Here is a 72,089-nt window from a genome sequence, read left to right as displayed (position 1 = left end):
GTGCGGGAGAAGGCTGACCTGCAGGCCCTGCAAGACACCGACCCAGTGATCAAACCATTTCTTACCTACTGGAGGAGACGGCGCCCCCCAAACAAAGTAGAACGGTCAAGGGAATCGGACCAGGTTCTGGAGCTCGCTCGTCAATGGAAGAGAATCAGGGAGAAGGACAAGGTACTGTATCGGGAAGTACAGATGCCCCCAGGCCGACAGACGGTGCACCAGCTGCTATTACCAAAAGCACTACAAACTGAGGTACTGACCAGTCTAGATGACAACCATGGTCATCAGGGAGCAGAGAGGACAACAGCCCTTGTCCGGGAGAGATGTTACTGGCCCAACATGCGCTTGGACATTGACCGGTGGTGCAAAGAGTGCGAACGTTGTGTAATTGCCAAAGCAGTACGGCCATCAGTGAGAACCTTTATGGGACACCTAATGGCCTCCAAACCATTAGAAGTGCTAGCTATTGACTTTACCACGTTGGAGAGAGCCAGTGATGGGAGAGAACACATCCTGGTCGTGACTGACGTCTTCTCTAAATTCACTCAAGCATATCCAACGTCTGATCAAAAGGCCCACACAGTAGTCAAAATTCTGACGGAGAAATGGTTCTACACTTACGGCGTCCCTAAACGGGTCCATTCGGACCAGGGCCGGAGCTTTGAAGGGGAATTACTCAAACGCCTCTGCCAGCTGTATGGCATCGCAAAAACTAGGACGACCCCATACCATCCAGAGGGGAACGGACAATGTGAGAGGTTTAACCGCACACTGCATGACCTGTTACGCTCCCTCCCGGAGGACAAGAAGCGAAAGTGGCCTCAAATGCTCCCCCAGCTGTTGTTCGCCTACAACACTACAGTCCATCAGTCTACTGGCCATTCACCATACGAACTGATGTTCGGTCAGAAACCCCAGCTGCCCGTCGACTTACTGCTGGGACGAGCTGATGAAGAGCCAGCTTCCATTACGCCAGGTGACTTATACCCAGTAGCCAGGTCTGGATCCGGTCTGACATTGTTCTACCATGAAATACAGAAACAATATTAATTCCCCCATCACAATACATATGTGAATTAAAAAGCATGACATAGGGTGGTTGCATGCCAAAGGGCTACCTTTGCCATGCCACCATAATCCACATTTGAGTGTGAGACTCATACCTGTGTTCTGTTAATGTGTGTGGACACTGGGTCCAAGTGGAGTCTGCTCTGCACAGCCTAGCCGCACAACAGCACCAACAGTTTCTAGAAGCACAACAACAATAAGTATCTACACCTCTAAATAACACTAAATGCAACAGACCACAATATGTAAGCCTTTGTTGTAACATACCTTGGTAAATTGATTGACACGGACACGACGGGTGCTGCTGGGCACTGACGCTACATGCACACGACAGAACGAGAACAAACGTGAGCTTCATTGATCTCACGGGAGTTTTAACAGAGGCTCTGTCAAGCTACCGCTCTGCTCTGCTCTGGGCAGGCGGCTCCCAGGTCCTAATGTCCCACCTGTCACATATATATAAAATGTTATCACTTTGGATCAATTGAGCATTGGAGGACAGTATGTTAGACTGTGGTTAGTGGAGAGGTAGTTATATTGTTCTCTTTGGCCAATCATATCAAAGCAGTTAGTGGCTCCACCATCCAGACTCTGGTATAAGAAGGGTTGGTCTGTGTCATTTCTAATTCTCTGCAACTTCTCCAGGATATCAATCATTTCTGATCGCATCGGACTGGACCCCGCCCAGACTTCAGCTGAAGATGAACTCTCTCGACCCCACCAAGGACATTTCTGCTGAACAGGAGGAACCCAAAGAGCTTGGTATGTTACTCTACCTCCCCTTTCAACCCCTACGTTCTGTTTTCTTTTCCCTCAATATTGGCAATAGTCATTTTATTAATTCTGAATATTACATTGTGTTTCAATGTAATGTGTGTTTTTAAGACCAATTATTAGTTGGCTACATGACAGGGATTTGTTTTGCAACATCTACTTTTAAGTCCACAAAGTGCTGTCTTTCTACCTATCAACAATCTTTATTTGTTTCCAATCCAGTATCTCATCATCAGTCTGGCTGCCCTGACCTACCAGAGGTGAATGAACAAAGCTTGGCAGAGAAAAAACACTGCTGCTGTGATCAGTGTGGACAACACTTCTCTAGAATGTCTACCCTTAAAATCCACCAGAGAATTCACACTGGAGAGAAACCCTATGGATGTGATCAGTGTGGACAACACTTCTCTCATATGCCTTGCCTTAAAATCCACCAGAGAACTCACACTGGAGAGAAACCCTATGGGTGTGATCAGTGTGGACAACACTTCTCTGACATGGCCAACCTGAAAAGACACCAGAGAATTCACACTGGAGAGAAACCCTATGGATGTGATCAGTGTGGACAACACTTCTCTCAAATGTCTACCCTTAAAATCCACCAGAGAATTCATACTGGCGAGAAGCCCTATGGGTGTGATCAGTGTGGACAACACTTCTCTGAAATGTCTAGCCTTAAAAGCCACCAGAGAATTCACACTGGAGAGAAACCCTATGGATGTGATCAGTGTGGACAACACTTCTCTCAAATGTCTACCCTTAAAATCCACCAGAGAATTCATACGGGCGAGAAGCCCTATGGGTGTGATCAGTGTGGACAACACTTCTCTGAAATGTCTAGCCTTAAAAGCCACCAGAGAATTCACACTGGAGAGAAACCCTTTGGATGTGATCAGTGTGGACAACACTTCTCTCAAATGTCTACCCTTAAAATCCACCAGAGAATTCATACTGGCGAGAAGCCCTATGGGTGTGATCAGTGTGGACAACACTTCTCTAGAATGTCTACCCTTAAAACCCACCAGAGAATTCACACTGGAGAGAAACCCTATGGATGTGATCAGTGTGGACAACACTTCGCTAAATTGGCCAACCTTAAAATCCACCAGAGAATTCATACTGGAGAGAAACCTTATGGGTGTGATCAGTGTGGACAACACTTCTCTGAAATGTCTAGCCTTAAAAGCCACCAGAGAATTCACACTGGAGAGAAACCCTATGGATGTGATCAGTGTGGACAACACTTCTCTCAAATGTCTACCCTTAAAATCCACCAGAGAATTCATACTGGCGAGAAGCCCTATGGGTGTGATCAGTGTGGACAACACTTCTCTGAAATGTCTAGCCTTAAAAGCCACCAGAGAATTCACACTGGAGAGAAACCCTATGGATGTGATCAGTGTGGACAACACTTCTCTCAAATGTCTACCCTTAAAATCCACCAGAGAATTCATACTGGCGAGAAGCCCTATGGGTGTGATCAGTGTGGACAACACTTCTCTAGAATGTCTACCCTTAAAACCCACCAGGGAATTCACACTGGAGAGAAACCCTATGGATGTGATCAGTGTGGACAACACTTCGCTAAATTGGCCAACCTTAAAATCCACCAGAGAATTCATACTGGAGAGAAACCGTATGGGTGTGATCAGTGTGGACAACACTTCGCTAGATTGGCCAACCTTAAAATCCACCAGAGAATTCATACTGGAGAGAAGCCCTATGGGTGTGATCAGTGTGGACAACACTTCTCTATACTGTCTACCCTTAAAACCCACCAGAGAATTCACACTGGGGAGAAACCCTATGGATGTGATCAGTGTGGACAACACTTCTCTCATTTGGTCACCCTTAAAACCCACCAGAGAATTCACACTGGGGAGAAACCCTATGGATGTGATCAGTGTGGACAACACTTCTCTCAATTGGTCACCCTTAAAACCCACCAGAGAATTCACACTTGAGAGAAACCATGTCATTGTGATGTGTGTGGAAAAGCTTTCAGTCGCTCAAATGATGTAGAATTTCACAAGGTTGTACACACTGGATTTAAATACCTTAAGCCACAGAAAATGTCACGAGTGCACATGATCTGTTTAGTGTGAACAGTAAGACATAAACTTAGAGACAGGACATCCACGACATCAGGACATCCACGTAAATTGATTATCCATTTTTGATTAATGTGTTGATTCATTGCAAGTAAACTTAACATTCTGTTTAAATGGTCTGCTTTTTGTTGTATTAACTGGGTCAAGAGTTTTCAGAGCAGAAAAAAAAGTGTCTGTTAGACACTTTTTTATTTTATTTACATTATTTCTTTCTGCTTCATTACATCTTTATTATTATGATTCTGTTACTGTATTGTCTTTGTGGAACATGCCACATCAACATTATGCTGTAGAAATAAACAAGTCTCAATATCAAATCTTATTCTCAATCGTATTCTTGTTCCACTGTAAGAGATAAACCATATGGATGTGATCATTGTGGACAAAACTTCTCTCAAATGTCTAGCCTTACAATCCACCAGAGAATTCATTCTACACTACAGAACCAGACCACTGTTTTCTAGGTACAAAAAGTGAAATAAATGTAACGATTGGACCTACATTGCAACTTTATTGTTGTATATTTTAATTGCACGGTTAAATAATACATATAGTAGGGAGTAGGCTATGTACAAAGTCCTAGTCTAGTTTTTATTTTATTAAGTATCCACATTAGCTGGTGCCATGGCAGTAGTCTTCCTGGGGTCCACATAAAACATACAATTTCAGGGGGTGGGTGGCAGTTTGTGTCTTGGGTTCACAACAGAGAATTTTCAATAAATCATTAAAAAATCTGCCATAGCAGAAACTAGCAACCAAAGTGAATGGACCCAAATCTTCTAAAGAGTTAATAAAGGTACTTATTTTAACATACTTAGTTTAGACTAGTCATTGGTTAGATATGGGTTAATGTTAGGTTTAGGTGTGCTGCCCCGTGGGAGGTTAGGTTTAGGGTGAGGGTTTGAGATAAGTTGTAGTTGTAGGACTAATGACTGGTCTAACCAATGACTAGTCTAAACCAAAAACTGTCTAAACTAAGAAACTAAAGCTATGATGTTCACTCCACAAGCTATTTCAGCTCCAGTGACCATCTCCACTCTCGATGGAACTACCATCGAGTGGGTGGAGCGCTACAAATACCTTGGCTACAAACACCTTCATTTCAAATTTCATATTTCATATTTCCTTGTGCAAAAAAATTCACTCTGGGTTTCTTCTACAGATTGAAAGGTGCTTGTTTTGCTTGTTCAGCTCGTAAGAAAACTGGTCATTGGTCTCTTTCTGTCCCAATTGGATTATGGTGATACCATTTATAGGTTTGCCTGCTCCTCCACCTTGGCCAAATTGGATCCCCTGTACCATGCTGCATTGAGATTCACAACTAAATGACCTTTCAGAACACATCACTGCACGTTGTATGCTGCAGTCGGTTGGTTCTCTCGCAGGCTGCAACATTGGCATATTTTCATTTACAAAGCCATTCTTGGTGACCTGCCGTCTTCGTCCAAATTCAAATTGGTCCAAAATGGTCTCAAGCTCAGGTCAAATGCTTGGCTACGGTGTGTAGTACCAGCATTCAAATCCGAGGGGGTAAAACATGTCTGGCCTTCTTTGGCCCTTGGTCGTGGAACGACCAGTCATTTTGAAACTTAGACCATCTAAAGCAAACGTGACTTTGATAGATTATCCGTGCCATCCGTGGTTATGGGCTTCGCGTCCTCACTGTTTGGGATAGCCCTCTGCTTTTGCAAAACTTGGTAATGGTAGACTGCACGGTTAAGCCAGAACTGCTATTTTTGGTGGAAGGAGGAGAAGAAGAAAAAAACAGACTAATACAATACCAAGAAGTCACTTAGGACTTGGTCCCTTAATAAAAGCACAGTAGGTGTCCGGTGTAATTTCTCACATGTCTCCCTTGATCTCTGCCCCAGTTTTCTGTCTTCAACATGGGGGGGGGGGGGGGGGGGGGGGGCACAGTGAGATACTGTACTGCGATTTGAACAGTAGCCTATTGCGCATGCGTTAAACATTGTTACATGGACTTCTCTTTAAGCTTCATTCTACATGTAAATAACTGCAGGACCTGCAGAACAGCAATGATATATGGTGGTTCATGTTTTACTTGTCAAAGTCAGAGTGGTCTACTTTAGTCTATACATTTTAGTAACGACATGCTTACAGAACTAAAGGTTTAAGCAGATTGGACATCCTTTCTTTCACCTATTAGAGGTGGAGATGATTGTCCTACTCTTAGAGGACATTTACACCTGTATTATGATATGCCACTTTTGATCACCCAGGATGCAAATAGTGAACCGGCCCATCGACACCTAGGATGTATTGAAATGCAAAGTCTGGCCAGATCTATGAAGACTGTTCTGTACAAAACAACACCAGTCCTCTACACTACAGAACCAGACCAGTGTTTTCTCCTGGCTACATGTCGAAGTGTCCTTGGGCAAGACACTGAACCCCAAATTGCCTTGGCTTCTGCCGCAATCAGTGTATGAATGTGTGTGTGAATGGGTGAATGTAATGCACAATCTATGTAAAGCGCCTTGGTTAAATGCACCATTTACCATTTTATACAAGCTTGTAGATCTGCTATTTCTTAACTCAAATATTTGCTTCTAAGGTAGGTTATGTACAAAGTATAGATGTGAAGGCTGGTGTTAGTCACTGGAACAAAATATTTTCACATGTGGCCAAATACAGATCATTCTGGGTGTCCTTGACATGAAAGGGTTTGAGCTCCACTGATATAGAAACTTTTTAAAATAATTACAGCAATATAAAAGAAAACATCACTGTTGCAATTAATTACACCAGTTGAAGTAATTGGATAATGTGACAAAAAAAACAATTAGTAGTGAGGATGAATGGTTATGAAATGTTTGTCGTTAAAAATAGAACTTGCTGAACGTCACATGGCAGCCTATTGCACGACTGTATTTTTAGTTCAATGTTTCTGGATAAAAGACCTGAATCTGCTTGGTTTGGATGGAGGCCAACATTGTGCCAGCCAAGCATCCAGGGAAGCGGAACTCATACCCCAAACCAGAGTGATAACAAAGGGAATTCCAGCATAATTTGTGTGATTTTGTGTATAGAAAATGCTGTCATTACAGTGTTATCGTATAAAAATGCCCATCCTTTATACCGCTTAACAATGGCATGTATTGTGGACGTTTTTACAGTGAATTGAGCCTCACACTATCTCTTCCATTCTCTCCCTCTATATTCATCTATTTTCGGATTCTCCTGACCCATTTCTCATCTACGGACCGCCCCTTTATTCCTCATGGTGGACTCTCCACCTCCATATTATTGACGGATCGACTTTTACTTCTCTGACTGCTCCCCTTTGGACCACATTCTCGTTGTATCTCTCCTCCAAGTGGCCTCCATTGCAGCATGCTGGGGGATTGATGGTTGATGCATCGTTGAATTTTATAGTAGAGCATGCTTGATACACCTCCCTGTCTCCACTGTTCAGCAGGGGAAGGATATCTTCCATCTTCCTCACCCCACCGTCCATCACCACCTCCAGATTGTTCAGTTTAAGTCCAACTACAGAGCTATCCTTCCTTACTTACTAGTTTGTTCAGTATGTTAATATAAATGTCCCTCTCCTTGTGTTGACGTTGACCCCCAGCAGACCACCGCAATTGAGACACTAAGATCTAGAACACATCTGTGTCGCTTTAGCTTTTAACCACTTTAACCATTATTTTAAACTTTAGCTGTTGCAAAATAGCAGATCTACAAGCTCATAGCACGGTACCGAGTGCTACGATATAATCTTGTAGATCTGCTATTTTTGACGGCCAATTGAAATAGGTCCTTCACATGAAATCGTTTTAAACGGTCATGATTTAGAACAGGGGTGGGCAACTTTGAAGATGGAGAGGGCCACTATATTTCCACGCTCACTCCAGAGGGCCACATGCATATTTCTGTCGTAGCAAAAAAATATCAAAACGCATCACACTGCGGCACGTTTTGAGCTATTTTGCTTTTATTTCAAATGCATTTAGTTATACTTATGTTAACTTTATGAACTTAAATGCAAATACATTGGACATTAAAAAGGACAATACAATTATAATACCAGTCATTCAGCTACCTGAAGTAATGAAAGTGGTCATGTTTCGAAATGTAACTGATTTGCCGACCACAATAAGTGAAGGTGAGCGCCGCATGTGGCCCCCTGGCCGCCAGTTGCCCATGCATGATTTAGAAGACATTTGTAGAATCTGGTCTCAGGTCTCAATGGGTTAAGACACTGGCTACTACAGGCAGATTGATTGCACTGTCATGTAGAGTTTGTAGTCTGTGGTTGATGTTGTCATATTATGTCATATATTATTATGTGACTGATTTCATCATTATATTTATCATCGTCTGTTATGTCAGATAGACTGTTCTGATGAATAGTTACCGATTTAGCAGCTGCTCTCTGTTTCTCTCCCCTCTCTCTCTCCCTCATTTGTGATAGAGAGATGGGAGAGTTGAGGTCATTTTGAAACGTAGACCATCTAAAGCAAACATGACTTTGATAGATTATCTGTGCCATCCGTGGTTATGGGCTTCGCGTCCTCACTGTTTGGGATAGCCCTCTACTATTACCAAGTTTTGCAAAAGCAGACTGCACGGTTAAGCCAAAACTGCTATTGTTGGTGGAAGGAGAAGAAGAAGAAAAAAACAGACTAATACAATACCAAGAAGTCACTTAGGACTTGGTCCCATAATAAAAGCACAGTAGGTGTCCGGTGTAATTTCTCACATGTCTCCCTGGATCTCTGCCCCAGTTTTCTGTCTTCAACATGGGGGGGCACAGTGAGATACTGTACTGCGATTTGAACAGTAGCCTATTGCATTTGTTAAACATTGTTACACACTTCTCTTTAAGTTTCATTCTACATGTAAATAACTGCAGGACCTGCAGAACAGCAATGCTATATGGTGGTTCATGTTTTACTTGTCAAAGTCAGAGTGGTCTCCCATTCCTTTATGAGACTTCAAAGTCCATAAAGTGAAATCCCTGTTTGCTAAATAAATTTCTCACTTTGTTGATGGAGTCTAGTCTGTTTCAGAAGCTACGTTAGTCTATACATTTTAGTAATGACATGCTTACAGAACAAAAGGTTTAAGCAGATTGGACATCCTTTCTTTCACCTATTAGAGGTGGAGATGATTGTCCTACTCTTGGAGGACATTTACACCTGTATTATGATATGCCACTTTTGATCACCCAGGATGCAAATAGTGAACCGGCCCATCAACACCTAGGATGTATTGAAATGCAAAGTCTGGCCAGATCTATGAAGACGGATGGCTGTTCTGTACAAAACAACACCAGTCCTATATAGTACAGAACCAGACCAGTGTTTTCTAGGTACAAAAAGTGATTAGAAGTACATTGCAACTTTATTGTTGTATATTTTAATTGCACAGTTAAATAATACATATAGTAGGGAGTAGGCTATGTACAAAGTCTAGATTTTATTTTTTATTAAGGATCCACATTAGCTGGTGCCATGGCAGTAGTCTTCCTGGGGTCCACATAAAACATACAAATGCAATTTCAGGGCGTGGGTGGCAGTTTGTGTCTTGGAACAGAATTTTCAATAAATCATTCAAAAAGTGCAATCTGCCATAGATGGAATTCCCATCGAGTGGGTGGAGCGCTACAAATACCTAGGCTACAAACACCTTCATTTCAAATTTCATATTGATTCCTTGTGCAAAAATCTTAAATTCACTCTGGGTTTCTTCTACAGATTGAAGGCTTGTTTTGCTTGTTCAGCTCGTAAGAAAACTGGTCATTGGTTCTCTCACAGGCTGCAACATTGGCATATTTTCATATACAAAGCCATTCTTGGTGGCCTGCCGTCTTCGTCCAAATTCGAATTGGTCCAAAATGGTCTCAACCTCAGGTCAAATGCTTGGCTACGGTGTGTAGTACCAGCATTCAAATCCGAGGGTGGTAAAACATGCCTGGCCTTCTTTGGCCCTTGGTCGTGGAACGACCAGTCCAGACTAAAATTGGCTTTGAAAGTTCCCTTGAGAAGTTTCAAACGGATCATCTTAGATGTACAGTCCAACATCTGCATCTGTTTGGATTTGTACTAGCCTATGTTCATGCCTATATATTATGTCGGTTTAGATTTTGTATATTGTGTATTTTGCCCTACTACTACTGTATTTATTCATACTTTGAGGTGTATTATGGATGTTTTATTTGCTGTTCCAAAATGTAACATTTATGATGTAGTATTGAAGTGTAATTTTATTTCTGCCACTTGGCCAGCTCCCACTTGTAAAAGAGACGCAGTCTCAATGTGTATTTTACTGGTTACATTTTTTTAAGTATTCCGGGGGTCCACATACAAATACAATAATTATTAAATGTCATAATGTGAAAGTTGGTGTTATAATGTACTATTTATGAAGTGTGTCTTCACAATTTGCAGGGGTGGGTGGCAGTTTGTGTCTTGAAAAAAAATGGTATGACTTTATACATTTCATTGTGTTTTTCTCTATATGTTTTGTTCATGACAATTTCAGTCAGTAACATGACATGCCCTTTAGTAGATAATAACCCTCGTAATGTTAGAGGTGCAGTAGGCATTGTTACTATTGCTGCTTAAGTGGTTTCTACAGTGCCTAAATGTCTATAACTTATTGCACATTCATATGTCTTACTGTCCATTTATATGTACCTTTATGTCCTTATCTCTCTCTCTTTGGATCAATTGAGCATATCTGGGGGAGGAGGGAGTCAGGGGTCAGTATTGTGGAGAGGTAGTTCTATTGTTCTCTTTGGCCAATCATATCAAAGCAGTTAGTGGCTCCACCTCAAACTATCTGGTATAAGAAGACTTTGTCTGTGTCATTTCTCCACAACTGCTCCGTTTATGATCAAGTGTGACTGTGGACTGTGACTTCAGCTGAAAATGATGAACTCTCTCGACCCCACCAAGGACATTTCTGCTGAACAGGAGGAACCCAAAGAGCTTGGTATGTTACTCTACCTCCCTTTTCAAACCCCATGTTCTGTTTTCTTTTCCCTCAATATTGTCAATAGTAATTTTATTATTATTAATTCTGAATCTTATATTGTGTTTCAATGTAATTTGACCTTTGGAATGTTTCTTTTAAATAATTCTAGTATTACTTAAGTATTAAGTAACCACTTAATTCCTATATTTTTAGTCATGCGATGTATTAACGTTTTAGGGCCATTGTTTGTTGGCTACGTGATAGGGTTTTGTTGCAACATCTACTTTTAAGTACACAAAGTGCTGTCTTTCTACCTCAACAATCAACAATCTTTGTATTTGTTTCCAATCCAGTGTCTCATCAGTCTGATTGCCCTGACCTACCAGAGGTGAATGAACAAAGAAGCTTGGCAAAGAAAAAACACCAATGCTGTGATCAGTGTGGAAAACACTTCCCTAGCATATCCAAACTTAAAATACACCAGCGAATTCACACTGGAGAGAAACCCTATGGATGTGATCAATGTGGAAAACACTTCTCTCTATTGGCCAACCTTAAAAGCCACCAGAGAATTCATACTGGAGAGAAACCTTATGGGTGTGATCAGTGTGGACAACACTTCTCTGCAAAGTATGGCCTTAAAAGCCACCAAATAATGCACACTGGAGAGAAACCTCATGGGTGTGATCAGTGTGGACAACACTTCTCTCAAATGTCTAGCCTTAAACGCCATCAGAGAATTCATACTGGAGAGAAACCCTTTGGGTGTGATCAGTGTGAACAACACTTCTCTCATTTGGCCAACCTTAAAAGCCACCAGAGAATTCATACTGGAGAGAAGCCCTATGGTTGTGATCAGTGTGGACAACACTTCTCTCATTTGGCCAACCTTAAAACCCACCAGAGAATTCATACTGGAGAGAAACCCTTTGGGTGTGATCAGTGTGGACAACACTTCTCTCAAATGTCTAACCTTAAAATCCACCAGAGAATTCATACTGGAGAGAAACCTTATGGGTGTGATCAGTGTGGACAACACTTCTCTATAATGTCTACCCTTAAAATCCACCAGAGAATTCACACTGGAGAGAAACCCTATGGATGTGATCAGTGTGAACAACAATTCTCTCATTTGGCCAACCTTAAAAGCCACCAGATAATTCACACTGGAGAGAAACCCTATGGATGTGATCAATGTGGAAAACACTTCTCTCTATTGGCCAACCTTAAAATCCACCAGAGAATTCACACTGGAGAGAAACCCTATGGATGTGATCAGTGTGGACAACACTTCTCTCATTTGGTCAACCTTAAAAGCCACCAGAGAATTCACACTGGAGAGAAACCCTATGGATGTGATCAGTGTGGACAACACTTCTCTCAATTGACCAACCTTAAAAGACACACACAGATAATTCACACTTGAGAGAAACCATGTCATTGTGATGTGTGTGGAAAAGCTTTCAGTCGCTAGTAATTTTCAAAACTAGCAACCAAAGTGACTGGACCCAAATCTTCTAAAGAGTTAATAAAGGGGGTGCATACTTAGTTTAGACTAGTCATTGGTTAGATATGGGTTAATGTTAGGTTTAGGTGTGCTGCCCCGTGGGAGGTTAGGTTTAGGGTGAGGGTTTGAGATAAGTTGTAGTTGTAGGACTAATGACTGGTCTAACCAATGACTAGTCTAAACCAAAAACTGTCTAAACTAAGTAAAACTAAAGCTATGATGTTCACTCCACAAGCTATTTCAGCTCCAGTGACCATCTCCACTCTCGTGGGTGGAGCGCTACAAATACCTTGGCTACAAACACCTCCATATTTCATATTTCCTTGTGCAAATCACTCTGGGTTCCTTCTACAGATTGAAGGCTTGTTTTGCTTGTTCAGCTCGTAAGAAAACTGGTCATTGGTCTCTTTCTGTCCAAATTGGATTATGGTGATACCATTTCTAGGTTTACCTGCTCCTCCACATTGGCCAAATTGGATCCCCTGTACCGTGCTGCATTGAGATTCACAACTAAATCACCTTTCAGAACCAGACCACTGTTTTCTAGGTACAAAAAGCGAAATAAATGAATGAATAAACGATTGGAATTATTTTTATTTTTTAATTGCACTGTTAAGTAATACATACAGTAGGGAGTAGGCTATGTACAAAGTCTAGATTTTAGGATCCACATGCTGGTGCCATGGCACTAGTCTTCCTGGGGTACACATAAAACATACAAATACAATTACAAATACAAAATTATTAAATGTCAAAAGCTGGCCGTTGGTGTACTATTTATGAAGTGTTTATGGAGATTTTTCAGGGGATGGAGGGCAGTTTGTGTCTTGAAAAAAATGACATCACTTTATAAATTCATTGTGTTTTTGTCTTATTTTAAATAAATATCCAAAGGCAAGAGTTTTTTTTTTTTTTTTACATCTATGAGTCCAGTTTGTTCACGACAATTCCAGTCAGTAATATAACATGCCCTTTAGTTAGATACCTTTATGTCCTTGCCCTAATGTTGCTGTGCTGAAGTTGACACTAATTAAATGCTTTTTTGTTATTAACATCTTAACTTTGTTTTTATTTTTATATTTTGTTGTTGTAGCACAGTATGGACAAGACAACATTGTAGTTTGCCATATATATATATAGATATATATGTTATCACTTTGGAACAATTGAGCATATCTGGGGGAGGAGGGAGGGTGGAGGACAGTATGTTAGACTGTGATTAGTGGAGAGGTAGTTCTATTGTTATCTTTGGCCAATCATATCAAAGCAGTTAGTGGCTCCACCATCCAGACTCTGGTATAAGAAGGGTTGGTCTGTGTCATTTCTAATTCTCTGCAACTGCTCCAGGATATCAATCATTTCTGATCGCATCAGACTGGACCCCAGACTTCAGCTGAAGATGAACTCTCTCGACCCCACCAAGGACATTTCTGCTGAACAGGAGGAACCCAAAGAGCTTGGTATGTTACTCTACCTCCCTTTTCCCTTGTGTTTTTAAGACCATTAATAGTTGGCTACATGACCGGGATTTTTGCAACATCTACTTTTAAGTCCACAAAGTGCTGTCTTTCTGCCTATCAACAATCTTTGTATTTGTTTCCAATCCAGTATCTCATCATCAGTCTGGCTGCCCTGACCTACCAGAGGTGAATGAAAATATCCACACTTAAAATTCACCAGGGACTCCATACTGGAGAGAAACCCTATGGATGTGATCAGTTTGGACAACACTTCTCTATAATGGGCAACCTGAAAAGACACCAGAGAATTCACAAGGGAGAGAAACCCTATGGTTGTGATCAGTGTGGACAACACTTCTCGTCTATGTCTAGCCTTAAAATCCACCAGAGAATTCATACTGGAGAGAAACCTTTTGGGTGTGATCAGTGTGGACAACACTTCTCTCAAATGTCTAGCCTTAAAATCCACCAGAGAATTCATACTGGAGAGAAACCCTTTGGGTGTGATCACTGTGAACAACACTTCTCTCATTTGCCCAACCTTAAAATCCACCAGAGAATTCATACTGGAGAGAAGCCCTATGGTTGTGATCAGTGTGGACAACACTTCTCTCATTTGGCCAACCTTAAAAGACACCGGCGAATTCACACTGGAGAGAAACCTTATGGGTGTGATCAGTGTGGACAACACTTCTCTAAATTGGCCAACCTTAAAATCCACCAGAGAATTCACACTGGAGAGAAACCCTATGGATGTGATCATTGTGGACAACACTTCTCTCAATTGGCCAACCTTAAAATCCACCAGAGAATTCACACTGGAGAGAAACCCTATGGGTGTGATCATTGTGGACAACACTTCTCTCAATTGGTCACCACAAGGGGTGCACGCACCACAAGGGCTGCACGCACCACAAGGGGTGCACGCACCACAAGGGGTGACGCACCACAAGGGGCGCACGCACCACAAGGGGTGCACGCACCACAAGGGCTGCACGCACCACAAGGGGTGCACGCACCACAAGGGCTGCACGCACCACAGTTTGGGAACCACTGCACTAGAGGGAGCATAAATAATGATCTGGTGCCACCCACTTTTAGAACAAATATGGGTAAATTCACTTTTCACAGCACTGCCACTCAGGTGTGGAATGCCCCGCCCCCTTCCCTCAAAACAAACAAATCACTGGCTTCCTTTAAAACCGGTCCGAAAATTCACCTATCAATGTCGGCGGGTCAAAGGAGAGAAGGTGATTGCCCAACCTCCTTATACCCCCCTCCGATTGATTCATTTGTATTTCGATTTATTTGTATTTCGATTTATTTGTATTTTGACCTGTACATAGTTATCATGTTTTTGAGATATATCGATTATTGTGTCTGTGAATGAATGCATGGGACCTCGTTGCTATCCTTTTGGACCAATGTGCTTTGACTATACCATGTACTGTTTGCATTTTTTTATTGTCTAATAAAATAATCAATCAATCAATACAAAATAAATTAAAAAAAAATACAGGTCAAGTGCACAGGTACTGTGTTAACGTGAAAAGGGCTCTGAAGAAACAAATAGCTGAGCACAGCAATGTACTGGTTCCAACTGACGCTGGGCATTAAATGCTGTGTATTTGTATGTCTACGTGAGGGCAATCGGGGAACCCATCTGCAATGCAAAGGGGAAACGACGCCCTCGATCTTTTCCTATGAATTGAGTCAACAGTCTGTCTTGACTCTAGACTAACGTGAGGGTGGAGGAGGAGTTATGTCTGCCTCGACTGACCAATCTGTGTTTGAATCACTTACACCAAATAGACATAACTAAAATAGTTTCTGTACCCATTCTGGGCGGGAACCCCTTTTGGTGTTTTAACTAAGCATCATGTTAGACTTTAGCTATTGAAAAATAGCAGATCTACAAGCTCATAGGTCTGCTATTTTTGAAAAATCTGACGTCAGGCCTAAATGGGTTAAGGCCAGGCAAGTTTTTTTCAACAACAAAGTGCTTTACACAAAACAAGCAAAATAAACAAAATATAAAAGGACATTGGAATACTATTACTCACAGGTATTGAAGATGGAAAATAAGAATAAGCTAAAAGTTGCTTCAGTGCTTGAACTTGTAGCAGGGCAATCTCTTTTATTAGGCTACATATAGTCTACTGTAGGTAAAAAAAACTCCTGCCATGAGCAGCTGTCGTTCACCTAAACTTATATATTGCTTTTGTTGAGATTGTGTTCGTTCTCGCTCTCCTTTCTCCCTCTCTCCCCCTCTCTCACACTCTGTGTCTTTTTTCTTTGATCATTGAATGATCATGGTTTAAAATCTTGTGTATCTGCTATTTTTCAACAGCGAAAGTTTAAAATAGTGGTTAAAAGCTAATGTGACACAGATGCGTTATATGTGTAGTCGATGGAAGCACTTCCGTGTGAATGGGGACATCACATGGAAACACGCTTTGGCTTTTTCCTAATTAATCTTTGCCGCTTTTGAATTGGTGTGCTTTTAACTGTTGCCAATAAGGTGTTCTAATTTCTAACACACACACACACACACACACACACACACACACACAGCATGCAAACATCTTGTTGGACATCGCGAGGAGAAGTACAAGGCTCACCGTCAGTTCGGGGACAGGCATGGCGGCGTCACCGCCGCTCGCACCTACTTCTACGCAGATGAGGCTAAGTGTGACCACCACTTGGAGACCTTCGTAAAGTGCATCAGAGCTTCTGGTGGAAGCTCCGCGGACGGATTCTCTGCCATCAAGATGACCGCCCTCGGCCGGCCGCAGTTCCTTCTTCAGTTCTCGGAAGTGTTGGTGAAATGGCGGCGGTTCTTCGACCTGCTTGCGGCGCAACAAGGACCATCCGGAATGACTGCTCTGGAACGAAAACTTGAGCGGGAGCAACTGAAGGAGAGTCTGGCTAACCTGGGTGTCGGAGAGAAGGACGTCATTGACAAATGGTTTACGGGAGAAAAACTGGGACCTTCGGGGGCGATCGATCTGCTCGACTGGAACGGCCTGATTGACGACACGACAAAAATGTCCAGCCTGCTCGTGGTCCCGAACCCAGAGAGCGGCCGGCTGGAGCCTCTGCTGGAAAGGTTCACGGCCGAGGAGGAGAGGCAGATGAAGAGAATGCTGCAGAGAGCCGACCTTCTCGCCAAGCACGCCGCGGAGAACGGAGTCCGGCTGATGGTGGACGCCGAGCAGACATACTTCCAGCCCGCCATCGGCCGACTGACCCTGGAGATGCAGCGGAGGTTCAACCGGAAGAAGGCCGCGGTCTTCAACACCTACCAGTGCTACCTGAAGGACGCGCTCGACACCGTGAGCCTGGACGTCGAGCTGTCCCGGCGGGAGGGCTGGCACTTTGGCGCCAAGCTGGTCCGCGGCGCCTACATGCACCAGGAGAGGGCGCGCGCCCGGCAGGTGGGCTACGACGACCCCATCAACCCGGACTACGAGGCGACGGACAGGACGTACCGCCGGTGTTTGGAATTTCTTCTGGATGAGGTGGCGCGCGACAGGAAGGCCAGCGTCATGGTGGCCTCGCACAACGAAGACACGGTGAGGTTCGCCCTGGAGAGGATGAGCCACATGGGCCTGTCCCCGCCGCCGCCCGCCCAGTGCCAGGTCTCCTTCGGACAGCTGCTGGGCATGTGCGACCAGGTCAGCTTCCCTCTGGGCCAGGCGGGCTTCCCCGTGTACAAGTACGTTCCATACGGCCCGGTCGGCGAGGTCCTCCCGTACCTTTCTCGCCGCGCTCAGGAAAACCGCTGCCTCATGAAGGGCTCGCAGCGAGAGCGCAGCCTGCTGTGGAAGGAGCTGAAGCGTAGGCTGCTCTCTGGTCAGCTGGTCCATAACCCTGTCTACTGACTGGCCACCATATCTACGGTTCATTGAGACACTTCAGCTCAGATTGACCATAAACCATTTATTGCAAAGCTATTGCATGTTAGTATGGCGGTGTGGCTCTGCTCATGTAATATCAGATAATCTGCGTACCGAGACACAGGTCTGATATCACATTTGATATCTCCGATTATCTGTGCACCGAGACACAGCTCTGATTATCAACGACCCCCCAGAGCAGAGCCAAAGATACAATAATCCATCAACAACAATACACAGTAATAACACATCAACACAATCGCAAACAATGCAATAATATCCCATAGCCCCTGGACTAAGAACTACAGGGAGGAGGTGGGGGAGATTTTCACGCAGACGCCGCACAAGCTGCTTGACAGCTCAGCATGGAGAATGAGTAGTGAGCTGAGGCTGCTTAAGTAGGCCGCCTGAATGCACTGTGGGAATGAGGGCGTGGCCTGGAGAGGCAGCTGATTTAAAGAAGAAGAATGAATTACTAGGAGGAATGAATGAGGGGAACTATATAACCTTCTCCCTTCCGTACCTCAATGAACTATTGATACGCTTGATTAGTATGGCCATATCTAGATTGTCTACGGTAGTATGGACAAGATCTATCAAATACAGCCACGGCTGTGGCTCAGGAGGTAGAGCAGGTCGTCCAATGATCTCTGGGTCGGCGGTTCGAATCCCGGCTCCTCCTGTCCACATGTCGAAGTGTCCTTGGGCAAGACACTGAACCCTACATTGCCTCCAATGAGTCGGTCGGTGTGAGCTCACCACCGTCGGTGTGTGAATGTGGGAAGTGAGGACGCTGGCGTCGACTGTTCGCCGCTTCACCTCCCAATGTATGAATGAATGAAACGTTGTAAAGCGCTTTGAGCACTTGGAAAAGCGCTATAAAAATGCAATTCATTATAAACTCTTTAGAAAACAGCCAATATAGAACATCACACAATCTATGGACCTTTAACTTCCCCGTCCCTGTTGAGGAGAACTTTGTATACGTGAGAAAATGAAGCCCTCATGAGCCAATAGGCCTATCTCACAGCATTTCCCCGCCCTCTTTTTACGCCCCCTTTTGGAGATAGTGTTGTTATTTTTTTTGCGGTCCATAGGCTTCCATGTTAAAAGAGGTATTTTCACAAGCCACAAACTGCCGTTTTGTAAAGGTAAGGTTTATTCTACTTTTGAGTGGTGTAAATCACTCTTACGACTGGTTTTGTTAGTTTACGTGTCTGTCTGTCTGTCTGTCTGTCTGTCTGTTCGTACCCAAAAATGAGCATGGTTGCTACGGTCACCCAGTTCACCCGGGTGTGATTTCAGCTTTGTTAGTTTACGTGTCTGTTCGTACCAAAAAATGAGCATGGTTGCTATGGTCACCCAGTTCACACGGGTGTGATTTCATTACGTCAGACATTACGTCAGACCACAAATTATAAGACAAAATATAAGACAAAATATAAGACCACTCAGTTCACACGGGTGTGATTTTTTGAGTTGTTATTTTGAGATATTATTATCGGTCTTTGACATTTTAACATTAGGAAATGTACTTAGATTCTCCAGAGAAAAAAAGTGTAAATGCCTAATGTTAAATGACACCACTATCTACCGGAAGTGGGCGTGGAAAGGGGGCTGTGAGATAGGCCTATTCATATATTGTATACTAAAGAGACTACACTACCCATAATCCCCCAGTGTGATGCTAAACTGTTTCATTTGGTAGCTGCATATGTTCCTTCCCTCTCTTTCCTGTAGTTCAGGTGGTGTCCCTGTCTGTAGGTCACAAGGTCACAGTAGGTCACAAGGTCTGGCTGATTTATTTATTACAATAGATCCCCATTCGCTTTATACTGTACAATTACAAGATCCCCAGGTCTCGTTCTTGTGTACCTTATGCATGTTAGAGATTACAAGATCCCCAGGTCTTGTGTACCTTATGCATGTTAGAGATTACATGAAAAGCTACTTTGAGGGTATCCTACTATAAATGTGCCACGTCTCTGTCTGTCTGCGTGCGTGTGTGCGTGTGTGTGCGTGTGTGTGCGCGTGTGTGTACGGTTGTAATGCACATAACTCGAGGACCGTTTGCCCCACCGACTTCACATTCCACTTCACAACTTTAATACATTCTAATAACTTCTAATAACTTCTAATAACTTTTAATAACTTCTAATAACTTTAATAACGTGAAATTACGTTACAGTTGAAATGTAAGATTTCCATTTCAACGAATGGACCTGTAAATGACAACAAAACAAAAGCTAAGGCAATGGTTGTGATACTTCTGGTTTACCGGGACGGGGTTCAACTCCCTGCAGTGCCCTGCTCAATGTGTTGTATTTACATGGTTTATTTTTATTTTCTGCTCATTGTGTTGCCTTTTCATTAGTCTCTCAAGACAGACTGTTGCCTTGCGTCAATCCCACAAACAAAACGTGGCTTATTTTTCTGTTTTTTTAAATATTCAGTCTGATTCCACACACTGCTCCATTTGTAGTTTCTCAATAAAAAAATGAAGTCACGTGACTATTCTGTTCCCTGGTCACATGGTTAAATCACATGGTCTTGGTCCTTCTACAACTTAAAAATAAAATACTAGAAGTTAGGCAGGCTTGAAGACAGTTAGATTGATAGATTGACAGACACAGACCGTCACGCTTTTCCGTCACGCTGGCTCTTCTATCATTATATTTTTTGCTTGTTGTACACAGCAAGCACAGTGGCTCACATAGCCTGCCTGGGAATCAGGAGGCCACAGGTTCAAGTCCTGGCTCTGACATAGTGCCCCAAAATCATGAAAAAATGACATACTATAGTATAGTATATATATAGTATATAGTATACTCAGGGCAGTATTATGCGTGTCTTAAGTACCAGGTCTTATTACTTAACTTAATACCTGGAGGCGTGATCAATGCCATTTGGCTATTCTGAGTGGCCAAACAGCATTGGCCACGCCTCCAGGTCTTAAGTTAAGTAATAAGACCTGGTACTTAAGACACGCATAATACTGCCCTCAGTGTGCTAAGTCACTGAGCTACTTTTACAAATATAGTGCTTTCAAATTTGAGAAATCTACAATGGGGCTCAATGGCAGATATTGGCACGTCAAAAAAGCACTTTCACCTAGAAACTCCATTCACACTTTTTATAATTCAGCTTACTGTGGAGACACATGCTGGAACTTTTTACTTTGAAATGTTTTGTAGTTTCTGAGTTATTTAACTTAAACGCCCAATGCATTCTCAATGGCAATAGCACACACTTTGGCATGCTACTAGTCCTACATACTTACACCTAGAAACCCCATTCAAACCTATTTAGGTTCATCTTATGGTGGACATGTTTGCCTGAAAAGGAACCTTTGAAATGTTTCATAGTTTTAGAAATATAGTGCTTTCAAATTTGAGAAATGTACAATGGGGCTCAATGGCAGATATTGGCACGTCAAAAAAGCACTTTCACCTAGAAACTCCATTCACACTTTTTATAATTCAGCTTACTGTGGAGACACATGCTGGAACTTTTTACTTTGAAATGTTTTGTAGTTTCTGAGTTATTTAACTTAAACGCCCAATGCATTCTCAATGGCAATAGCACAAACTTTGGCATGCTACTAGTCCTACATACTTACACCTAGAAACCCCATTCAAACCTATTTAGGTTCATCTTATGGTGGACATGTTTGCCTGAAAAGGAATCTTTGAAATGTTTCATAGTTTTAGAAATATAGTGCTTTCAAATTTGAGAAATGTACAATGGGGCTCAATGGCAGATATTGGCACGTCAAAAAAGCACTTTCACCTAGAAACTCCATTCACACTTTTTATAATTCAGCTTACTGCGGAGACACATGCTGGAACTTTTTACTTTGAAATGTTTTGTAGTTTCTGAGTTATTTAACCTAAACGACCAATGCATTCTCAATGGCAATAGCACAAACTTTGGCATGCTACTAGTCCTACATACTTACACCTAGAAACCCCATTCAAACCTATTTAGGTTCATCTTATAGTAGACATGTTTGCCTGAAAAGGAATCTTTGAAATGTTTCATAGTTTTAGAAATATAATGCTTTCAAATTTGAGAAATCTACAATGGGGGTCAAAGGCAGATATTGGCACGTCAAAAAAGCACTTTCACCTAGAAACTCCATTCACACTTTTTATAATTCAGCTTACTGTGGAGACACATGCTGGAACTTTTTACTTTGAAATGTTTTGTAGTTTCTGAGTTATTTAACTTAAACGCCCAATGCATTCTCAATGGCAATAGCACAAACTTTGGCATGCTACTAGTCCTACATACTTACACCTATAAACCCCATTCAAACCTATTTAGGTTAATCTTATGGTGGACATGTTTGCCTGAAAAGGAATCTTTGAAATGTTTCATAGTTTTAGAAATATAGTGCTTTCAAATTTGAGAAATGTACAATGGGGCTCAATGGCAGATATTGGCACGTCAAAAAAGCACTTTCACCTAGAAACTCCATTCACACTTTTTATAATTCAGCTTACTGTGGAGACACATGCTGGAACTTTTTACTTTGAAATGTTTTGTAGTTTCTGAGTTATTTAACCTAAACGCCCAATGCATTCTCAATGGCAATAGCACAAACTTTGGCATGCTACTAGTCCTACATACTTACACCTAGAAACCCCATTCAAACCTATTTAGGTTCATCTTATAGTAGACATGTTTGCCTGAAAAGGAATCTTTGAAATGTTTCATAGTTTTAGAAATATAGTGCTTTCAAATTTGAGAAATCTACAATGGGGGTCAAAGGCAGATATTGGCACGTCAAAAAAGCACTTTCACCTAGAAACTCCATTCACACTTTTTATAATTCAGCTTACTGTGGAGACACATGCTGGAACTTTTTACTTTGAAATGTTTTGTAGTTTCTGAGTTATTTAACTTAAACGCCCAATGCATTCTCAATGGCAATAGCACAAACTTTGGCATGCTACTAGTCCTACATACTTACACCTATAAACCCCATTCAAACCTATTTAGGTTAATCTTATGGTGGACATGTTTGCCTGAAAAGGAATCTTTGAAATGTTTCATAGTTTTAGAAATATAGTGCTTTCAAATTTGAGAAATGTACAATGGGGCTCAATGGCAGATATTGGCACGTCAAAAAAGCACTTTCACCTAGAAACTCCATTCACACTTTTTATAATTCAGCTTACTGTGGAGACACATGCTGGAACTTTTTACTTTGAAATGTTTTGTAGTTTCTGAGTTATTTAACTTAAACGCCCAATACATTCTCAATGGCAATAGCACAAACTTTGGCATGCTACTAGTCCTACATACTTACACCTAGAAACCCCATTCAAACCTATTTAGGTTCATCTTATGGTGGACATGTTTGCCTGAAAAGGAATCTTTGAAATGTTTCATAGTTTTAGAAATATAGTGCTTTCAAATTTGAGAAATGTACAATGGGGCTCAATGGCAGATATTGGCACGTCAAAAAAGCACTTTCACCTAGAAACTCCATTCACACTTTTTATAATTCAGCTTACTGTGGAGACACATGCTGGGACTTTTTACTTTGAAATGTTTTGTAGTTTCTGAGTTATTTAACTTAAACGCCCAATGCATTCTCAATGGCAAATAGCACAAACTTTGGCATGCTACTAGTCCTACATACTTACACCTAGAAACCCCATTCAAACCTATTTAGGTTCATCTTATGGTGGACATGTTTGCCTGAAAAGGAATCTTTGAAATGTTTCATAGTTTTAGAAATATAGTGCTTTCAAATTTGAGAAATCTACAATGGGGGTCAAAGGCAGATATTGGCACGTCAAAAAAGCACTTTCACCTAGAAACTCCATTCACACTTTTTATAATTCAGCTTACTGTGGAGACACATGCTGGAACTTTTTACTTTGAAATGTTTTGTAGTTTCTGAGTTATTTAACTTAAACGCCCAATGCATTCTCAATGGCAATAGCACAAACTTTGGCATGCTACTAGTCCTACATACTTACACCTATAAACCCCATTCAAACCTATTTAGGTTAATCTTATGGTGGACATGTTTGCCTGAAAAGGAATCTTTGACATGTTTCATAGTTTTAGAAATATAGTGCTTTCAAATTTGAGAAATGTACAATGGGGCTCAATGGCAGATATTGGCACATCAAAAAAGCACTTTCACCTAGAAACTCCATTCACACTTTTTATAATTCAGCTTACTGTGGAGACACATGCTGGAACTTTTTACTTTGAAATGTTTTGTAGTTTCTGAGTTATTTAACTTAAACGCCCAATGCATTCCCAATGGCAATAGCACAAACTTTGGCATGCTACTAGTCCTACATACTTACACCTATAAACCCCATTCAAACCTATTTAGGTTAATCTTATAGTAGACATGTTTGCCTGAAAAGGAATCTTTGAAATGTTTCATAGTTTTAGAAATATAGTGCTTTCAAATTTGAGAAATCTACAATGGGGGTCAAAGGCAGATATTGGCACGTCAAAAAAGCACTTTCACCTAGAAACTCCATTCACACTTTTTATAATTCAGCTTACTGTGGAGACACATGCTGGAACTTTTTACTTTGAAATGTTTTGTAGTTTCTGAGTTATTTAACTTAAACGCCCAATGCATTCTCAATGGCAATAGCACAAACTTTGGCATGCTACTAGTCCTACATACTTACACCTAGAAACCCCATTCAAACCTATTTAGGTTCATCTTATGGTGGACATGTTTGCCTGAAAAGGAATCTTTGAAATGTTTCATAGTTTTAGAAATATAGTGCTTTCAAATTTGAGAAATGTACAATGGGGCTCAATGGCAGATATTGGCACGTCAAAAAAGCACTTTCACCTAGAAACTCCATTCACACTTTTTATAATTCAGCTTACTGTGGAGACACATGCTGGAACTTTTTACTTTGAAATGTTTTGTAGTTTCTGAGTTATTTAACCTAAACGCCCAATGCATTCTCAATGGCAATAGCACAAACTTTGGCATGCTACTAGTCCTACATACTTACACCTAGAAACCCCATTCAAACCTATTTAGGTTCATCTTATAGTAGACATGTTTGCCTGAAAAGGAATCTTTGAAATGTTTCATAGTTTTAGAAATATAGTGCTTTCAAATTTGAGAAATCTACAATGGGGGTCAAAGGCAGATATTGGCACGTCAAAAAAGCACTTTCACCTAGAAACTCCATTCACACTTTTTATAATTCAGCTTACTGTGGAGACACATGCTGGAACTTTTTACTTTGAAATGTTTTGTAGTTTCTGAGTTATTTAACTTAAACGCCCAATGCATTCTCAATGGCAATAGCACAAACTTTGGCATGCTACTAGTCCTACATACTTACACCTATAAACCCCATTCAAACCTATTTAGGTTAATCTTATGGTGGACATGTTTGCCTGAAAAGGAATCTTTGAAATGTTTCATAGTTTTAGAAATATAGTGCTTTCAAATTTGAGAAATGTACAATGGGGCTCAATGGCAGATATTGGCACGTCAAAAAAGCACTTTCACCTAGAAACTCCATTCACACTTTTTATAATTCAGCTTACTGTGGAGACACATGCTGGAACTTTTTACTTTGAAATGTTTTGTAGTTTCTGAGTTATTTAACCTAAACGCCCAATGCATTCTCAATGGCAATAGCACAAACTTTGGCATGCTACTAGTCCTACATACTTACACCTAGAAACCCCATTCAAACCTATTTAGGTTCATCTTATAGTAGACATGTTTGCCTGAAAAGGAATCTTTGAAATGTTTCATAGTTTTAGAAATATAGTGCTTTCAAATTTGAGAAATCTACAATGGGGGTCAAAGGCAGATATTGGCACGTAAAAAAAGCACTTTCACCTAGAAACTCCATTCACACTTTTTATAATTCAGCTTACTGTGGAGACACATGCTGGAACTTTTTACTTTGAAATGTTTTGTAGTTTCTGAGTTATTTAACTTAAACGCCCAATGCATTCTCAATGGCAATAGCACAAACTTTGGCATGCTACTAGTCCTACATACTTACACCTATAAACCCCATTCAAACCTATTTAGGTTAATCTTATGGTGGACATGTTTGCCTGAAAAGGAATCTTTGAAATGTTTCATAGTTTTAGAAATATAGTGCTTTCAAATTTGAGAAATGTACAATGGGGCTCAATGGCAGATATTGGCAGGTCAAAAAAGCACTTTCACCTAGAAACTCCATTCACACTTTTTATAATTCAGCTTACTGTGGAGACACATGCTGGAACTTTTTACTTTGAAATGTTTTGTAGTTTCTGAGTTGTTTAACTTAAACGCCCAATACATTCTCAATGGCAATAGCACAAACTTTGGCATGCTACTAGTCCTACATACTTACACCTAGAAACCCCATTCAAACCTATTTAGGTTCATCTTATGGTGGACATGTTTGCCTGAAAAGGAATCTTTGAAATGTTTCATAGTTTTAGAAATATAGTGCTTTCAAATTTGAGAAATGTACAATGGGGCTCAATGGCAGATATTGGCACGTCAAAAAAGCACTTTCACCTAGAAACTCCATTCACACTTTTTATAATTCAGCTTACTGTGGAGACACATGCTGGGACTTTTTACTTTGAAATGTTTTGTAGTTTCTGAGTTATTTAACTTAAACGCCCAATGCATTCTCAATGGCAATAGCACAAACTTTGGCATGCTACTAGTCCTACATACTTACACCTATAAACCCCATTCAAACCTATTTAGGTTAATCTTATGGTGGACATGTTTGCCTGAAAAGGAATCTTTGAAATGTTTCATAGTTTTAGAAATATAGTGCTTTCAAATTTGAGAAATGTACAATGGGGCTCAATGGCAGATATTGGCACGTCAAAAAAGCACTTTCACCTAGAAACTCCATTCACACTTTTTATAATTCAGCTTACTGTGGAGACACATGCTGGAACTTTTTACTTTGAAATGTTTTGTAGTTTCTGAGTTATTTAACCTAAACGCCCAATGCATTCTCAATGGCAATAGCACAAACTTTGGCATGCTACTAGTCCTACATACTTACACCTAGAAACCCCATTCAAACCTATTTAGGTTCATCTTATAGTAGACATGTTTGCCTGAAAAGGAATCTTTGAAATGTTTCATAGTTTTAGAAATATAGTGCTTTCAAATTTGAGAAATCTACAATGGGGGTCAAAGGCAGATATTGGCACGTAAAAAAAGCACTTTCACCTAGAAACTCCATTCACACTTTTTATAATTCAGCTTACTGTGGAGACACATGCTGGAACTTTTTACTTTGAAATGTTTTGTAGTTTCTGAGTTATTTAACTTAAACGCCCAATGCATTCTCAATGGCAATAGCACAAACTTTGGCATGCTACTAGTCCTACATACTTACACCTATAAACCCCATTCAAACCTATTTAGGTTAATCTTATGGTGGACATGTTTGCCTGAAAAGGAATCTTTGAAATGTTTCATAGTTTTAGAAATATAGTGCTTTCAAATTTGAGAAATGTACAATGGGGCTCAATGGCAGATATTGGCAGGTCAAAAAAGCACTTTCACCTAGAAACTCCATTCACACTTTTTATAATTCAGCTTACTGTGGAGACACATGCTGGAACTTTTTACTTTGAAATGTTTTGTAGTTTCTGAGTTGTTTAACTTAAACGCCCAATACATTCTCAATGGCAATAGCACAAACTTTGGCATGCTACTAGTCCTACATACTTACACCTAGAAACCCCATTCAAACCTATTTAGGTTCATCTTATGGTGGACATGTTTGCCTGAAAAGGAATCTTTGAAATGTTTCATAGTTTTAGAAATATAGTGCTTTCAAATTTGAGAAATGTACAATGGGGCTCAATGGCAGATATTGGCACGTCAAAAAAGCACTTTCACCTAGAAACTCCATTCACACTTTTTATAATTCAGCTTACTGTGGAGACACATGCTGGGACTTTTTACTTTGAAATGTTTTGTAGTTTCTGAGTTATTTAACTTAAACGCCCAATGCATTCTCAATGGCAATAGCACAAACTTTGGCATGCTACTAGTCCTACATACTTACACCTAGAAACCCCATTCAAACCTATTTAGGTTCATCTTATGGTGGACATGTTTGCCTGAAAAGGAACCTTTGAAATGTTTCATAGTTTTAGAAATATAGTGCTTTCAAATTTGAGAAATGTACAATGGGGCTCAATGGCAGATATTGGCACGTCAAAAAAGCACTTTCACCTAGAAACTCCATTCACACTTTCTATAATTCAGCTTACTGTGGAGACACATGCTGGAACTTTTTACTTTGAAATGTTTTGTAGTTTCTGAGTTATTTAACTTAAACGCCCAATGCATTCTCAATGGCAATAGCACAAACTTTGGCATGCTACTAGTCCTACATACTTACACCTAGAAACCCCATTCAAACCTATTTAGGTTCATCTTATGGTAGACATGTTTGCCTGAAAAGGAATCTTTGAAATGTTTCATAGTTTTAGAAATATAGTGCTTTCAAATTTGAGAAATCTACAATGGGGCTCAATGGCAGATATTGGCACGTCAAAAAAGCACTTTCACCTAGAAACTCCATTCACACTTTTTATAATTCAGCTTACTGTGGAGACACATGCTGGAACTTTTTACTTTGAAATGTTTTGTAGTTTCTGAGTTATTTAACTTAAACGCCCAATGCATTCTCAATGGCAATAGCACAAACTTTGGCATGCTACTAGTCCTACATACTTACACCTAGAAACCCCATTCAAACCTATTTAGGTTCATCTTATGGTGGACATGTTTGCCTGAAAAGGAATCTTTGAAATGTTTCATAGTTTTAGAAATATAGTGCTTTCAAATTTGAGAAATCTACAATGGGGGTCAAAGGCAGATATTGGCACGTCAAAAAAGCACTTTCACCTAGAAACTCCATTCACACTTTTTATAATTCAGCTTACTGTGGAGACACATGCTGGAACTTTTTACTTTTAAATGTTTTGTAGTTTCTGAGTTATTTAACTTAAACGCCCAATGCATTCTCAATGGCAATAGCACAAACTTTGGCATGCTACTAGTCTTACATACTTACACCTATAAACCCCATTCAAACCTATTTAGGTTAATCTTATGGTGGACATGTTTGCCTGAAAAGGAATCTTTGAAATGTTTCATAGTTTTAGAAATATAGTGCTTTCAAATTTGAGAAATGTACAATGGGGCTCAATGGCAGATATTGGCACGTCAAAAAAGCACTTTCACCTAGAAACTCCATTCACACTTTTTATAATTCAGCTTACTGTGGAGACACATGCTGGAACTTTTTACTTTGAAATGTTTTGTAGTTTCTGAGTTATTTAACTTAAACGCCCAATGCATTCCCAATGGCAATAGCACAAACTTTGGCATGCTACTAGTCCTACATACTTACACCTATAAACCCCATTCAAACCTATTTAGGTTCATCTTATAGTAGACATGTTTGCCTGAAAAGGAATCTTTGAAATGTTTCATAGTTTTAGAAATATAGTGCTTTCAAATTTGAGAAATCTACAATGGGGGTCAAAGGCAGATATTGGCACGTCAAAAAAGCACTTTCACCTAGAAACTCCATTCACACTTTTTATAATTCAGCTTACTGTGGAGACACATGCTGGAACTTTTTACTTTGAAATGTTTTGTAGTTTCTGAGTTATTTAACTTAAACGCCCAATGCATTCTCAATGGCAATAGCACAAACTTTGGCATGCTACTAGTCCTACATACTTACACCTATAAACCCCATTCAAACCTATTTAGGTTAATCTTATGGTGGACATGTTTGCCTGAAAAGGAATCTTTGAAATGTTTCATAGTTTTAGAAATATAGTGCTTTCAAATTTGAGAAATGTACAATGGGGCTCAATGGCAGATATTGGCACGTCAAAAAAGCACTTTCACCTAGAAACTCCATTCACACTTTTTATAATTCAGCTTACTGTGGAGACACATGCTGGAACTTTTTACTTTGAAATGTTTTGTAGTTTCTGAGTTATTTAACTTAAACGCCCAATACATTCTCAATGGCAATAGCACAAACTTTGGCATGCTACTAGTCCTACATACTTACACCTAGAAACCCCATTCAAACCTATTTAGGTTCATCTTATGGTGGACATGTTTGCCTGAAAAGGAATCTTTGAAATGTTTCATAGTTTTAGAAATATAGTGCTTTCAAATTTGAGAAATGTACAATGGGGCTCAATGGCAGATATTGGCACGTCAAAAAAGCACTTTCACCTAGAAACTCCATTCACACTTTTTATAATTCAGCTTACTGTGGAGACACATGCTGGGACTTTTTACTTTGAAATGTTTTGTAGTTTCTGAGTTATTTAACTTAAACGCCCAATGCATTCTCAATGGCAATAGCACAAACTTTGGCATGCTACTAGTCCTACATACTTACACCTAGAAACCCCATTCAAACCTATTTAGGTTCATCTTATGGTAGACATGTTTGCCTGAAAAGGAATCTTTGAAATGTTTCATAGTTTTAGAAATATAGTGCTTTCAAATTTGAGAAATCTACAATGGGGGTCAAAGGCAGATATTGGCACGTCAAAAAAGCACTTTCACCTAGAAACTCCATTCACACTTTTTATAATTCAGCTTACTGTGGAGACACATGCTGGAACTTTTTACTTTGAAATGTTTTGTAGTTTCTGAGTTATTTAACTTAAACGCCCAATGCATTCTCAATGGCAATAGCACAAACTTTGGCATGCTACTAGTCCTACATACTTACACCTATAAACTCCATTCAAACCTATTTAGGTTCATCTTATGGTGGACATGTTTGCCTGAAAAGGAATCTTTGAAATGTTTCATAGTTTTAGAAATATAGTGCTTTCAAATTTGAGAAATGTACAATGGGGCTCAATGGCAGATATTGGCACGTCAAAAAAGCACTTTCACCTAGAAACTCCATTCACACTTTTTATAATTCAGCTTACTGTGGAGACACATGCTGGAACTTTTTACTTTGAAATGTTTTGTAGTTTCTGAGTTATTTAACTTAAACGCCCAATGCATTCTCAATGGCAATAGCACAAACTTTGGCATGCTACTAGTCCTACATACTTACACCTAGAAACCCCATTCAAACCTATTTAGGTTCATCTTATGGTGGACATGTTTGCCTGAAAAGGAACCTTTGAAATGTTTCATAGTTTTATAAATATAGTGCTTTCAAATTTGAGAAATCTACAATGGGGCTCAATGGCAGATATTGGCACGTCAAAAAAGCACTTTCACCTAGAAACTCCATTCACACTTTTTATAATTCAGCTTACTGTGGAGACACATGCTGGAACTTTTTACTTTGAAATGTTTTGTAGTTTCTGAGTTATTTAACTTAAACACCCAATGCATTCTCAATGGCAATAGCACAAACTTTGGCATGCTACTAGTCCTACATACTTACACCTAGAAACCCCATTCAAACCTATTTAGGTTAATCTTATGGTAGACATGTTTGCCTGAAAAGAAATCTTTGAAATGTTTCATAGTTTTAGAAATATAGTGCTTTCAAATTTGAGAAATGTACAATGGGGCTCAATGGCAGATATTGGCACGTCAAAAAAGCACTTACACCTAGAAACTCCATTCACACTATTTATAATTCAGCTTACTGTGGAGACACATGCTGGAACTTTTTACTTTGAAATGTTTTGTAGTTTCTGAGTTATTTAACTTAAACGCCCAATGCATTCTCAATGGCAATAGCACAAACTTTGGCATGCTACTAGTCCTACATACTTACACCTAGAAACCCCATTCAAACCTATTTAGGTTAATCTTATGGTAGACATGTTTGCCTGAAAATAAATCTTTGAAATGTTTCATAGTTTTAGAAATATAGTGCTTTCAAATTTGAGAAATGTACAATGGGGCTCAATGGCAGATATTGGCATGTCAAAAAAGCACTTTCACCTAGAAACTCCATTCACACTTTTTATAATTCAGCTTACTGTGGAGACACATGCTGGAACTTTTTACTTTGAAATGTTTTGAAGTTTCTGAGTTATTTAACTTAAACGCCCAATGCATTCTCAATGGCAATAGCACAAACTTTGGCATGCTACTAGTCTAACATACTTACACCTAGAAACCCCATTCAAACCTATTTAGGTTCATCTTATGGTGGACATGTTTGCCTGAAAAGGAATCTTTGAAATGTTTCATAGTTTTAGAAATATAGTGCTTTCAAATTTGAGAAATGTACAATGGGGCTCAATGGCAGATATTGGCACGTCAAAAAAGCACTTTCACCTAGAAACTCCATTCACACTTTTTAAAATTCAGCTTACTGTGGAGACACATGCTGGAACTTTTTACATTGAAATGTTTTGTAGTTTCTGAGTTATTTAACTTAAACGCCCATTGCATTCTCAATGGTAATAGCACAAACTTTGGCATGCTACTAGTCCTACATACTTACACCTAGAAACCCCATTCAAACCTATTTAGGTTCATCTTATGGTAGACATGTTTGCCTGAAAAGGAATCTTTGAAATGTTTCATAGTGCTTTCAAATTTGAGAAATCTACAATGGGGCTCAATGGCAGATATTGGCACGTCAAAAAAGCACTTTCACCTAGAAACTCCATTCACACTTTTTATAATTCAGCTTACTGTGGAGACACATGCTGGAACTTTTTACTTTGAAATGTTTTGTAGTTTCTGAGTTATTTAACTTAAACGCCCAATGCATTCTCAATGGCAATAGCACAAACTTTGGCATGCTACTAGTCCTACATACTTACACCTAGAAACCCCATTCAAACCTATTTAGGTTCATCTTATGGTGGACATGTTTGCCTGATAAGGAATCTTTGAAATGTTTCATAGTTTTAGAAATATAGTGCTTTCAAATTTGAGAAATGTACAATGGGGCTCAATGGCAGATATTGGCACGTCAAAAAAGCACTTTCACCTAGAAACTCAATTCACACTTTTTATAATTCAGCTTACTGTGGAGACACATGCTGGAACTTTTTACTTTGAAATGTTTTGTAGTTTCTGAGTTATTTACCTTAAACGCCCAATGCATTCTCAATGGCAATAGCACAAACTTTGGCATGCTACTAGTCCTACATACTTACACCTAGAAACCCCATTCAAACCTATTTAGGTTCATCTTATGGTAGACATGTTTGCCTGAAAAGGAATCTTTGAAATGTTTCATAGTTTTAGAAATATAGTGCTTTCAAATTTGAGAAATCTACAATGGGGGTCAAAGGCAGATATTGGCACGTCAAAAAAGCACTTTCACCTAGAAACTCCATTCACACTTTTTATAATTCAGCTTACTGTGGAGACACATGCTGGAACTTTTTACTTTGAAATGTTTTGTAGTTTCTGAGTTATTTAACTTAAACGCCCAATGCATTCTCAATGGCAATAGCACAAACTTTGGCATGCTACTAGTCCTACATACTTACACCTAGAAACCCCATTCAAACCTATTTAGGTTCATCTTATGGTGGACATGTTTGCCTGAAAAGGAACCTTTGAAATGTTTCATAGTTTTATAAATATAGTGCTTTCAAATTTGAGAAATCTACAATGGGGCTCAATGGCAGATATTGGCACGTCAAAAAAGCACTTTCACCTAGAAACTCCATTCACACTTTTTATAATTCAGCTTACTGTGGAGACACATGCTGGAACTTTTTACTTTGAAATGTTTTGTAGTTTCTGAGTTATTTAACTTAAACACCCAATGCATTCTCAATGGCAATAGCACAAACTTTGGCATGCTACTAGTCCTACATACTTACACCTAGAAACCCCATTCAAACCTATTTAGGTTAATCTTATGGTAGACATGTTTGCCTGAAAAGAAATCTTTGAAATGTTTCATAGTTTTAGAAATATAGTGCTTTCAAATTTGAGAAATGTACAATGGGGCTCAATGGCAGATATTGGCACGTCAAAAAAGCACTTTCACCTAGAAACTCCATTCACACTATTTATAATTCAGCTTACTGTGGAGACACATGCTGGAACTTTTTACTTTGAAATGTTTTGTAGTTTCTGAGTTATTTAACTTAAACGCCCAATGCATTCTCAATGGCAATAGCACAAACTTTGGCATGCTACTAGTCCTACATACTTACACCTATAAACCCCATTCAAACCTATTTAGGTTAATCTTATGGTGGACATGTTTGCCTGAAAAGGAATCTTTGAAATGTTTCATAGTTTTAGAAATATAGTGCTTTCAAATTTGAGAAATGTACAATGGGGCTCAATGGCAGATATTGGCACGTCAAAAAAGCACTTTCACCTAGAAACTCCATTCACACTTTTTATAATTCAGCTTACTGTGGAGACACATGCTGGAACTTTTTACTTTGAAATGTTTTGTAGTTTTTGAGTTATTTAACCTAAACGCCCAATGCATTCTCAATGGCAATAGCACAAACTTTGGCATGCTACTAGTCCTACATACTTACACCTAGAAACCCCATTCAAACCTATTTAGGTTCATCTTATAGTAGACATGTTTGCCTGAAAAGGAATCTTTGAAATGTTTCATAGTTTTAGAAATATAGTGCTTTCAAATTTGAGAAATCTACAATGGGGGTCAAAGGCAGATATTGGCACGTCAAAAAAGCACTTTCACCTAGAAACTCCATTCACACTTTTTATAATTCAGCTTACTGTGGAGACACATGCTGGAACTTTTTACTTTGAAATGTTTTGTAGTTTCTGAGTTATTTAACTTAAACGCCCAATGCATTCTCAATGGCAATAGCACAAACTTTGGCATGCTACTAGTCCTACATACTTACACCTATAAACCCCATTCAAACCTATTTAGGTTAATCTTATGGTGGACATGTTTGCCTGAAAAGGAATCTTTGAAATGTTTCATAGTTTTAGAAATATAGTGCTTTCAAATTTGAGAAATGTACAATGGGGCTCAATGGCAGATATTGGCACGTCAAAAAAGCACTTTCACCTAGAAACTCCATTCACACTTTTTATAATTCAGCTTACTGTGGAGACACATGCTGGAACTTTTTACTTTGAAATGTTTTGTAGTTTCTGAGTTATTTAACTTAAACGCCCAATGCATTCTCAATGGCAATAGCACAAACTTTGGCATGCTACTAGTCCTACATACTTACACCTAGAAACCCCATTCAAACCTATTTAGGTTCATCTTATGGTGGACATGTTTGCCTGAAAAGGAACCTTTGAAATGTTTCATAGTTTTAGAAATATAGTGCTTTCAAATTTGAGAAATCTACAATGGGGCTCAATGGCAGATATTGGCACGTCAAAAAAGCACTTTCACCTAGAAACTCCATTCACACTTTTTATAATTCAGCTTACTGTGGAGACACATGCTGGAACTTTTTACTTTGAAATGTTTTGTAGTTTCTGAGTTATTTAACTTAAACACCCAATGCATTCTCAATGGCAATAGCACAAACTTTGGCATGCTACTAGTCCTACATACTTACACCTAGAAACCCCATTCAAACCTATTTAGGTTAATCGTATGGTAGACATGTTTGCCTGAAAAGAAATCTTTGAAATGTTTCATAGTTTTAGAAATATAGTGCTTTCAAATTTGAGAAATGTACAATGGGGCTCAATGGCAGATATTGGCATGTCAAAAAAGCACTTTCACCTAGAAACTCCATTCACACTTTTTATAATTCAGCTTACTGTGGAGACACATGCTGGAACTTTTTACTTTGAAATGTTTTGAAGTTTCTGAGTTATTTAACTTAAACGCCCAATGCATTCTCAATGGCAATAGCACAAACTTTGGCATGCTACTAGTCCTACATACTTACACCTAGAAACCCCATTCAAACCTATTTAGGTTCATCTTATGGTGGACATGTTTGCCTGAAAAGGAATCTTTGAAATGTTTCATAGTTTTAGAAATATAGTGCTTTCAAATTTGAGAAATGTACAATGGGGCTCAATGGCAGATATTGGCAAGTAAAGATTTGAGTGGGGTTTGAACCCACAACCTCCAGATCATGTAACCAGTGTGCTAAGTCACTGAGCTACTTGCTATCTGCCACAACACAGTTTGCCTTTCCCTTTGAGTAACAACACTTATACAAAAATAAAATACAAAAAATAAAATAACGGGAGATTTGTCTATTGTTTATTGTGCTGTTGTTTATCTCTAGAGGTTTAATGCTTATGAACCACAATGGAAACAAGTCTCTGGCTCTTCTATCATTATCTTTTTTGCTTTTTGTACACACCAAGCACAGTGGCTCACTGGGTACAGAGCCTGCCTGGGAATCAGGAGGCCACAGATTCAACTCTGTCTCTGACATATTGCCCCAAAATCATGAAAGAATGACATACTATAGTATGCTGTCTGAACCCATGAACTATAGTAGGCCTATTTCGTGATTTTCATATTTTTTTCAAATCCTCCAAAATCACAAAAAATGACATGCTATATTATGCCGTCCGAAACCATGGACATAGTACAGTATGTCGTTTTTTCGTGATTTTCATCTTTTTTTCAAATCGTCCAAAATCACGAAAAACAACATGCTATAGTATGCCGTCCGAAACCAAATATGAGAAATGTATAATGGGGCTCAATGGCAGATATTGGCACGTAAAAAAAAAGTCACTTTCACGGCAAATCACTTTCACCTAGAAACTCCATTCACACTTTTTGTAATTCAGCTTACTGTGGAGACATGCTGGAACTTTTTACCCCATTCAATATAGCATATTATATAAAGTTTTGTCACTTTACTTAAAGGTCACAAAGTCATGCTATAAGGTATTATAAAATGATACAACTGCTAATAACCATTAAAGAATGTTGCCACTTTACTTAAAGGTCTCAAAGTCCTGCTATAGTATATTATTGATGTTTATAAGACATTATTCCATTTAATACACATTGGTTGTAATGCATTATGACACAGACATTAACCATTAAAGAATGTTGCCACTTTACATAAAGGTCTCAAAGTCCTGCTATAGCATATTATTGATGTTTATAAGACATTATTCCATTTAATACACATTGGTTATAATGCATTATGACAGACATTACAGCACTTCTCTATGTGCCTTTATAACCACCAAAATTATAATAGTTATAATGTGCTGTTCCACTGAGCATAATAATGCATTATGACCAGCACTTATAATACGTTATAAACATGGTTCTAAGTTGTTATACATGATTACAAACATTTATAACGAGTGTTATAATGCCTTATAAGCACATTATAATGCATTATAAATGTGCTATAATGCATTATAAAGACGACCTTAATATAAAGTGTTACCAAAGCTTTTAGTCAATCAGAAATTCACAAGGTTGTATACACTGGTCAGTGTGGAAATAGGACCCAGAGACAGACCCAGCCGGGGACACACATTGCCGGGCAATGGCTGCTCCACTCAATTATCTATTAGGCTATTTTCAAAAAGCCTGAATAGGTTTTAAGTGCTCATGTCAATATAGTCGCTGCTTTTGGACTTTAATGTCCTTTTCACATGGTTTATTTACAGGCCGGCTGGGCTTTCCTCAGCGTGACAAGACAACAGGAAGTAAGTATTATGTGAAGTATATGAGGTATCAGGAAGTGAGGTAGATATATATATATATATATATATATATATATATATATATATATGATACAATCAAGTACAATTGAATAAATGTGTCAACTGTCATCACCTTGAAAGATATATAATGAGGACTCAATGTTTATGGTACCAAGACAGGATAAATGGCATGTGAAATCAAATAAGAAATAGTAAATTGTAAAATGTAGCCTTAATCACTCTCAACGTTGAAGTCATTGTTTTTTTTTAAATATTTTTTATCCCACAATTTTGCAACCCATTTTTTTTCACCCAGTGTCAATTATCTAATGTAATCCTGGGTGCTACACACTTCCTCTGCCAACCTGGGGGGGCGGGGGGCAGCGGACTTACCTCATGCTTCCTTATATGCATGAGGAGTCCAAGCTGCATCTTTTCACCTGACAGGGGGGGGAATTTCCCTGGCTGGCTGTAGCGCGTGGAAGGAACACGTTATTCCGACCAGTTCCTTTCCCCTCCATCAGGCGCCCCGGCTGGCCAGGGGGAGGTAGTTTAGAGACCAGGATTACTGCATGTTTTTTTGTGAGGGTACCTACCCTAGGGGACACGGGGAGAACATGCGAGGGTACCTACCCTAGGGGACACAGGGAGAACATGTGAGGGTACCTACCCTAGGGGACACGGGGAGAACATGTGAGGGTACCTACCCTAGGGGACACGGGGAGAACATGTGAGGGTACCTACCCTAGAGGACACGGGGAGAACATGTGAGGGTATCTACCCTAGGGGACACGGGGAGAACATGTGAGGGTACCTACCCTAGGGGACACGGGGAGAACATGCAAACTACACACAAAAAGGCTCTTTCGCCAACCCGGCCTTGGGTATGGGCACCGATGACGCGGAGGAGAGAACACACCCCCAGTGCCCACAGTGTCCCCAGCGGGAATCGAACCCGGGACCTTCTAGCTGTAGTTGTTTTTTAACCTGAACAGAACACCTTCAGTCTGTCCCAGGACCTACTGGACTGCATTGTTCCACACTCCCTCATTGAAGATTCTGATCCAACACAGGGAGATCTGATCCACCACACAGGTTGACGTGTAGAACCGGACCTCCATTCTGTTGAGACAGCAGAGCCACAGTCCAGCTGTCTACACACTACAGATGATGCCCCCTGGTTCCAGTTCGACGTCAAATCAGCCACTGGTCTCCACTCTCCATGGTATTTCATCTCCAGTATACCAGTGCACTGACTGGTTCCTTCCGCCAACCGCACAGCACCAGACTCTGTACAGAGACAACAGAACAGTAATATTATATGGGATTATAAGGGATGTCCTGATTTTCCCCCACTTATTTCGTTTCCGATCCGATACCACCATTTCTGTGTTAGCCGATACCGATACCAGTGTTGTGATCTCGTGTTGTGTTTACAGCTATCTAGCTATATATATATATATATATATATATATATATATATATATATATATAAATATATATATATATATCTCGTGTTGTGTTTATAGCAGACTCCTCACTCAAATGTGCACAAGCAGTTTGGGCAACTCCAAAGCAAACTCCACATGCCCCAACATTTTATTTACTTGCCATTCAGTATTTAAGTCCGACGTCATTTTGTAGTGCTACGTTACGTGCTATGTTTGTCCATGACAAAACAAATATATGATGTGGCGACAATAAAGACTATTATTAAAGGTGGTAACAGTCTTTTATTTTTGCTCAGTAAAATATTTCGGCGGCATATTTAGAATGTTTGCAGGCTTGAGTATGTTGAATCTAGTTTGCATTAATGAGGATTTAGTTGACACAATGAAATAAAATGGCGATGGTATTCCGTGTGGGGCGAGGAAAGCGCGAGGAAAGCGGTAAAATTAGACTTTCGTGGTTGTTTTCGTCTCAGATTTAGTCCGACGGAGCGCAGTATAACTCTATGGGGACACAAAAGCCACACAAAAGTAGGACCCGGTAGTATCTCAGGAGGGGGCGCTCACGTCACAGCTAGAATACTGAGTGTCAACCCCTTACCCCTGTGTGTAAGACACAAGGGTAGACTGGCATATTTGCAGATACCGATATGACCCGATATGACAAATAAGGGCCGATACCGATACAGTATTATAATCCAGTTTTAGGTGATACGCAACTCACCTTTTTAACCTTTTCACCTAAACGGTGATAACGAGTCGAGGCCATCATATTCGCGAATTATTTAGAGCAGTGGTTCTCAAAGTGTGGTCTGGGGACCCCCAGGGGTCCTTTAGGAAGTTTCAGGAGGTCCACAGCAAAACGAGGAACAGTTTTACCACTTTGACCCCATTTTGTACTTTGAAAATAGCCAATCTACAAGCTCACAATGTGTCCCATTACTGCCCATTTTGAGCTTGTAGATTGGGTTTTTCTTTTCTTTTTTTTACATTTTGGTAAAAACTCAAATCTTCCGTATGAGAAAATATTTTTCAAATATTTGTGTGCAGAATGCATGTCAATTTGGGGGTGCTTGACATGAAAATGTTTGAGATATACTGCTTTAGCGTTTTCAACAGGCCTGGAAATTACAATCCAACCTCAACAGACCGGTAGAGTTGAAGCCGAGCACCATTCCCACCCCATAACCCCCACCCGACCGACCAACATCGCACAGATTATGTTTCGTTCAGGTTATACCTTTGACAGTGAGAGAGAGGAGCTCGCTCTCAGAGGAGAAGTTATGGGGTGCACCATGAGAGAAAACATGGACGTGATAAACACAGCTGTAGTTCCCCTGGTGGGAGTGGTCTGCCGCCGTAAACAGGAAGGTGGCAGAATGACTGACAGCTAGCTGGGCGTAGGTGCGTGTCGTGTCGGGTCCGGTGAAGTCCAGGCGAAAGGAGCCTCCTGGGTACTGCGGCCGGATGGAGCATCTGATGCGGAAGCTGGAACCCTCAGACACCTGTCACCCCTGCTGCTGGCCCTCGGAAATAACCCCGTCTATGGAGGAGGTGATGGTCGGCTCAAACAGCAGATCTGTAACCAGACGAGAGGTAAGTAAGTAAGTATATTTTATTTGTAAAGCACCTTTGAGGACAAAGTCACAAGGTGCTGAACAGAACACAGAACAAGCAATCAACAAGTTAAAACCAAACAGGAAAACAGAGCACAATAAAGTAAAAAGACAATGAAGAATTAAACGAAACCAATAAACAAGGCAAAATCTCAAAACATAGACATGTAAGATGGACAGCATAACATTGTGGCAGAGTAGAAACGTCCGTATCCCCCGCCCCCCCCTCCCCTGTGCGCACCAACTTACATGTCCAGGGTGCTCCTTTGAGAACTAGCCCCAAAATATGAATGTGCACCCCTGCTTATTATGAGACAATTTAAAATGAAACTTCTATGACAGTGGTGACATAATGAAGTGTCAGCCCTTCGGTCGCCTGTAACCTTAAAGCTGCTATAAGCAATAATATTGCAAAAAAAATACCATTACAATTTTGTACAATGATATTATCATTGTACAAAATTGTAATGGTATTTTTTTTTCTTTCTTTTTGTCAGACAGCCAGCAATGGGTAAAACGCTCCCAAAAAATGTAGTCTCTGTGACACATCTAGGGGCCGCAATCTGCATTCAAAGATGTTCCTATAGAAGCTTTGTCATTGGTCGAAAAAAAACCCGGTCGCAATGACTAACCAATCAGGAAGCAGACAGGCAAATCGACCAATGACAAAGCTTCTAGGGAAATCTTTGAATGCAGATTGCGGCCCCTAGATGTGTCACAGAGACTACATTTTTTTTGGGAGCGTTCTACCGTTGCTGGCTGTCTGAATACCAAAAAAGAAAAAAAGAAAGGTCATTAAAATGTTGACATAGTATTGCTTATAGCAGCTTTAAGGCGTCTTACTGGTATATAGTTTTTGTATTTTTTTAAATATTTTTTCCATTTCATTCATGCTTTGTAATGAACAGTTTTGCAACATTACGTGATTGACATTGACGACTCACATGCTGATTGGCTATACTGTAGTAAGAGTAAATAAATCATAACTAGTGTCTAGAAAAGTACATACTTGTCTTGCATATTTAGTTGTCTATCTAAGCATATGAATATCACCAATTTGACTGACAGATTCAATAGAGTTAATAGACCGTACAGATCAAAGTCATTGCTAATTGTTACCTGAACACAACACCTCCAGTTGGTCCAAAGATCTACCGGACTGCATTGTTCCACACTCCCTCAGTGAAGATTCTGATCCAACACAGGGAGATCTGATCCACCACACAGGTTGACGTGTAGAACCGGACCTCCATTCTGTTGAGACAGCAGAGCCACAGTCCAGCTGTCTGCACACTACAGATGATGTCCCCTGGTTCCAGACTGACATAAAATCAGCCACTGGTCTCCACTCTCCCTGGTGTTTCATCAGTATACCCGTACACGGACTGGTTCCTCCCTCCAACCTGACATCATCCAACTCTGTACAGAGACAACAAAATACGTTTTTTTTTTTTAAAGTAGGCCTAATATGTTTTGTGAAGAGAAAAACACAATCAAATAAAAATGACTTTCACATTGTGCCGTGAAAATGTTCCATTCAGGTTATTACCTGCGACAGTGACAGAGAGGAGCTCGCTCTCAGAGGAGAAGTTATGGGAGAAAACATGGACGTGATAAGCACAGCTGTAGTTCCCCTGGTGGGAGTGGTCTGCTGCAGGAAACAGGAAGTCGGCAGAGTGAAGTATCTGGGTGTGGTTATGTGTTGCGTTGGATCCAGTGAAGACAGTGTGATTGACAGCTGGATGGGTGTAGGTGTGTGTCGTGCTGGGTCCAGTGAAGGTGAGCTGGAAGGTGCCTCCCGGGTACTGTGCCTGGATGGTGCAGGTGATCGTAAAGCCGGAGCCCTCTAACACCTGCAACCCGTGATGCTCGCCGTCATCGGAAACCCCGTTTGTGGACGGGAGGAAAGTGATGTTTGGCTTAAACAGCAGATCTGTAACAAGACAGAGGCGATTGGCTGAAACAGCTGATGTAGGCATTGTCTTACGTTATATGGATTTAGGAGAAAATGTAAGTGAGATCAAACATATCGTTGCTGTCGGGAGGAAACCTCATAACTCCATTTTTGAAGTTTTTGATTTTTTTGTAGCTTAAATCAGTGCTATTGAACACCCTTTACGTCTGTGTGTTGTTTCGGAAATATTGAACCAATGGAAAGTAGTAAAAAGTGCTTTGGACAAAACCTCTTAACTCCATTGGACCCTCAACATGTCTGCTAAAGCAACTAACTCCACCACCTCTCCCCCTCTCATGGAAGTAACTGACAATATATAAACAGTCTAAACTTTGATGAGGCAGTATTGCTTTGTTTAAAAATATAAGGTTTTCTTAATTTCCTGAACAATTTATATTTTAAAGTTTCTGAAAAATGAACATTTTGGAGTTATGAGGTTTCCTCCCGACAGCAGAGATATACTGCCATCACCATCCTGGGTGGCCTATACCCCTATCCAATTGTGTTATCCAGTCAGTCATGGAAACCAATTACAAGCAGCAATTACAACAGCATGAGATATCCTAAGACGGTGTTGCAAAAATCCACAACAATGTGAGTTTGAAAAAAGATCTATAGCTATATGTCTGTCTGTCCATCCGTCCGTATCATCACAGTTAGGGATCATGTATTTACTAACGTACAGGGGAAACTGTTCCTTTGTTCCAGCTATAGGTTAACTGCAGGTGGTCTCAAAAAACATGAAGGAAAACTGGCAGAAAAAGACTCGCAGCATGAAAGATTAAGGAAGACCCGCTGAGACTTAAGAAAATAGAATTTATTTTATTTATAGATGCTCATAATAAAGTGCTCTGTGCTCAGTCAGTTAAAATTAGCAAACGTTTCGGTCCTGGGACCTTCAGAAAATTGTCAATGAGACCTTTTTTCTTTTATTTCCGTTATCTTTTTTATTTCGGTTGATTATCTCATCTGCGTCACACAAAAGCTTACTAGCGAGTGGCCGCAGTTTCATCCACACAACACCGGCTCCCACGGCAGTACCATGTGAACAAGCATGGGCGGAGTTTTCAGCACGAGTGACTATTGAGCGAGCCAATGACAAAACAAAACACAGCATGTTCACGCAGCAATACGGAGCCAATAGGCTAGCTGCCAGCTGATAGGCTATTATACCAATGAAACGTGAGAATGGCCGTGATGTGTAAACGTATGCCAGTAGACTGGCTGCACAGAGCTGTATTCAATAGAGCGTCGCAGTCCCGCCTCCTACCCTGGACCAGGAAATGAAATCCAATGCATTATTCTCATAGACATTTCTTAAAGTATTTATTTAAAGACGGTTACGCCGCGGACAAAGCCAACTCGAGTCGTGACAACTCATGACAACACAAACAATATTTTGGACCAAACAAATAATTACAAAGAAGAAAAACAACAAAAAAAGTGTTGTAACCTGCCGTTTTTTTCTTCTTTCTAATTATTTGTTTGGTCCAAAATATTGTTTGTGTTGTCATGAGTTGTCACGACTCGAGTTGGCTTTGTCCGCGGTGTAACCGTCTTTAAATAAATACTTTAAGAAATGTCTATGAGAATAATGCATTGGATTTCATTTCCTGGTCCAGGGTAGGAGGCGGGACTGCGACGCTCTATACCAAATGAAACGGGAGATTTACAGAGACATGTAATCTGTAAATTACACATACACAGTAATCACTCTCACAAAAAAGGGACTTTATGTGTCCGGCCAGAGGTTGAGCTGGGTAAAAAGATTAAAAAATTAAAATGGACGAATGGCCACCCTGCATGTATACAGATACAAATTGGCATGAGGGGAGGAGATAAGGGAGGAGTTAAGCGTGCATGGTAAGCGTGCATGGGAGGAGTTGACATCGAGACAGAAATATGAAATAAGACACTGCATGTTTACTGTTACCTGAACAGATAACCGACGTGTAGACGGGGGGAGTACTCTTTGTTACACAGTCCCTCAGGGAAGATTCAGATCCACACATGACATCCCCCGGCGCATCTGAACTATCTTCAATTGCAGGATCAAATGAACTATATATGTTTGCAACAGCAGAGCCACAGTCCAGCTGTCGACACACTGCAGATGATATGTTCAGGCTCCAGTAACCGTCGAATTGCTCCCACTCGCCCTGGCGTTTAATCTCCAGTCCACCGACACAGTGCCTCACCATCCTGACATCAGACTCTGTACAGAGAAAATATGTGGAAAGCAACTAAGTGTTCTAGTTCATAATTTTGAATTATTACACAAGTATTGTACTTACGTATAATTTTAAGGTAGCCTATTTTTTGTTATTTTCCTTACCATAATATTTTAATATGTTTTACTCCTACTCAAATATTGCACTCTTTACTCTACTAAAATTTATGATTGATTGCAGATTTAGATTAGATTTACATTGCCTCAGACTTTGTCTCATTGCAATATGAATTGCTACATAGCAAATTGTTACTAAATGGCCATAAAACCAAGGCCATGCTATTGTCTCCAAACAGCCTAGTCAATGGCCCCTCAAACATCACCACTCTGGATGGAGTATCCTTTGAATGGGTTGAGTTGTACAAATATCTTGGGATTTGGTTGGACAATAAGTTACACTTTAAATACCACATTGATACCTTAACAAAAAAGCTAAAGTTCACGCTGAGTTTCTTCTACAGAATGTAGTCCTGCTTTTTCTAATGCTTCTCGCAAAAAGCTGGTCACAGGCCTCTTCCTGTCGCAGCTCGATTATGGCGATATTGTCTACCATTTTGCTAGTTCCTCAACTCTGAGAAAACTTGACCCCTTGTTTCATGCTACATTGAGGTTCATAACCAACTCCCCCTATAGGACTCATCACTGTACTCTGTACGCCCCCTAGTGGGCTGGTAGTCCTTGTCCTTAACGTCTCACAGGTTGCTACATTGGTATATTCTCAATTATAAAGCCATTCTTGGTAATCTCCAACTTTACACATGTTCTAAATTTGAACTTGTCCAAAACTCTCTCAACTTCAGATCAAATGCTGAGCTATGTCGTGCCCCCAACAAAATCAGAGTCTGGGAAGACTCTGATTTCCCTAGTGAGTTTTGGCTTTGACATATAGTAAATGTTGGTTATCTTGCGTTTTAGTTTATTAGCTAATTCCGTTACTTAGTTTTTATATATTAGCCTTTATTGGTTGCGTTATTATACCTGAGCAGATGAGTCCAACAGTCTTGCCCTGTGAGCAGGTCTTTCTAGTTGAGTCTGAGGTTCTACAGTCCAGCAGAGCAGACTCACTGCCTTCACACTGGAACTCTTTGGTCCACATTGGAGCCTTCCCTTCTCCATAGAGCGCCCCCTGGAGGACCGAAGGAGCCTCACAGCCAAGCTGCCTACAGACCACCTGCGCATCCCGCTGGTCAAAGTCACCTTCACACACCGAGACCCACGACTGATGAGACTTCACCTCCACTCTGCCTGAACACAAGCTAGGCCCATTCACCAACCTCACAGACTCTGGAGAGAGAGAGAGAGAGAGAGAGAGAGAGAGAGAGAGAGAGAGAGAGAGAGACAGTAAAAAAGTATCCCTGCCACTGCCAGAGATGCAAACAAAAGACAGACAGGCCAAAAGATAGACATTGTTTGTTACCTGAACAGATCACATCCAGGCCTTGGCAGTAATGCTCAGACTCCATTGACCCCAATGCTACACACTCCCTCAGTGACGACTCGGATCCAACGCAGGAAGATGTCATCCTCCATACATCGTTTAGGCGACACCATAACCAATCTGACGTTTCACGATTGGTTGCCCAAGTGGTTGGAACAGCAGAGCCACAGTCCAGCTGTCGACACAACACGGAGGATGACTTCAGGTTCCAGCCAGACCCAACGGCCACTGTTCTCCACTCTCCACGGTGTTTCATCTCCAGTGTCCCAGCGCAGTGACTGGTTCCTCTCACCAGCCTGACATCAGGCTCTGTACAGAAAAAAAAACTAAATTCAATAAACAGCAGTGGCGTGCACAGACATTTAGAGGGGCAGGTGCTCAAGTGAAAAAAGGGCACCTTGTGCAGCGCGTGGAAAAAACATATTTTTTTTTTCAAAAGGGCACATTTGTCCAGAGGGAAAAAATCTGTGCACGCCACTGATATACAGCATGATAATAATGATAACCAGTATGACGCCTGAGGGCGAGAAGCGACCTCGCCCTTGCATCCGCCTCATTGACGGCAGACTGCTGGGCGAGCGCTGGCGCTTTGGCATGGGGGGGGGGGGTCAAGATCAACATGGAATGAATTCTGTACTGGCCATATAAGGAGCATGTCTTGAGTGTACAGGGTTTGATGAGGTCAGATCAACATATGGAATATCAGGAGATCTAAGGGTGGTAGCGGGGACATTCTCTTGAGTGTACAGGGTTTGATGAGGGCACAGGTAGGGCCAGGACTACATTTTCGGGCCCGTTGAGAACTCTGCGCCCGGCTGCCGGGCGCGGCTGCACTAATAACTTTGGGGCAGCCCTATCTAGAGTTTGAATGGACAGTTGGGCCTGTTGAGAACTCTAGTTTTCGCCGGCTGCCGGGCGCGGCTGCACTGATAACTTTGTGGCAGGCCTGTATAGAGTTTGACATTTGAATGGACAGGTATAAGCAGGCCCGCAGGAAGTACTTTACACTCGCAGGGGCTGAGCGTCTAGTAGGCGTGCACGCGCATCATGCACGCGCATTTTCACGCATTTTCACGCGCAAACGTGGCCTTTACTTTCCCTCTCCACACGCAAGTTATATGAACGAACTGACACAGGCAATTAACCAGGATAAGGTGCCAATACTGTGATACAGCATATTTATTAGGCCTGGCCTATCTCTTTTTTTTTTCTTCCCCTCCTGTTTGAGGGGGGGCTGTGCCTGGGGGGAGGGGGTGCTACAGCCCCCCCAGCACCCCTACTTCCCTCAGCCCTGGGTATAAGTCAAAAGGAGACATCGAAGAGGAATGATGGAAGGGGAAGGATCAACATATGGAATGTCAGAACAGGCTCTGACATATATCCAAATATGGAGATCTAAGGGTTTGAGGTCTGAGGTCATGGTGTAGAGTTGCTGGCCAATATTGATGACATCAGGGATCTCCATATATGGGCTTAACTGCGACAGCAGGTCACATTTTCTATGACATCAGGGATATCCAGTGATGTCACGATGACCTGGGCACCATATATGGGGGCTTGCCTGGAGTAACCAACAAACCAACCAACCAACCAACATGAAATGCCTGCGGTCGCAAAGTTTATGTGTAGAAATGTCCATGCATTTTGACCAAAAATCACAGGAGTAGATTGATTTGAACTGTTTTTCATATAATTCAAAATGGTGGGAGAAAAATAAATAATGTTTAGCTGTTTGTTAATTTGTGTTTACCTGTTGTGTGGGGTGTTGGTTGAACATGGACAAAAGCGAAAGCTGAAGAGAAAAAACAAATAAGAATAATAAGAATACAAATAACAAGTAAAAATAAAATAGTTTCAGTGTAACAGAGTACATGTATGTATCCTCTCTACCAGTGTAACATGTTGGTTTGTCTGTTGAAATACAGGAGATAATGTCACGATCTGGTGGTGGTGGTGAGGACCCAAAAGCAGGACAGCCCGGCAGGTGTAGTGATCAAAACCCACGGTTGGGTATTTATTTTAACTTATTTAATTTATTTTACAGAACAGAAATCACAAATACAGACTAAAGCACCAAACAATGAACCGACAAGGACTGACTGGGGAACAAGGGTGCACTCACACACGGTTAATGCAATGTTCTGTGCTCGTTGGATCAATGTTGTGTAGTGTCATGGCCGCCCAATGTATTTCCAATGGAGGTCACATGGTTTGACCCAACATTGTGTTGTGTGAGGGGGAGGGGCGCAGTCGAAACGCCCCTCCCCCTCACACAACACAATGTTGGGTCAAACCATGTGACCTCCATTGGAAATACATTGGGCGGCCATGACACTACACAACATGCATCCAACGAGCACCAGAATTGCATTAAAGGTGTGAGCTCAGCCTAAGACTAATATACACAGGAGGGCTGATTACACATGGGAAACACCTGGGGAAGACGTGAACATAGAACCAAAACAACTAGAACAAGAACGTAGAAATGAAACAGCTAGATAAACAGAACATCAATCAAAACAAGTAGAACATAACATAGAAAAACAACATCTAGATGAACAAAGTCTGAGACCGTGACCGATAATGTCCTTTGTTTCTCCTGTTTGGTGCAATTTATTTGACATTCACAGGGGCGGGTGGTAGGGGGGTAACGTTATGCTTTCTATCAGAACACACACGCACGCACGCACCCACGCACGCACGCACGCGCACACACACGCACACACTGGCAGTGAAGTTGGGAAGCACATGGGGAAAGTGCACACACACGCACACGTGGCACGCGCGCACGCAGTGAAGTTGGGAAGCACATGGGGAAAGTGCACACACACGCACACAAACAAACTCACAGTTCAACTCAACATGTTCCTGTGTGAACTTTGATCCTGTGAGTCCAGAACCAAATCAATAAAAACATGACATGGTGACTTTCTGCTTTGCTTTTCTGGCACGATGTCCACAAACGTATCGATGCGCTCAGCAAACACAATGAGCAAATATGAGGCAACAACATGTGGTGCAAAAATAACTAATTTACAAGGTATAGTTCAGGTATAATTCCTTTTTTGAATTTGTGTCCAGAAGTGGTCCTCTTTTCTGGGCAGGAACGCCTTTTGGTGTTAGCATTAAGTTACGCTTTAGCTATTGAAAAATAGCAGATCTACAAGCTCGTAGCGTGCCACCGAGTGGCACGCTACGAGCTTGTAGGTCTGCTATTTTCTTTTATCCTGAAAATGTGCCGCAAATTTGGGATATATATTTTTTCAGAAAGAACGTTTTTAACTCAAATCTTTGCTTCTGGGGGGGGGGGGGGGGGGTCCCTGGAACAACATAGTTTCAGCGGCCTCTTACATAAAATGTTTGGGTTCCTTGACATGAAATATTGAGCACCACTGATATAGTAGCCTGGAACTCAACTATGCTTTTTATGGCATAGGCAGCTCCCGGCAGGATCCGCCGGGAGAAACTATGCGCAGCTGCTAGACATGAGACTAATTAATTAGAGCGACAGAGAGAGGAGTGTGTGTGTGTGTATGAGTGTGTGTGTGTGTATATATGTATGAGTGTGTGTGTCAATTTAACAAAGGTGCAGACGATCAGAAATCAGCAGAGAGTGAGTGATGTTTGCTCTACTCTATGCCGAATTGAAGTGCACTCGGACCCAGACTTATTTTTCTCCCTGGAAATAAAAACGTCTGGGTTTCCGAGGCTACCGATATAGAAACATAGGTATTTCAGAAAACTGTCAGGATTTAGAAGACTTTTTTTTTTTTTTAATTCAGGCCAAAATGGGTTAACACTCTCTGCATGTCCATGTTCTGACACATTGATGACTCCTGGTATCAGGAGGAGGTTGATTACATCTATACTCACATTGATGACTCCTGGTATCAGGAGGTTGATTACAGCTATACTCACATTGATGACTCCTGGTATCAGGAGGTTGATTACAGCTATACTCACATTGATGACTCCTGGTATCAGCAGGAGGTTGATTACATCTATACTCACATTGATGACTCCTGGTATCAGGAGGTTGATTACAGCTATACTCACATTGATGACTCCTGGTATCAGGAGGTTGATTACAGCTATACTCACATTGATGACTCCTGGTATCAAGAGGTTGATTACAGCTATACTCACATTGATGACTCCTGGTATCAGGAGGTTGATTACAGCTATACTCACATTGATGACTCCTGGTATCAGGAGGTTGATTACATCTATACTCACATTGATGACTCCTGGTATCAGGAGGTTGATTACAGCTATACTCACATTGATGACTCCTGGTATCAGGAGGTTGATTACAGCTATACTCACATTAATGACTCCTGGTATCAGGAGGTTGATTATAGCTATACTCACATTGATGACTCCTGGTATCAGGAGGTTGATTACATCTATACTCACATTGATGACTCCTGGTATCAGGAGGAGGTTGATTACATCTATACTCACATTGATGACTCCTGGTATCAGGAGGTTGATTACAGCTATACTCACATTGATGACTCCTGGTATCAGGAGGTTGATTACATCTATACTCACATTGATGACTCCTGGTATCAGGAGGAGGTTGGTTACATCTATACTCACATTGATGACTCCTGGTATCAGGAGGTTGATTACAGCTATACTCACATTGATGACTCCTGGTATCAGGAGGAGGTTGATTACAGCTATACTCACATTGATGACTCCTGGTATCAGGAGGTTGATTACAGCTATACTCACATTGATGACTCCTGGTATCAGGAGGTTGATTACATCTATACTCACATTGATGACTCCTGGTATCAGGAGGAGGTTGGTTACATCTATACTCACATTGATGACTCCTGGTATCAGGAGGTTGATTACATCTATACTCACATTGATGACTCCTGGTATCAGGAGGAGGTTGATTACAGCTATACTCACATTGATGACTCCTGGTATCAGGAGGTTGATTACAGCTATACTCACATTGATGACTCCTGGTATCAGGAGGTTGATTACAGCTATACTCACATTGATGACTCCTGGTATCAGGAGGTTGATTACAGCTATACTCACATTGATGACTCCTGGTATCAGGAGGTTGATTACAGCTATACTCACATTGATGACTCCTGGTATCAGGAGGTTGATTACATCTATACTCACATTGATGACTCCTGGTATCAGGAGGTTGATTACATCTATACTCACATTGATGACTCCTGGTATCAGGAGGTTGATTACATCTATACTCACATTGATGACTCCTGGTATCAGGAGGTTGATTACAGCTATACTCACATTGATGACTCCTGGCATCAGGAGGTTGATTACATCTATACTCACATTGATGACTCCTGGTATCAGGAGGAGGTTGATTACATCTATACTCACATTGATGACTCCTGGTAGCAGGAGGTTGATTACAGCTATACTCACATTGATGACTCCTGGTATCAGGAGGTTGATTACATCTATACTCACATTGATGACTCCTGGTATCAGGAGGAGGTTGATTACATCTATACTCACATTGATGACTCCTGGTATCAGGAGGTTGATTACAGCTATACTCACATTGATGACGCCTGGTATCAGGAGGTTGATTACAGCTATACTCACATTGATGACTCCTGGTATCAGGAGGTTGATTACAGCTATACTCACATTGATGACTCCTGGTATCAGGAGGTTGATTATAGCTATACTCACATTGATGACTCCTGGTATCAGGAGGTTGATTACATCTATACTCACATTGATGACTCCTGGTATCAGGAGGAGGTTGATTACATCTATACTCACATTGATGACTCCTGGTATCAGGAGGTTGATTACAGCTATACTCACATTGATGACTCCTGGTATCAGGAGGTTGATTATAGCTATACTCACATTGATGACTCCTGGTATCAGGAGGTTGATTACATCTATACTCACATTGATGACTCCTGGTATCAGGAGGAGGTTGATTACATCTATACTCACATTGATGACTCCTGGTATCAGGTTGATTACAGCTATACTCACATTGATGACTCCTGGTATCAGGAGGTTGATTACAGCTATACTCACATTGATGACTCCTGGTATCAGGAGGTTGATTACAGCTATACTCACATTGATGACTCCTGGTATCAGGAGGTTGATTACAGCTATACGCACAGTGCAGCAGCAGCGCGCTCACACTCAGCCACAGAACCGGAGGAGGTTGATTACATCTATACTCACAGGGCAGCAGCAGCAGCGCGGTCACACTCAGCCACAGAACCGTCTTCATCCTTCCGTCTGTCTGTCTCTGCTGAAGCTACACACATACAACCTTCACCCACTGCATTCTGACACTGCCTCTGTGCACGCACGCACGCACGCACTCACAGATAGAGAGAGAGAGAGAGAGAGAGAGATAGATTAGTGTAAGGTTGGGTAAACACAAACCACAATCACTTTTTATTTGTGCAGTTTCCTAATCTCAATGCAAGGACGTTGTAAGCTTGCAGACTGGCTATTTTCACAATTTGCCTCTTCCTTAGGTAGCCTGGCCTAATATTTGACAATTTGTTTGAAATATTCAATAGTTATAGTTTGTTGATTACTTTTGACGCAGTTTAGCGGTATTAAAAGTGGTTAAATTGTCACTTTAGAATTGTGCAGAACTGCAGATAACATCATACTGATAAGTCCATAGACTTAACTGCAGATAACATCATACTGATAAGTCCATAGACTTAACTGCAGATAACATCATACTGATAAGTCCATAGACTTAACTGCAGATAACATCATACTGATAAGTCCATAGACTTAACTGCAGATAACATCATACTGATAAGTCCATAGACTTAACTACAGATAACATCATACTGATAAGTCCATAGACTTAACTGCAGATAACATCATACTGATAAGTCCATAGACTTGGCTGCATGGCGAACCTCTTTGAGGGGCGCCGGACCCTCCTATATATGTCCAGCTTTTAGTGTATGCGTGAACACAAACGTCCCTACACAATTTTGAGAGTTTGTGTGAACACAAACATTGCGTAACATTGAAGATGAAGGTGATGGCGCAAATTCTTGCTTGGCCGAAATTAGATGATGTATGATGATAAGAGCGCCTCTCACTTCACACGGGTGTGATTTCTTTTGTTAAAAGGACTCTAAACAAACATTACAAGTTCATGGACTTAATTGGCCTGGGCAGGCTTAAGGCTCATACATAGTCTGGATTTTCGGTGGTGAGGTGACCAACGAACTACATGACGTCACGAGCTGCGGTGAAGAGCAAACCACCACCACCGTTCCAGCCCTTCTCTCTGTTTTTACGCACCACCGCTCAACGTTATTTCAGCTCTGGTGGTCAGCTCACCACCGAAAATCCAGACTATGTATGAGCCTTTAGCGGTCCAGGCACCTTGGCTGGTAATCCAGCATGACAGTGGGTCGCGGGTTCGAGTCCCGATCCCGACGAAGTTTACTGTCCCCCCCCCCCCCCCCCCCCCTTATTTGACTAAATTTGAAAAATAAAATTCAGAGATTGGATGTGTTTGCTCAAGGCTGCACTGACTTGTAACAAATCAACAAATGACTTAAATGACTGGCTTCCCCCCAGTAGGCCTCCTTCACATTCAGTAGATCCTGTGATCTATGACACACAGCCCCATGCTCGAATGCCCCCGCCCCCCTGTCAAAAACAGCTAAAATCCCTAAAACGAAAGAAAGCAGCAAATGGAAAAAACATTAACACTTATCTTTTACTTTCTCTAATAACAACCTAAAACATGAGCCTTGGTTGAAAAAAAACTAAAGTTGTCCTTTAATCCCCAGGTACTAATTTAGACGGAAGTTAAAGTCCTTTAATTCCCAGGTAGTTAAACTAAAGTTGTCCTTTAATCCCCAGGTACTAATTTAGACGTTAGTTAAAGTCCTTTAATCCCCAGGTAGTTAAACTAAAGTTGTCCTTTAATCCCCAGGTACTAATTTAGACAGAAGTTAAAGTCCTTTAATCCCCAGGTAGTTAAACTAAAGTTGTCCTTTAATCCCCAGGTACTAATTTAGACAGAAGTTAAAGTCCTTTAATCCCCAGGTAGTTAAACTAAAGTTGTCCTTTAATCCCCAGGTACTAATTTAGACGGAAGTTAAAGTCCTTTAATTCCCAGGTAGTTAAACTAAAGTTGTCCTTTAATCCCCAGGTACTAATTTAGACGGAAGTTAAAGTCCTTTAATCCCCAGGTAGTTAAACTAAAGTTGTCCTTTAATCCCCAGGTACTAATTTAGACGGAAGTTAAAGTCCTTTAATTCCCAGGTAGTTAAACTAAAGTTGTCCTTTAATCCCCAGGTACTAATTTAGACGGAAGTTAAAGTCCTTTAATTCCCAGGTAGTTAAACTAAAGTTGTCCTTTAATCCCCAGGTACTAATTTAGACGGAAGTTAAAGTCCTTTAATTCCCAGGTAGTTAAACTAAAGTTGTCCTTTAATCCCCAGGTACTAATTTAGACGGAAGTTAAAGTCCTTTAATCCCCAGGTAGTTAAACTAAAGTTGTCCTTTAATCCCCAGGTACTAATTTAGACGGAAGTTAAAGTCCTTTAATCCCCAGGTAGTTAAACTAAAGTTGTCCTTTAATCCCCAGGTACTAATTTAGACGGAAGTTAAAGTCCTTTAATCCCCAGGTAGTTAAACTAAAGTTGTCCTTTAATCCCCAGGTACTAATTTAGACGGAAGTTAAAGTCCTTTAATTCCCAGGTAGTTAAACTAAAGTTGTCCTTTAATCCCCAGGTACTAATTTAGACGTTAGTTAAAGTCCTTTAATCCCCAGGTAGTTAAACTAAAGTTGTCCTTTAATCCCCAGGTACTAATTTAGACGGAAGTTAAAGTCCTTTAATCCCCAGGTAGTTAAACTAAAGTTGTCCTTTAATCCCCAGGTACTAATTTAGACAGAAGTTAAAGTCCTTTAATCCCCAGGTAGTTAAACTAAAGTTGTCCTTTAATCCCCAGGTACTAATTTAGACGGAAGTTAAAGTCCTTTAATTCCCAGGTAGTTAAACTAAAGTTGTCCTTTAATCCCCAGGTACTAATTTAGACGGAAGTTAAAGTCCTTTAATTCCCAGGTAGTTAAACTAAAGTTGTCCTTTAATCCCCAGGTACTAATTTAGACGGAAGTTAAAGTCCTTTAATCCCCAGGTAGTTAAACTAAAGTTGTCCTTTAATCCCCAGGTACTAATTTAGACGGAAGTTAAAGTCCTTTAATTCCCAGGTAGTTAAACTAAAGTTGTCCTTTAATCCCCAGGTACTAATTTAGACGGAAGTTAAAGTCCTTTAATTCCCAGGTAGTTAAACTAAAGTTGTCCTTTAATCCCCAGGTACTAATTTAGACGGAAGTTAAAGTCCTTTAATTCCCAGGTAGTTAAACTAAAGTTGTCCTTTAATCCCCAGGTACTAATTTAGACGGAAGTTAAAGTCCTTTAATCCCCAGGTAGTTAAACTAAAGTTGTCCTTTAATCCCCAGGTAGTTAAACTAAAGTTGTCCTTTAATCCCCAGGTACTAATTTAGACGGAAGTTAAAGTCCTTTAATCCCCAGGTAGTTAAACTAAAGTTGTCCTTTAATCCCCAGGTACTAATTTAGACGGAAGTTAAAGTGGGTCATGTTTGCAAGTGTAACAGCTGAAATCAATAATAGCCAGTATCAGTATTCCGATATTAACCTGCAGGCCGCATGTGGCTCCCGAGCCACTTGTAAACCAAGTACCACCTCAGAAAAAATACCTCTCCAGGTACCACCATTATAACTTAATGTTAAAATACAGTAGAGCAGACTTCTGGCCTACCCATATTCAGCTATATCACACAGGAGGCAAACGTAGTCCCAATAAGAATTTGATTCAAGAACTTGGAGCTTCTTCTCTCTGGTTTCAGTTTGTTTGTGTGGCCTTTTAAACCCTTCAGGTGTTCCTAATTAGCAGCGGCCATTTTGCTGCTGCACTCTGGGAAGTGTAGTGTTGGCCATATATGGAAGATGCCTACTCCTGAGTTTTGACTCAACACCTCCAGTCCCACTTGAGCTCCTGGTTGCTCTTCAGATTCACTCCTGCTCACCAGTGACATCATTGTCAGGCTCCCCCCCCCCCCTTTTTTCCCTTTTTTGAGTGGTGTAAACCACTCCTACAACTGGCTTTTGTGTGCAGAAAAAATGAGCATGGTTGCTATGTTCAAAATAATTTCTGACGTAATTAAATCACACCCGGGTGAACTGGATGACCGTAGCAACCATGCTAATTTTTTCTGCACAAAAACAGCCAGTTGTGAAATCACATCCGGGTGTGATTTAATTACGTCAGACATTACGTCAGACCACAGCTGATCATGCTATATAAAACCTTACACCACTCAGTTCACACGGGTGTGATTTTTTCATAATAACATGTTAACTTCTGAACTGAACTGTCCACAGCCTCCATGGTTGAGTGGAGAACATAGAACCTTTTATAGAACCGTGTCTTTCTTTTTTGAGTGGGGAACATAGAACCTCTTTTTGGTTGAGCAGGGAACATATAGAACCTTTTTGGGGGGGCCGGATGAGTGTGGAACATAGAACCTGTGGAACATAGAACCTGGGGAACATAGAACCTGGGGAACATAGAACCTGGGGAACATAGACCCTGGGGAACATAGGGATGATTTTATATTTTCAGACATATGCAACACGTCAGACGTAACCACAATGCATTTGCATAATAGTCTACTATGACTATGTGTCCAAAGGGCCTAAGATCGCAAATTGAACCCTATCTGGGTAAACGCGCCGATCATTATTGTGACCGTTGTATTATATGATAGATTCCTCATAAACTAATAGAAAGGCTTTATACCAAATGTCATGTGTTTCGTTATTATATCCAAGTCTGTCCATGACAATGCATCCTTTGGTCACATACTCTTCATACTGTTCTATTGCATTTATTTGATCTTTGTCATTTATTGGCTTCAAGGCACACATGGGGACTCGAGTTTGAGTCGCACACACAAAGACTTCTAGGCTCTATATTTCAGACATGTCCTTAAAGATGTCAGACTCGACACAAGACTCAAGCTGAAAGACTGACTCATGAACAATCTTTATTTTATGTTTCATTTGGTGCATTAACATGCACGAAATGTCATGTGCAATGGAATCTCCGCTGCACACATCCGACCTCAGTCAACCTGCTGGTTTGCAAAGTAAACACTATGGCGAGCACAATATGCTTTAGGCCTAGGGTCAAACTGCATTTTTAAGAGGGTAACCACGTTTATGCCAACTTTTCTTTGTGATGGCTATAGATGTTTGCAACCCTCACTGGATTACTGCTTGCTAAAGGTTATCAATGAAATATATCTACAGTATATTATTGCTATACAATACCCAGAACATGTATTATCATTGCATTTCTGCTTCTACGTCTTGGCGGCACCTCGACCCATGATGGACTTCTTAGTGTTTCTCTCAGGTTTTAAAAGCATTATATAACACTTTGGTCCAAACAGCACCAGCAAAAGACCAAAACTAGATGCTAGAATAGCAAACACCTCCACTACATCTGCATATTTGCCTGGAGAGCTGATATATGCTGGTATGAAGGCTATCCACACGGCACAGAAGATCAACATGCTGAAAGTGATTAACTTGGCTTCATTGAAGTTGTCTGGAAGATTCCTTGCCATGAATGCTAGGACGAAGCTGAGGAGTGCCAGTAAACCGATATAACCTAGTAACACTGCAAAACCAACTGTTGATCCCACATCACACTCATAGACTATCTTATCACTGTGGTATTGTGTGTTTTTATGAGGAGCTGGTGAGGCAGACACAAGCCAGACTATGCAGATTATTGCCTGGATTGATGTAAGAGCTAGAACTGTTCCTCTCTGCTGCATAGCACCAAACCACTTCATGATGCCTGCACCACCAGGCTTGGAGGCCTTGAACACAGCCAGCACCACCATAGTCTTTACCAGGATGCAGGAGACACAGAGCACAAAGCTGATCCCGAATATTGCATGCCTCAGCTGACAAGTCCAGATCCTGGGACGGCCAATGAACAGAAGTGAACACAGGAAACATAATATGAGTGACAGCAGAAGTTGGAAGCTGAGTTCTGAATTGTTGGCGCGTACCATGGGTGTGTCTCGATGATACACGAAGATTCCCAGGACAATGGCACAGACAAGTGTGCCTAGCAATGAGATGGTTGTTAAGGAGATTCCCACGGCCTCGTGGTAGGACAGGAATTCCAGGCTCTTAGGGACACAGCTGTCACGCTGGGGACTGGACCAGAAGTCCTCTGGACACACGGTGCACTCTGTAGAGTCTACCATCGAGGGCAAGATTAAAGGAAGAGACAACTATACAGTATCATTCTAAAGATCACTTACTGTACCTATAGCTACATAATGTAAACCTACCAGTCTCATTGCTGATCTCTCCCTCAGAGCAAGCAATGCAGTCAAAGCAGCAAGCAGGTTCTCCTTTCCTCCTGGCCACACGGGTTCCAGGGGAACAGCTCTCACTGCACACTGACCGAGGAGGCTGCAGAGGAAATTAACCAATCTCAGTCCAACCTAAATGACATTGACATCATGAGCTTGACACACTAGCCATTTTATAAAGCCAAAGAGACCTTTGTAGATTCGAAGCTCCAGAAGATTGTGTCTTCATCGAGGATGAGTTCTACACCAGCGGAGGCTGACTTCTTGACCACACCTACATTCTGAACCTTTACATTGCCGTCATTGAGCCACACCCAGTTCATGACTTCAAATATTGGTAAAGCGTCACCGTTCTCATCAAATGACACACGATCGCCAAATGATGTGGTGAAGTTGACCTCTTCCAGGTAATACATGAGCTAGAAATGTGAGTAAAAGTATTGAGACTACTGAAGATCAGTACTATACTCCATACAATATGCACAGTAGTTGCAAGCACTGAGATGGACTGTTGTATTTGCTTGGGTAAACTGCAGTGACAATGACCTCGTCCAAGTCTATGAAAGCCGGGGCCTTAAATCATTTGGCCGTTATAAGTCGGGCATTGACTTTCTCCTAAATGAAACGCATGCTCGTCTGTGTCCAGCATGCATCTGAACCAAACCATGTTACTGCTTTAAAAATAATAATAATCCTACTATGTCAAGTTTTACCAATGTCATGGGACCCCAGCTAGAAACCACAACTTCATGTTTTACCTGCCATGGCTGTATTGTCTGCAGAGTGGCACAGCTGTGCCCAGGGAAAGGCCCTCTTCCTGGCACACACTGCAACAGGTCATGGAGGGCGTGGGCCAGAGCATACACCGCCTTGTACACACAATACTCTATCCTGAGTTCAGACACATCCAAAAATGTAGTTCCTGCCGTTCCCAGGTCCTCTTGTCCAGTACACACCCTTCCACCAGCCTCCACCCACTCTGGTGAAAGGGGTGCAAATTTACACTGAAATGTGTGCTCCCAAAACTGCCTCGCCTAAAAAATTCAAATCAGATAAGTTACCTTGTGAATATTAATCACTTTGTATATTCATTTCACAACTTTGAAATTGCAGCATGAATACAAAATTCAACAAAAAGACTGACTATGGTATTTTGATGGCTGCTGTCGGGATCATTGTCAGGACGGACTTTTGACAAGAAGTCCTCGAGACCTGGAATCTCTCCTCGACGGATGACACAGCCCAGGGTGCCTCTCAGGTACGGCATGTAGCGCGGAGAGTAGAGGTTAGGGTCTCTGATCCAGCCCAATCCGGCAATCCATTGCAGACCTGTCACATTCTGCTTCACCACCTGTAGATTATTATTATTTTTATTAGATTACATGTTGTAAACCAGTACGTGGGACAAGCCGATGCATCCCTGGGGGGGGGGGGGGGGGGGGGGCGTGTGTGTAGGGGTCATTCAAACGGGAAAAACAATCCAACCTTTTTTCTGGCGACTGATACTGTCGTGAGGGGGCCATGCTTTTCATTTATTTTCATTTATTTTTAATAATTATTTTTTGATTTTCATAGTGGTTATTTTCCCAAATAATTATTAAAACATAAATGAAAACATGAAATGAAAGATTCGATGAATCTATCATGGTTAAAATGGAGTTTGAAGTTATAATGGGTTTGTATAGGAAGGGGCGGGGGACAGCTAAAATTAATATCAAATATCTAAATATTGAATGGAGCAACTTAAAACCTGTCTGGGATGTTCACATGAGCCTGAGTAGACGTTAGAATGACCAAAAGTTTTGAAAGTGAAATATCCCTTTAATTGTACTAGTTTCCAACTTATGCTCATATTATGTTATGGAGTGATGTGTTCAGTTCAATATAAGTACTTTCTGATGCCGTATAGTTATCAATCCCTGTATCATAACATAACACAAACCTCCTCCATCAGATCAACTATATAGCTCCCATATGCATATGCAATGACCACTCGAGCGGAGGACGTCTTTATCACAGTGACGATCCTCTGCAGTTCAGCCGGGCCGTGGTCCCAAGGCAGAGCCTCCACATAAGCCAGACAACCCAGACCAGAGTGGACCAGCTCGGCCTGGATGATATGGGCAGCGTCGCGGCCATAGTCGTCATCAATAAACACCACCCCAACCCAAGTCCACTCAAACCGCCTCATGATCTGGAGCATAGCTTCCATCTGAATGAACAAAGAATGGAGGGATACTCACATAGGCTGTTCACCTACATTGGTACTGTAGGTACAAGTACAGTTTTGAAGTAGGCTACTTCACAGTATATCCTATCCATTTTTTCAATACTCTATTCTACTACCAAACGTGCATTAAACACTCAGGGCAGGCCCTAAATAGTCCGACTACCGGTATTCAATCAACAACATAGAATATCGACCAGCTCGCAAAACACATTGCATCCGTTGTGAGCTTATATATCTACTATTTGTGAAAAAGCGAGTGTGTGTGTGTGTGTGTGTGTGTGTGTGTGTGTGTGTGTGTGTGTGTGTGTGTGTGTGTGTGTGTGTGTGTGTGTGTGTGTGTGTGCGTGCGCGTGCGTGCGTGCGTGCGTGCGTTATACATCATATGTAATAATAATAATAATAATAATAATAATAATAATAAGCATCATCATAATACTTCTTCCACCACTGTTCAAGTAAATCCATGAATCTAATTTGCAGATGTCTAAATGTCGACGCTCCCTTGATACTGTCTATAAAAACCAGCTCTGAGAGGTGATGTGCAATATCAGTTACACTCACTAGATGGAGACATTTGTCAAGTGTGTGGAACATGAACAGCATTGTTGTGTGCAGCAGTTCACCTGGAAGACATTACTTGGGATTGTTCTAAAGAAGGATGGGAAGTTATTCCGGTCACTCAGACAGGAGCAAGTGGCCCAGTAACTTACCTGAAAGAGGCAGAAAACATAACAAAATTATTTTCATTTTAAGGTAAGAAATGGGCTACCCACAAATTCACCTTTAAAGGAGCATTCAGTGATTTGGGTGATTTGGAAAACCACCCAGTCCGCCCCGGTAACAAAATGTGCACATGCACGCTCTACAGTGGGGGGAAGTGCAACAGGCCAACAGCATGTGCACCAAGGCCCGCCCCCACTCGACCATGATTGGAGGAAGGCCCCACTCATCCTGATTGGATGAAGGTTTTGCCACCCGCCACCAAAACTGAAACTAGGGTTTTTTGACCCCAGGGGCTCACTGGGGACAGGGAGGAACTCCTTATATGGTCAGCACACTCTATAGTAGGGAGGATTATAGGTGCTGCCACACTATGGAAAGAGCCGCGCACGTTCTCGGCTGCGCGCAGCTTAAATTCTGAGTTTTTGGTGGAGCTTCTTTTCCATCCACCAGCTGTCTAAAAACTCAGAATTTAAGCTGCGCAGAGCTTAAGAAGTGCGTGGCTGTCGACCGTTTTGCGCTTAGGTGTGGAAAGGGCTTATCCAGAAAAAAAAAAGAATAAGTGATATTTGAATTAAGTCAAATCACTGAATATACCTTTAATGGGTTATTTTTATTTTATTTTGTATATGTCCCCTGCAAGCAGAACACAGCCTGGGAGGAGGAAGAAGAAGAAATAAAGAAAACAGTGTCATATTTAGCTTCAAAGAAGCACTGGTAGCCTTTCTGACTTACAATGTGGTCTTTTAACCCATTTAGGCCTGAAGTCGAAATTTAAAAAAATGTCTTCTAAATTCTGACAGTTTTCTGAAATGCCTCATGTTTCTGTATCAGTGGTGCTCAATATTTCATGTCAAGGACCCCAAAAATGATATGTACCACCGAAAGAAAGAATATATATTCAAAGATTTGTGCCACATTTTCACGATCTTTCAAAAATAGCAGACCTACAAGCTCGTAGGGCTGTCCCCGACTAAGGATTTGTATAGTCGAAATTAATATGAATAAATTTGCTGTTAGTCGACTGATAGTCGACTGAACACCCCCCTGCACCCCCCCAAAAAAAAACAACAACACATTTGCATTAAGGTTGGGCGATAAGCTCTCAAGGCGCCGCGTCCTGCCTGTTTTTGCAGCGCCGTTCGCTACGCGTTGAGAGCTTGTAGATCCGTCTATTTTTGCAGCGCAGCTGCGCAGCTGCGCAGCCAGGGTAACAAAATAAAAAATAAGTTACAGGTGGAGATGAAGTGAAGTTGGAACGGACAAGCAGCTGCAAGACAAGCTAACATCACAACCACTGGCTGGTGACAGTGTTGTTAGCCGCAGCAACATGTAGCCTGCCCTGGTAACTTCTCCTCCTCCCCGGAGAACTCTTGCCTCCCCGCACCGTCGGGGAGGCTGATCCACAAGCTCTCAAGGCATCGCGTCCTGCCTGTTTTTGCAGCGCCGTTCGCTACGCGTTGAGAGCTTGTAGATCTGTCTATTTTTGCAGCGCTGGTGTCGGGGTTCGTTCACGTTGTCAATAAAAAAATAACCTAGATTACAGGCGGAGATGAAGTTCAATCAGTGGGTTGAATCAGTAGCTACGCGCTAAGCTAACGATCCCCGACCCTACACTAACACTAGCAGCCTGTTTTTTATTTCCCCCCCGACTTCACGGGTGGCGCATTGGGATTGTGATGAGACACGAGACAGCAGTGTGCATTCTGTTGTGACTGTATATTATTAAACTGCATGGGTCTGGACTCCGGAGCATAAACAACATGTAGGCTACAGTACAGTAGCCTCCCTCGGCTCGGTCCCTCCCAGCCTTTACTCTGGCTGCCAGAGTGTTCCCCGATGCTGCGGTGCGGGGACTGGGAGCATACCATTATAACGGAGGGGTTTTCCACCCGGCCCAAAAAAAAAAATCGTCCCGACTGTTTTTTTTTTGTTTTTTTTGGTGAACATCGACTGAGAGGTTGTCAGTCGACTGAGACCCGTTCCGATCGATTAGTCGACTATTCGACTAATCGAGGTCAGCGTCGACTAATCGAGGTCAGCCCTACAAGCTCGTAGCGTGCCACTCGGTGGCGCACTACGAGCTTGTAGATCTGCTATTTTTCAATAGCTAAATTTTAACAATGTTTAAAACACCAAAAGGGGTTCCCGCCCAAAATGGGTTAACTGAAACACTCACCTCTACCTCATAATGACTGAATACACTGTTATGGCAGGAATGAGGTCTCATCATTCGCGATCAGCAGACAGAGTTGGAAGCAGGACACAGCATCAAGATCGTGGCATCGTCATCTTTCTTTATTCATTGTTCCGATCATCTCAGTACAGCAAAATGGTAGCATGGTTGCCCATCGTAGTACAGTCAAAAGTGATCGCATCACCCCGTTCCTTCCCAAGTTGTTCCTTTCCCTCCCCTTTATTTCCCAACCACACACCCCCCAAATTGACAGTCAGTGACAGGTGTTTTATTCAAATACAACAGGACATAGGCAGATAATAACAGGTGGTCTCACTCATCTCCTTTCATGGTGTTTGCTTGCGACATTTAGACATAGTCTAAATGGGATAGTTGGAGGCAAGCAGGAAACAGACTAATTTGAGAACACACCCAAGTAGGTAATCGTCACCTTTGCCAGTAGGGCTTGAAGACTTCAGCTGTCAGATTGACAGGAAGACTACTCTAAATGGGATATTTACACAAATACATGTATGAGAGCTATTAGTAAGTGAACATGGGAACTACAGCTGTCATTAGTGACAGCTTCTGCCAGGAAGCCATCGTTGCCTATTCTGATTGTTGACCAATACCCCCGAAGAGGTAATAGTGACAGCTGTCAGATTGACAGCTGTTGGTTGGTTTGACTGCGTAGTGAATGATTGTTCCATCCTATTTGACCGAATGGAATACAATAATAGTTCTTATTGAATAGTAGAATTGGCATTCTAAAACTGCCATTACAACACATATACACTATAGGCTACTATAAAACATGTCAAACATTGGCCATTTTGGCCAAATTGTCAAATATTAAAGAAAGAGGAGAAATTATGAATAGCCGATCTAGAAGCTATATAAATGTATCTGTGGAACGCCTCAACTCTTTCCAAGTGCAGGGTGGGGATCAGATTATTTTGGGAGATCATGGCCTGAAAAAGGTTGAGAACCACTGCTGTAAAAGACCAAATACATGATTTATTGTACTGTAGAACAGGGGTAGGCAACCTTAGGCACTGGTGCCAACATTGGCACAGCATAGGGTGATCACTGGCACATTGGTCCCTTTTCCACCAGTTGGTTCCCAATGGGAACCGGTTCAGTTCTTTGTGGTTCTTAGTCCATGAGCCAGAGCTCCAAAATTGGAACGTTAATTATGAATTGAGTGGGCAAAGCCATACCTATATTAGATTGTTATCACTAAGGCCAAACGGAATCTGCGGGTTTTTTTCTGTTTTTCTGCGGTGACTCCGGAGGAAAATCTGCGGGATTCTGCGGAGTGTTTTTTTTTCCTTTTAAGGTTTTAGACAGTTATCCAGGACTATAATCAATGTGTTTAGAGCAAAAATAACTCTAAATATGCGAAATAAACCTTAAAGTACCACAACAAAGTAATTAAGATCTATTAGTCAAATGTTCGACTTCATCCATTTTTATTCAATAATAATTCACTCCTTCATGAACATCCTTTAGTACAATTCAAATAACAAATGTGAAATTAAATTACAATGGGTCCATGAACATACAAGCCAGCCAGTCCATTAGCCAGCCAGCCAAAAAGCCAGCCAGTCAGTCAGTCTGTCAGTCAGCCAGTCCGTTAGCCAGTCAGTCAGTCAGCCAGCCAGTCAGTCCATTAGCCAGCCAGCCAGCCAGCCAGCCACTCAGTCCGTTAACCAGCCAGCCAGTCAGTTAGCCAGTCAGTTATAGCCAGCTAGTCAGTCAGTCAGTCAGTCAGTCAGTCAGTCAATCAGCCAGCCAGATAGCCAGGGGCCAGCTTGGGGGCTTCCTCAAGAGGAATATCTGCCTCAACCAGAGCCTTTATACAATCCAACACAAACTTCTTCCTCTCAGCAGTACATGGGTCTTGGAGAGGCAGGCAGCCAGGGTTTCAGTCCTAGATCGTACTGCAAAACAAAGACAATGTGTTAAAACCCTAGCATCCCTATTCTGAGGGTAACATTAGTTGAAAATAGCAGATCTACAAGTTCCCAAATGATGCCTCATGCTGCGACAGTGCGACTAAGTGGGTGTCTAAAAATACTGAACATGAATCCAACACAACACTGCACTGTTTGACATGGTGCTGTCTAGGGCACTAGGGCACCAAAACAGAGTGGGCACTAGGAAACGGTGGGCAGACTGGGCACCAGGGATAGGTGGGCACCAAAACAGAGTGGGCAGCAGGGATAGGTGGGCACCAAAACAGAGTGGGCACTAGGGAAAGGTGGGCACCAAAACAGAGTGGGCACTAGGGAAAGGTGGGCAGACATGGGCACCAGGGATAGGTGGGCACCAAAACAGAGTGGGCACTAGGGAAAGGAGGGCAGACTGGGCACCAGGGAAAGCTAGGCACCAAAACAGAGTGGGCACTAGGGAAAGGAGGGCAGACTGGGCACCAGGGCAAGCTAGGCACCAAAACAGAGTGGGCAAGCTATATTAAAAAGTTGAATCTGCAACACAATTTGATATGGGGTCCCTGGCTCCTGCTTCATCTCTCTCAGCTAAAGGTTTTCTCTCAATTCAATTCAATTCAAATCAAATTAGCTTTATTGCCTGGCATGAGAAAACATATGTTTACATTGCCAAAGCAAAAGTGAAACGAGACAATCAAGAAAACAATCTATGTACAAATAAATATGAATATAAATAGGAATTAAATAAAGGTGTACCGTGTAACTGTAAACAGATGTGTTACATTAACATTTTGAGTAATACTATCTAAAAATATTTCATATTCTCTCTCACACACACACACACACACGCACGCACGCACGCATGCACTCACTCACTCACTCTCTCGCACGCACGCACGCTCTCTCCAAAGTCCAAATACACACACACACACACACACTTTCGCTCTCTCTCGCACGCACATCGCATGCAGTCTCTCCAAACACACACACTTTCTCTCTCTCTCAGCTCTCTCTCGCCTCTCGGAGCGATCGAAACGCAGCAACGCTGCCCAATTTTTTTTTATTTAGTTCAGCATGTTAACCAAACCAGCTAAGCTACAATAGTAGCCTAAATGTAAATGCTACTTACCCAAATCACTCGCACTCCTGTTGCTTCAGACGCTCGAAATTTCTGTTAGGTAATCCATTGTGTGTTGGCAAACAAGAAACAACACCCCCCGCGGCCCCCATCCGAATAAAAGTTATTGAATGACGACGAAGACGCGTGTCACTCAGCAGTCGGCTCCTCTGCAGTAAATCAGACAGGACTTCCGACAGCTTTTGAAGTTTTGATAAAGTTATATTAAATATTCTCGTCCAGAGCCTCCAACATATTAGTCAGCAGTAGAGAATGAGGGGAGGAGGGAGGGGCGGGTGCGTCCACTGGTTAATATTATGCTGGCCTGGGTAAAGTAAACTACAACATGAACGTGTTAAATTTCCGCAGAAATTCCGCGTCGTTTTCATCGGAACACCGCGGCCGCGTATTCCGTTCGGGCCTGGTTATCACCATGAAACTTCCCCAATTGAGTAGCCTACTTACACGAAGACAATGATTTATTGTATTACACATTTTAAAATTTTGAGTGGTGTAAACCACTCCAACAACTGGCTTTGTACCCGTGTACCCGTGTTCGTACCAAAAAAATGAGCATGGTTACTATGGTCACTGACATTACGTCAGACCACAGCTGATCAGGCTATATAAGACCTTGCACCACTCAGTTCACACGGGTGTGATTTTTAAATATGCAAATGAGGCAATATGTAGGAAAATATGCTAAATAGAAAATATGAAAAAGCTATACAGTGGAAGGGTTATCATGTATTAATTTACTTGTATTGATCCTGTAAACAATTTAATATAGGTCTAGTTTTTCCCACCAATTTTGGAGCTCTGGCTCATGGACTATAAACAAAAAAGAACTGAACCGGTTCCCATTGGGAACCAACCGGTGGAAAAGAACTGAACCGGTTCCCATTGGGAACCAACCGGTGGAAAAGAACTGAACCGGTTCCCATTGGGAACCAACCGGTGGAAAAGAACTGAACCGGTTCCCATTGGGAACCAACCGGTGGAAAAGGGGGTCATTGTGTGTGAGAGAGGATTATTTATTTTCTTTTCTTTTAAATTAAATATTCAAAAAAGTTTAGTCGGAAATTAAGTCCAGTCTCATGATCACATCAGTATGCAAATGACATCCTGCATATAATTCCACGTTCATTCAAACACACATTCCTTGGAATCTGACCAGGGAGAGACTCTGGGAGATAGTGGGTTATTCAGTCTAATAATCATACATCCTGATGTGAAATCTGACCAGGGAGAGACTCTGGGAGATAGTGGGTTAGTCAGTCTAATAATCATACATCCTGATGTGAAAAAATATATATTTCTAACCCATTCTGCATGGGCGGGAACCCCTGTTGGTGTTTCAAGCATTATGTTATACTTTAGCTATTGAAAAATAGCAGATCTACAAGCTCATAGCGCGGCACCAAGTGCCGCGCTATGAGCTTGTAGATCTGCTATTTTTGAAAAATCGTGAAAATGTGGCCCAAATGTGGCCCTGTTGACATCAGGCCTACTGTAAATGGGTTAAAGAAGAAGACAAATAAATAAATATTGCCATGTGTTAGGGTTAGGGTTAGGGTTAGGGTCCATGCGTATGGACAATCAAAATCACGGACACTAACTAATAACTATCAAGAAAATAAAAAAACATGGCACCTAATGTCAAAAGGGTTGCGCCAACCCCTGCTGTAGAACACAACAAAACAAATAAACACAAAATAGGTTGTGCTAGAAGGGGATTCAGGTATGAGCAAACTTACCATGGGCACTCGATACAAACCAAATATTCTAGAGATGGCAATAGAGTTCTCTGAGGTAGCGTCGCCCACAATGCCGAGCACCGGAGGAGAGCCGATGCAGCTCTTGTCCAACCGAAACCGTTTCTCCCTCTCGCTGACCAATGACAATGCTGCACGGAATGCAACGCCGAGCGTGAGGCAGTTGTCATAGATACTGTACCCCAGAGTCACGCCAGGCAGCAGGCTGGGGCTGCTGTTGATCTCACCGATGGCAAACACCATGGTCTGGGCACACCGGAACCCTCGAACGTCAATCCTATAACACACACAAATATCACTGTGACCTCGAATATACATGTATTGTTGTAGAAATGTCAACACATCCTGTGTCAAAACATGTTACTTGCTTCTCAAACATGTTAGTCTCATGGTCACCCCATATAAATAACCTTTTCATCCTCGGCACCACCTGAATTACATTGTTACTTTATCCCATTTTGACCTGAGATCAGATTCTAAAAATATACATCCTGACAGTTTTCTGAAAAAGCTATGTTTCTATGTCAGTCGTTCTTCGATTTTTCAAAAATAGCAGACCTACAAGCTCGTAGCGCGCCACAGCTTGTAGATCTGCTATTTTTCAATAGCTAAAGCATAACATAATGCTAACACCAAAAGGGGTTCCCACCCAAATGGGTTATAGCACCTTTTATCATATTAACGGTACCTAAATATGTAAATCTTTCCCCCAAAGTTACAGTATGTCAAGAGGAAAACTGGAGAGAATATCTGTTTCCATTAGGTCAGCATTTCTAACATTCACCAAAAACAGGCTTCACAGCTGAGCTTGTAGATCTGCTCGTTTTGGTCAACTGACTTAATTGGTGGGTTATGTTCCCAGCCTGTATAGAGTACAGTACACCAAGCACAGTTTTAGTCGGGTCCGTTTGACTAAGAAAGTGGTTAAAAAAGTGACATGGGTGAATTCCAAATGTTATCAAAGTATTCTGAGGCAACCCTGGACTTGTGTCAAGGGCCAAGGCACCCCTATAAGGTGCCACGGGCCATGGCACCCCTATAAGGGCCAAGGCACCCCTATAAGGTGCCACGGGCCACCTACTTTGAGATGCCCTGACCTGTAATCCTCTTGGCTGCTATTATTGATACTCACCCGTAGCAAGTGGGCTCCTGTTGCTCGGAGGTGAAAGACTGCTCGGGGAACACAGAGGAGTAGTGGACCAGAAACAAGCCACCCAGAACAAAGTCGCCCGCTCTGTGCATTCTGCTGAGATTAAACTCTGCCTGTAACTCACAAGAGGAGGACGGGGAGGACGGGGAGGACGACAAAGAGGAGAACGAAGAGAACAATAACAAGCTCATTAAGTGCATGCATGAACGCAGGTGTGTGTCTAGAGAAGACCTCATGACTGTCCTGCTCGGTCGGACGTCCCTCCCCCCCTTTCTAAATCCACTGTCCGGTTGCTACATTTTATACGCAGTTCTGTGACGTCCCCTGTGTCACCTTATGGCATTACGTCATCTGTAACAGCGCCCACCTGGGCAGAGGCTGTAAGAGGCAGGGCGTGTCAAAAACATAATAGAAACAAACAAACAACAAAATATCTTTTCATAGTAACAAAATAATGGTGGTTGTTCTATACCATACATGGGCAATGTATGGGCAATGTGGGGGCCACATGCGGCCCCCACCTTCACTTAATGCGGCCCTCAGGTTAATATCAGAATACTGATATATTAATGATTTCAGCTGGTACAATTCCAAGCATGCAAACATGACCCGCTTTTGTATGTCCAATGTGTTTGGATTTAGTTCATAAAGTTAACATAACTATAACTATAACTATTTGTTTTAGGTTATTTGTAAAATTTACAGGATTTCAATTCAAATATAGCAAAAATAGCTTGTAGATCGGCTATTTTTGCTACGACAGTAATATGCAACGTGGCCCTCTGGAGTGAGTGTGGAACTATAGTGGCCCTCTGGAGTGAGTGTGGAACTATAGTGGCCCTCTGGAGTGAGTGTGGAACTATAGTGGCCCCTCTGGAGTGAGTGTGGAACTATAGTGGCCCTCTGGAGTGAGTGTGGAACTATAGTGGCCCTCTGGAGTGATTGTGGAACTATAGTGGCCCTCTGGAGTGAGTGTGGAACTATAGTGGCCCTCTGGAGTGAGTGTGGAACTATAGTGGCCCCTCTGGAGTGAGTGTGGAACTATAGTGGTCCTCTGGAGTGAGTGTGGAACTATAGCAGTCCTCTGGAGTGAGTGTGGAACTATAGTGGTCCTCTCCATCGTCAAAGTTTCCCACCCCTGTTCTATAGCGTGTCAATGAAACTATCTCACCAGACTTAACTATTGATGATGCAACTGTACCCATTGCATGTTGTGAAATACCTTATCTATAAAGTAAACAAACAAGCAGGGGTCGCGAGACATGACCAAAGCCTTTCCAGGGGTCCCCAGCCAAAAACGTTGAGAACAACTGCTATAGGCTATATAGTGGATTGGATAGGATTTGCAATATTAAATATGAAGAGTCTGATTGATACACATACAGTATGAGTTTTGGACACCGTTTCGGAGTAGTTTAGAATACGCCATTGGACCTGTTACAGGCCCAATGGCGTATTTGTTTTATGTTGTATATTATGTGTAACCAGGCAAAATTAGATAAGCCCCGGACACAAACTAAAATAAAGTTTTTTTTTTATTCTGGGCAATAACTACTTCTGTGTTTGTCTGTTTGTGGCTCAATGAGCAAGACTATTGTTTCACAGTGCAGAGGAACGATCAGAACATGACTTTCTTTACAGTGCCAAAATAACTGCAGTGTACAAAACGTCGGGACCACACACCAACTGGAAATCCTCACTGACACATGAACACAAACTAAATAAAATAAAATGCAATCACATGTTGCATTTACAAAGTGCTATCAAACACCACATCTTCAGAAAAGTAAACAAAAACACAACATAGTCAAACATCACACATGTGGTTAATAAACCTACATTCAATCCAGTATCTTAGTTCCCAGACTCCAAAGGATCAGTTTACAGCTCCCAGCTCAATCACAGCTTCACAATAATAATCTGTTGATAGATATTTATCTGTCCACAACAACATGCATGAAATACCCTCCTCATGCAGGGCTAGGACAAATAAAGAGGATGGTGCATCTTTAATTAGTACATGTGTCAAACTTTTATTTTTGTGAAATGACAAAGAAACATGGATACTGTTCATTCAAGTTATAAAACATTTGAAAAGGGAAGGGTGACTGCTGTTTAATTCTCAACTGTTCTGGATCTCATTATTTACATGAAAGTTATGAGCTTTCTATTGTGGTCTCGTAAAATATAGTCCATACGCCATAATGCAATATTCTGTCAATGATTATACTATACATTTAGGTCACTGTTTATTTGACTGCTAATTTGAGATGCAGGTTAAGTGCAGACACAATGTCAGAAGAGCTTGGTCTCTGAGAAGCACATTAGAAGTTCTCATGAAGTACCCTGGGGCTAAGCCTTTGTTCTATACTGCTTGAAGCTTGGTCTTAGGTGTGAATCAAAACACACAGTGAGACGGCCATCTGCTAACCAAATGCCATTTGTTGATCTGTATGTAAATCTTAACCACACCCAGAGTTCAA

At 41.4% G+C, this 72,089-nt stretch overlaps 4 protein-coding genes across 4 annotated transcripts in view; 2 read left to right on the top strand and 2 right to left on the bottom strand.

The window, feature by feature from the left end:
- The window catches only part of LOC306932945 (uncharacterized protein), a gene marked incomplete at its 5' end in the record, with an annotated part of 9,808 nt that extends 5,552 nt beyond the window's left edge, over nucleotides 1-4,256 (top strand). Inside the window, 2 exons of the mRNA XM_079514917.1 lie at nucleotides 1,714-1,830; nucleotides 2,065-4,256. Of these exons, the coding sequence (XP_079371043.1) occupies nucleotides 1,714-1,830; nucleotides 2,065-3,806 (1,859 nt within the window). The 3' untranslated portion in view covers nucleotides 3,807-4,256. The remainder of the gene's footprint in view (nucleotides 1-1,713; nucleotides 1,831-2,064) is intronic.
- A 12,203-nt stretch (nucleotides 4,257-16,459) lies between these two features.
- On the top strand, nucleotides 16,460-17,749 carry LOC306932944 (proline dehydrogenase 1, mitochondrial-like; the record flags this gene model as incomplete). The annotated part of the gene is made up of 1 exon (XM_079514916.1): nucleotides 16,460-17,749. A coding segment is annotated over one exon (1,290 nt), but the record flags the coding sequence as incomplete, so codon positions are not given.
- Nucleotides 17,750-38,045: 20,296 nt separating this feature from the next.
- On the bottom strand, nucleotides 38,046-55,946 carry LOC306932584 (scavenger receptor cysteine-rich type 1 protein M130-like). The gene is made up of 10 exons (XM_079514438.1): nucleotides 55,849-55,946; nucleotides 52,255-52,373; nucleotides 47,789-47,830; nucleotides 46,018-46,347; nucleotides 45,579-45,884; nucleotides 44,304-44,585; nucleotides 41,966-42,349; nucleotides 41,536-41,835; nucleotides 40,041-40,379; nucleotides 38,046-38,642 (listed from the first exon to the last, which is right to left on the bottom strand). Exons 2-9 carry the CDS (start codon nucleotides 52,301-52,303, stop codon nucleotides 40,309-40,311), a joined length of 1,764 nt encoding a protein of 587 aa, XP_079370564.1. The 5' UTR covers nucleotides 52,304-52,373; nucleotides 55,849-55,946; the 3' UTR covers nucleotides 38,046-38,642; nucleotides 40,041-40,308.
- Nucleotides 55,947-57,454: 1,508 nt separating this feature from the next.
- Nucleotides 57,455-69,698, bottom strand: LOC306932943 (extracellular calcium-sensing receptor-like; the record flags this gene model as incomplete). Its single annotated transcript, XM_079514915.1, has 8 exons — nucleotides 57,455-58,368; nucleotides 58,463-58,586; nucleotides 58,678-58,905; nucleotides 59,245-59,520; nucleotides 59,676-59,837; nucleotides 60,429-60,698; nucleotides 68,439-68,733; nucleotides 69,589-69,698. 8 exons carry the CDS (start codon nucleotides 69,696-69,698, stop codon nucleotides 57,455-57,457), a joined length of 2,379 nt encoding a protein of 792 aa, XP_079371041.1.
- Between the last annotated feature and the right edge of the window lie 2,391 nt (nucleotides 69,699-72,089).

Source organism: Electrona antarctica (genome assembly GCF_951216825.1).
Source record: "Electrona antarctica genome assembly, chromosome: 11".
Lineage (NCBI taxonomy): Eukaryota > Metazoa > Chordata > Actinopteri > Myctophiformes > Myctophidae > Electrona > Electrona antarctica.
Note: the sequence above shows the minus strand (reverse complement) of the source record. Positions and strands in the feature narration are given on the sequence as shown.

What these genes read in the sequence shown, in the direction of transcription:
- LOC306932584 (XM_079514438.1), bottom strand. Translation starts at nt 52,303, where the DNA reads ATGAAGACGGTTCTGTGGCTGAGTGTGACCGCGCTGCTGCTGCTGCCC. An exon ending in CCTGGATGTGATCTGTTCAG is followed by an intron (nt 45,885 to 46,017) that starts GTAACAAACAAT and finishes CTCTCTCTCCAG; the next exon opens with AGTCTGTGAGGTTGGTGAAT. An exon ending in TGTTGGACTCATCTGCTCAG is followed by an intron (nt 44,586 to 45,578) that starts GTATAATAACGC and finishes TTCTCTGTACAG; the next exon opens with AGTCTGATGTCAGGATGGTG.